The 72,089-nt window shown below is 45.9% G+C and overlaps 1 protein-coding gene across 1 annotated transcript; it reads left to right on the top strand.

Moving 5' to 3' along the window:
• The first annotated feature begins 11,989 nt into the window (after positions 1-11,989).
• On the top strand, positions 11,990-49,944 carry LOC137525518 (uncharacterized). Its single transcript, XM_068246641.1, has 4 exons — positions 11,990-12,351; positions 24,047-24,173; positions 24,994-25,067; positions 48,886-49,944. Exons 1-4 carry the CDS (start codon positions 12,033-12,035, stop codon positions 49,272-49,274), a joined length of 909 nt encoding a protein of 302 aa, XP_068102742.1. The 5' UTR covers positions 11,990-12,032; the 3' UTR covers positions 49,275-49,944.
• Positions 49,945-72,089: the final 22,145 nt, after the last annotated feature.

The following is a 72,089-nucleotide window of genomic DNA, read 5'->3' as shown; positions in this document are numbered from 1 at the left end:
GTTGCTGTGATAATTTATGGCTGGAGTGGACATATTAATAAATTAGATGATATTTAAGAATATCAAGCTGTACAGGAGAAAATTACAATACAATCGCAGGATCTTATCTTTAAAAAACGGTAATCAACATTTTGAAGTATGTCCACAATTCAATATATACACGCAAACTGAGTTGTTTTCATGAACCAAAGTTCTCTTTTATTCTTCAATTGTTTCTTCAGAAAGCAGGTGATAAGTGTAGATACAACAGCAGACCTTCGCTTCACATAAAAATGCCTAAAGAACAAATTGTATTAAGTCCTATGGTGGCTCCCAATTTGTACACTTGGCGGATGCACACTTTTTCCCTGCTCCGCTCCCTAAGTGTGATGCAACATTCATAGACAGTGTTGCTCGGATACCTCATTATCCTATTCGAGTTTGGTCGAATTCAGATAGTAAACTATCCGAATTCACTCGAAGTTCAATATTCGAGTTAATCGAATATCCGATTCGACCTCAGATATCCGACGTCACTATCCGAGTCTGTATTCGAGTAAAATATTCGAGCTGGCCTTAAATAGCTTTTAAAACTTGTATTGGAGGTCAATGATGCATGAAACCACCTTTTTTATGAAGAAAAACATCAAGTGCTTATGCGGTGATGTAGTAGTTATAAAAAAGGTATCAAAAATAGTAAATTAACTTCATGAAAAGTGTTTGCATGAGAAGGTGTGTCCAAAATGGTTGTAAGTTGGAAGTCTTAATTTACGTCGTCTTCATCTTCTATCTTCTTCTTCTTCTTCTTCTAAATCTTCTTCTTTTTCTTCTTCTTCTATATCTTCTTCTACTCGAATCTTCTTCATCTTCTACTTCTTGTATCTTCTTCAATTATCTTTTTCTTCTTCTATATCTTCTTCTTCTTCCTCTTATTCTTCTTCGATATCTTCTTCTTCCTCTATATCTTCTTCTTCTTCTATACCTTCTTCTTCTTCTATATCTTCTTCTTCTATACCTTCTTCTTCTTCTATATCTTCTTCATCTTCTTCTTCTTCTATATCTTCTTCTTCTTCTTCTTCTTCTATATCTTCTTCTATATCTTCTTCTTCTTCTTCTTCTTCTTCTTCTCCTTCTCCTTCTCCTTCTCCTTCTTCTTATATATCTTCTTCTTCGTCTCCTATATCTTCTTTTTCTTCGTCTTCTTCTTCTATATCTTCTTCATCTTCTTCTTCTATATCTTCTTCTTCCATATCATCTTCTTCTTCTTCCTCTTCTTCTCTATCATTATATTATGTGTCTTGGTTTTCCTTTCTTTTGTAATATTTTTTTTTACTTCATTTGTGGAAATATTTTATTTTAATTACACCATAGTTATATTTGTGTTTATGGCATAATAGGTAGGTGGTGGCACATTGCAAGCCACAGCGCCTTTTTCTATGTACCCTGACGGTGGTAAAACACAGACATCAGCAGGAGGAGGAAGTAGTTGCAGGCTTGTTGCAGCTATTGTAGTGTGGTAATAGCTGTCAGTAGGAGAGTGGGTGGGCAGGTGGCAGCAGAAAATAGTTCTTCTTCTGTTCTCCCTGGCAGTGGTAGCAGCACACAGACAGCACCAGCTCAATGCAGCTACAGGAGGAGGAGTAGTGTGTGTCAGGCAGTGTGATGTGACTGACATAATAGGCCCTGGTTCCTAGCGGTGGTACCAGGGCTGTAAATAAACAGCATGAGGTTCCAGACAGCGGCCGTGAAGCCCACATTGTGTCCAATACACAATTGGGACAGCACAGTTTTCAACCCGGACACCTCTAAAATAATTTTATTTTATTTTTTTTTCAAAATAAGTAATGCAGGGCAGGCAGCTATTTTTGAGCATAATAGCTGTTGGCGCATGGGCAGCAGCACCTTGTAATGTGTTACCTGGCAGTGGAGACACAGACAGCAGGAGGAAATATAACAGCAGGCAGTGTGAGGAGGATGAGTGTGTGTGGCAGACTGGCATTTGGCAGCAGGCAGCAGGAGGGCAGGCAGCGAGACATAATAGGCCCTGGTTCCTAGCGGTGGTTCCAGGGCCGTAAATACACAGCATGAGGTTCCAGACAGCGGTCGTGAAGCCCACATTGTGTCCAATACACAATTGGGACAGCACAGTTTTCAACCTGGACACCTCTAAAATAATTACAATTTTTTTTTTAAATTAATGCAGGCAGCTATTTTTGAGCGTAATAGCTGTTGGCACATGGGCAGCAGCACCTTGTAATGTGTTCCCTGGCAGTGGAGACACAGACAGCAGGAGGAAATATAACAGCAGGCAGTGTGAGGAGGATGAGTGTGTGTGGCAGACTGGCATTTGGCAGCAGGCAGCAGGAGGGCAGGCAGCGAGACATAATAGGCCCTGGTTCCTAGCGGTGGTTCCAGGGCCGTAAATACACAGCATGAGGTTCCAGACAGCGGTCGTGAAGCCCACATTGGGCTCGATTCACAAAGCGGTGCTAACCCAGTTAGAGACTTTAGGCATGATAACCATTGCACCACGCTGGTGAAAAGCCAGTTTAGGTGTGATAAGTTTAGGTGTGATAAGTTTAGGTGTGATAAGTTTAGGCATGCTAAGTTTAGATAAGTGTAGATAGCGTGCAAAGTCCCGCACGCAAAGCAGCGTCATTAAACTCTATGCGAAGTGCACCAAACTTTGCTAACGCAAAACTTTTGATCAGCTGTGCACTGCGGTGCTAACGCAGTTGGTGCTTAAACTTATCATGCCTAAACTTATCACACCTAAACTTATCATGCCTAAACTTATCACACCTAAACCTATCACACCTAAACTTATCATGCCTAAACTGAGTTTAGGCGTGATAAAGGGCTTTTCACCAGCGTGCTAACTGTTAGCACCGCTTTGTGAATCAGGCCCATTGTGTCCAATACACAATTGGGACAGCACAGTTTTCAACCCGGACACCTCTAAAATAATTTAATTTTTTTCAAAATAAATAATGCAGGGCAGGCAGCTATTTTTTAGCGTAATAGCTGGTGGCGCATGGGCAGCAGCACCTTGCATTGTGTTCCCTGGCAGTGGAGACACAGACAGCAGGAAGAAATACAGCAGCAGCAGCAGCAGGTGTAATGTGTGTGCGCCACTTCATGTCCCCCTCTCGCTGACAACAGGGGCCAGGAATTCGCCTTCCACCCAAGCCTGGTTGATTTCGAGAAACGTCAGTCTGTCCACAGACTTGTGAGACAGACGAGATCGCTTCTCAGTGATGACTCCACCGGCTGCACTGAAGCAACGCTCTGACAGTACGCTGGAAGGGGGGCAGGAGATCACTTCCACGGCGTACTGCACAAGCTCGCTCCAGATCGGCAGGTGCTTGACCCAATACTCCATGGGATCAACAGGGGCCACGCTGTCAAGCCCGCTGAAGAACCCCATGTAGTCAGCCACCATGCGGGTCAAGCGCTGCCTGTGACTGGAGAAGGATGCTGCTGCAGGCACCTCCTCTCTAGTCCTTGGCAGCTCTACACTCATGTAGAGCTCTTGGGTCAGAGACAGCAGGTCTGTGGTGCGCGTGCGCTTGCTGCTGGTGGATGCAGGCACCTGCTGCTGCCTCTGTGCTGGCTGGACAGTGGAGGTGGATGTCTGAGGGAAGGCTTCCTCCAAGCGCTCAACAAGGGACAGCTGCAAATCCCTCATTTTTTGCTCACGGTCTCCTCCTGCAGGCAGGAACTGGCTGAGCTTCCCCTTCAGACGTGGGTCCAGCATCATGCAGATCCAGATGTCCTCCCTCTGCTTCATCTGGATCACTCTTGGGTCCTTGCGCAGGCACCTCAGCATGTGCGCTGCCATTGGGAAGAGTCTGGCCACGTCTGTTGGCACATCATCGGCAGCCCCAGAGCCGACAGTGCTGTCCTCTTCCTCTGCCTCCTCCACCTCATCCTCTCTCCACCCCCGCACCAGTCCAGCTGCGCTCTGCTGCTCCCCCTCATCAGCAGCAAGGTCAGGGACCTCCACCAACTCCAAGCCCTCCTCCTCAGAGGTGGCCTGTGAAGCTGCCTGCAGCTCCTGCTGCTCCAAGGCTGCCACTCCCTCTTCCAGCAGTGCATACAGGGCCCTGTCCAGCACACACACCAAGGGTACCCACTCGCACACCATTGCATGGTCCCTGCTTACCATGTTGGTGGCCTGCAGGAAGGGTGCCAGGACTGAGCACACCTGCTGCATGTGCCCCCAGTCCTCCGTGGAGATGATGGACGGGAGGTTGGTGGCGGCACGCCCAGTTGCAGTGATGGAGGCAACTGTTGCTTGTGCAAGGTACTGGCTGACAGCCTGCCTCTGTTCAACCAGATGCTCCAACATCGCCAGGGTGGAGTTCCAGCGAGTTGGAACATCGATCATGAGCCGGTGCTGTGGCAGGTGCAGCTCCTTCTGCGCCTCTTCCAGGCTCGCTATGGCTTCAGGCGAGAGCCGGAAATGACGCACAACCTTCCTTGCCGCCTCAAGGAGTCGGTCCATTCCCTGGTAGGTCCGCAGGAACTTTTGGACTACCAGGTTCAGGACGTGCACCAGGCAGGGGATGTGGGTCAGGTCTCCCCTGCTGATTGCAGCAACCAGGTTTGCCCCATTGTCGGACACCACCTCTCCAACTCTGAGGCCTCTGGGGGTCAGCCAATTCCTCTCCTGCTCTCGGAGTTTGGCCAGGACATGGTTCGCCGTCGGTTTGGTCTTCCCCAGGCTGACCAATTCCAGCAGCGCTTGGCAGTGGCGGGGCTTCACGCTGCTGCTGAGGCAGGGGGTTTGGGCTGGTGTGCCGGAGGATGGAAGCGGATCAGAGGAACCTGCTGCAATTCTGCTGACCCTGCATGGTGGCACCACCCACTGCGTTCTTGGTGCTGCTGCTGCTCTGACAGTTCCCGATGCTGCTCCCCATCTACATCCCCTTCCACCAAGCTGACCCAATGCGCGGTGAAGGACAGATAGCGGCCTGTCCCAAACCGGCTGCTCCACGAGTCCATGGTGACGTGGACCTGTTGACCCACCGCGTGCTCCAGCCCTCTCCCGACATTGGCCATCACAGAATGGTGAAGTGCAGGGATGGCCGTGCGTGCGAAAAAATGTCGGCTGGGGATTGGCCAATCGGGGGCTGCACACATCAGGAGCGCACGCATGTCGCTCCCCTCCTGCACAAGGGAATAAGGCAGGAGTTGGGAGCACATGGCCCGTGCCAGCAAGCCGTTCAGCTGACACATGCGACGGCTGCTGGGAGGCAGAACCCTGACCACCCCCTGGAAGGTATCGCTGAGCAGGGTCTGGCGACGCCTTTTGCTGGCACGGGAATCAGTGGAGGAAGCAGAGGAGGCCACTGAGGACTGGCTGCCAGAACAGGCCTCAGTGTCGGCGGCAGGAGTTTCAGAGGGAGGAGGAGCAGTGCGTTGCTGACGCACTCCTGCTGGTGCTGCTGGAGGAGTTGGAGGAGGGTGGGTGGCTGCTGCCGACGGCTTCGCAGTGTTGGCTGGTCTGCCACTGCCACTTCCAGCTTCCTTCAACTTCACGAACTCCTCATGCTCATGAAAATGTTTCCCTGCAAGATGGTTGACCAGAGAGGTGGTGCCAAACGCAGAGGGCTCCTTCCCTCTGCTGAGCTGCTTGCGGCACTGGTTGCAGGTGGCATACTTGCACTCCACATATGGCAGGGTGAAAAAATTCCATATTGGGGAGGTGAAGTTGCCCCTTCGGCTGGAAGGTGCTGCTGCCGCTGGTCTCCCTGTGGTGGTTGGGGGGGGGGTTCTTGGTGCGGCTGGTGGCGGCACTGGCAGAACTCGTCTCTGGATCAGCACGCTGTGTGGCCTGCATACCACGCCCACTTGTGATCCTGCCCATGCCTGAGATGCTGATCCTTCTAGCAAGGCCCACAGATGCATCCTCCTCCTCCTCCTCCTCAGAGCTGATGACATCCCCACTCCCAGGACCTGGCACCCAGTCTCTGTCCTTCACCCTGTCATCATCATCCTCCCCCTCCGCAAACATGTCCTGCTGGGATCCCACAAACTCCCCTTCTGCATGCATGGGCGGATGGACAGTCACCACTGTCTGACTGTCCAAAGCATCATCCCCCAAAGTGCCCATGAGCATTCCTTCCTCCTCCAATTCTGCCGCAACAGCACTCCATAACCCTACTGCGCTTGGGGATAAGAAGGTGCTGAGTGACAGGGTGCTGGTGTCACCCGCTGGGGCTGGAGAACTGCAGTCCTCCTCCTCCTCCCTAGGCAGTGCTGGTCGGCTGTTGCTGCTCTTGCGAACAGGAGTGGTGGCGGGGGTGGAGGACTCAGTTCCAGAGCTAATGGTGGCCTGCTCATCCACCATCAGTTTCACCACAGAGTCTGCGTCCTTCTCCTCAATAGGACGGCTACGACCTGGCAGTGGGAGGAACATCTGCGCCACACGCTGCTGCTGCTGTGTCTCTGCAGCATGACTCCCAGCTGTTGGGCGGCCAAGGCGTCCACGCCACGGCCAGTGGCTAATGGCGGAATAGCCACTGGTGCAGACGCAGACCTGCGCATGGTGGTGGTGGCGTGGCTGCCACACCCACAACCTCCTCTCTTGGCGATGCCCTTGCTGCCCTTGCTGCCCCTGCCCAAACCGCGGCTGCCAGTGCCAGACATCGTATATTTTTAATATTATACAAATGGAAAAAAAAAACTTATATATGTAAAGGCGGGTGGGACAAGTGGAGTACTTTAATGGGGTGGGACTGGTGGTGGTGGGTGTGTGAGGTGACGGACAGGTGTACTCTAGTCTACAGCAGAGATCGGTGTAGCGCTAACGAGAGAGTGTGCAGTGCGCACACAAAGACCCTAGCTGACGCTGATACACAGACTACAGTACAAGTCAGCAAATACACAATAGAAGTAATAGAAAAAAATAGGACGGGTGTAGCACTAACGAGAGGGTGCGGACAGCGCAGACATGCACTGCGCACACAAAGACCCTAGCTGACGCTGACTGACGGTGTCCCTATACACAGACTACAGTACAAGTCAGCAAATACACAATAGAAGTAATAGAAACAATAGGACGGGTGTAGCACTAACGAGAGGGTGCGGACAGCGCAGACGTGCACTGCGCACACAAAGACCCTAGCTGACGCTGACTGACGGTGTCCCTATACACAGACTACAGTACAGTATAGTCAGCGAATACACAATACAAGTAATATAAACAATAGGACGGGTGTAGCACTAACGAGAGGGTGCGGACAGCGCAAACGTGCACTGCGCACACAAAGACCCTAGCTGACGCTGACTGACGGTGTCCCTATACACAGACTACAGTACAATTCAGCAAATACACAATAGAAGTAATATAAACAATAGGACAGGTGTAGCACTAATGAGAGGGTGCGGACAGCGCAGACGTGCCCTGCGCACACAAAGACCCTAGGTAACACAGTGACAGATGGTCCCTATACACAGACTAGAGTACACTACAGTACTACTAACTAAACAATAGAAGAATCTAGCTAAATAATAGAACATGTGTGACTAGATTACAGAGAGTAGATACAGCAGGACAGGTATAGCAGTAAAGCTGGGCCTTGCTAACTACAAAATATTACAAATCTATCTAACACAGAAGTAGTAGTAGAGTAGGACAGGTGAGAGCACAGGTAACTAGAGACTAGAGCACAGAGCAGGACAGGCTGCCTTGCCTAGGCACAGGGCCTAGCTGCTGGCTGCAGCTGCAGCAGGCAGCTGCACCAGTGACAGTCTCCCTCCCTAGTCCCTAATCACACAAACTAAACTGCCTAAAATACAATCTATCTACAATACAAAGCAATACTTTTGAATATCAAGTGTTGGAGTGTAAAAACTCTTGGTTTAGAACAATATAAATGCACTTGCACACAGACAAAAAGCACTGGAGCAATCTCTCAGTACAATCAGTCAGTAAGTCGCAAGCAGGACGAGTGAGGCAAGATGGCGTCCGCTATTTATAGAGGGGGGCTTGGCCAGGCTCCCAGTCTGTGACTGGCTGCAGTCAGAGGGCTGGGAGCCCTCTGAATCGCTTGTGAGGACTCGAGGTGACGTCAGACGTGACGCTATCCGAGCTCGGATAGCTAGTATATCTCCGGATATCTGCTTGCTATCCGAGTGCGCTCGGATAGCACAGCCCGGATAGCTAATACTATTCGAGCTCGGTATTTGAGCTCGAATAGTGAAAAAAGAGCTAGGATTTCCGAGATCCTCGGATATCCTAGCTCAGATGAGCACCACTACCACTGTTCATAGAGCAATTCCCAGCCACACTGCAAGCTTTCACGCAGGCTTATATGAAGGACTTACTCCTCTCTCTGAAATCCTCTCTCACTATGTAGTTCACCAATTTAACAAATCATCTAACAGTCCCTCTTCTCCCTAGGAGATAGAATCTCTGTCACAGAAGAAAGTATTACAGCACTTCAGAACAAAGCAGTAGATTGCTTAAAAGCAGCTCAAAATGAGACAGCTAAAAATAAAAAGCAGCAAACCTAGAAGATTGCAATCATTGTTGCAATATAAAATTTAGAGAGGCAGAGGAAACCATCACTCCACCACAGCTCCATGAGTATGTCACACATCTCACGAAAGGAACCTTCCCCCATATTGCTTAAATAGAATGGACAACTGAACAGGTCCACTGACTCCCGAGACCAACTAACATCTCTGTAGGGACGTTGCTAGGATCCTAAGAGGGCACTTTTGGGCACTCCAGTCGGAAAATGAGTGTGGCCATGCAACATAATGTGGGTGTGGTCATGGTGGCGCCAAATTTACATGACCTTAACAGTGGTCTAAGTAGGCCTGCCCAGCAAAATGTTGGATGAAGCCCCCCTCACCATTAATGCATTTAAAAAAAATGCAGCATATCTCATAAATTGGCAGTGGCACTTAACCATAACTAGGCAGAGTTACCTGGCGTCTGTGCTGGCTGGTCTGGCTTTCTGTTTGGCGGGCTGTCTTGCCACCAGGTTATCTGGCAGTTCCCCTATAGCAGGCACCACAACTCCCAGCATGCCCCCATAGAAGAACCACAGCTCCCTGCATGCCCCCATAAAGGCATTACAGCACCCAGTATGCCCACATAGAGGCACCACAGCACTCAGCATACCCCCGACTGATAAACCACAGCTCCCTGCATGCCCACCATTGAGACACCATAGCTGCCTGGGGGACATCCGGGGCACCCCAGAATAGATCCGGGGCATGTGCCACTGATCTTAGCAGCTAACAACGCCCCTGCCTCCCTGTATCAACTGCACAAGATGTGAAAGTCTTCTCCAAGTCATTAGAGTCAAAGGCTGAGAGGTCCAGGGCTTGCCAACACTTCCCTCTAGGTGTCGCATGGTGGTTTGGGGGCCCCAGCGAGTAAGAGAGACCTGGGGCCCCTGGGCTGTCCTGTGGACCAGTGTTTGTGATTTCAAAGGCTTTCTCACCAGACCCGTATACAAATATTGGCCTATACTCTGACCTTTCCAAAGCCAAGTTGTTGAAGTGTAGAGAATTGCATCCCCATACGGAAATACTAAGAGAGATCAACATTTAGTACTGATGCAGCTTTCCCACCAAAATCCTGATCCCCAGAGCAGTAAAGATAATGTCATTTCTACAACTGCCAAAGGCTATCACCTACTCACATTTTAGATATGTGTCACGCTCGGTGGTATATTCTCCACGGTCAGCACATAATGCATATCCTGACGTGAAGGAGACACACACGCAAGCACAAGGAATCAGGATATCCCCAGTTATAGTGCGAACGCACTAGTGGAGGAGAGGACTTACTCCAGTAGGAGACGTGGCGCACAGAGCAGGCGTAGATCTGAGCAACCACAAAAAATACTAAACAATAGTGGCTCAGCGCAAGGTAGCGTTGAGCGTATTAACCAGAACTCAGAAAGATAAGAACAGGTAGACAGAATGAACGCTTGCTAACTAGTCACTGCCTCAGTGACAGCAAGCGCTCATAAACAGGGCAGACTGAAACGAGGTAGCCAATCGCGGACGCAGCGATGGCCTACTTCGCAATAACAGGACTGAGCTAACTAAGCACGGGTGATCACGATAAGCGCAACCTACCGAAACGTGCAAAAACTGACTGACTGAACACAGGATACAAACAGTTCGAGTACGTATATATCTGCAGCACTGATATATTAACGGAACAAGAATACAAGGAAAATAACAAACGCGCTAGTATGCGTATATATCGGCAATGAACCAATATATGATGCAAGACTAGCAAAGTAACAAATACTGATAAACAGGAACAGGACTAGAAGGTCTCACTGACTCCTACGCAGGAGATCAGTGCAGTCCACATGAATTAACACTAGAACTAGGAACACAATCTGGGGCCCAGAGTAACAGCGAGACAGGCTGATGCTGAAACTATGATAGCCCGTGGAGCACTGCAGGAAGCAGCACTTTATACTGAGGTCATCCAATGGGAGCAGACACGCAGATTTCCACACAGGTGAATGATAATCAATCACAAGCTGACAGCAGGAAAAGGCAGACAAAACTATGCAACCTGGATGAAAGGAATTGCAGCTCCACTGCAACAGACATTGTTTGCTTTCACAAGAGCATCCTAAACTGCCATGAACTGCAGAGCGACTGTAGGTGAAATCAACACTTAAAGCGGAATATAACCCTGCATTTCAACTTTGCTCTAAAACATTATTTACAGCATATTATATGCAACCAGCATTTTTTTTTTTACTAGACCAGCATTGGAAGGGTTACACACAGAGCTTTAAAGAGGAACTCCAGTGAAAATAATGTAATAAAAAAAGTGCTTCATTTTTACAATAATTATGTATAAATGATTTAGTCAGTGTTTGCTCATTGTAAAATCTTTCCTCTCCCAGATTCACATTCTGACATTTATTACTTGGTGACATTGTTACTGTGGGCAGGTTATTTAGCTGTTTCTAGCTGTTAGACAGCTGTAAACAGCCATTTCCTGTCTGTGAGCCTTGTTACATTGTGGCAGTTTGCCAGGAGTACCGCGGTATTCAGAGCCTCTTGTAGGAGGGGTTTCAGCACAAAATTAGTCACACAGCGCCCCCTGATGGTCTGTTTGTGAAAATCATTCTATTTCTCATGTAAAAGGGGGTATCAGCTACTGATTGGGATAAAGTTCAATTCTTGGTTGGAGTTTCTCTTTAAAGTTCCATGGATAGAAATGCAGATGCATCCGAAGTTAGATAGACAAATTTAAGTAAACACAATGTAACAAGTGAGGAATGTGACACACACACTCTCTGACTGTACAGGAGCTGGAGGACAGCCAGAGAGTGTGTAACATTCCACACGTTACATTGTGTTTACTTAAATGTATCTATCTAAACTTCGGATGCGTCTGTGTGTAACCCTTCCAATGCTAGTCTAGTTAAAAAAAAATGCTGGTTGCATATAATATGCTGTAAATAATGTTTTAGAGCAAAGTTGAAATGCAGGGTTATATTCCGCTTCAATGTGATCGCAAACAAAACTATGCCAGCCAATGCATGCAAAGCAATCAAAAACTGCTTGGCTGCAGTAAAATTGCAGCCAGCAGTACATGCTGCAGAAGTGATCATGACAAATTGCTAAAGTTTTTGTTTTGTTTTTCTCTGGGTTTTAAACATCCATCTTTACTTGACAACAAAAGCATCAGATGAGTATAAGCTCTCATTAACTCAAGATTCAAGTGTACAATTTTGTGCGGTAGCATTGTATACTCTTGATTACATAATTTTAAATTAGAATGATTTGTATGGCATTATTGCTTCTTCTTCTTCTTTGACTTCTTTCGTTTTCCCCGAAATCAGTAAACGTGCAGTGCTGTTGATGGGAACTGAACCAGTACATTTCCTCCAGCCAAGTTTAGGTTAGAGATGAGTCATTCTGAGAAACTCTTTGATAAGAAGTAAGCAGAAGTTTTGCTTTTATTTTATACTTTCATACACCCTGTTTTCATCAGAGTGGTGGTAAAAGCAGAGAGAGACAAGACAGTGAAGTTCTTTGCAGCCTCAGCTATGGATAGTGATACAATGAGAGATTATATCTTGAATTTCAGCCTAGATAAATGTAAGTTAGGTAGCCAGGGCTATAATCGCGTCCTCCTGCAGTTGTTCGGTTTCACAGGTCACGGCAAATCTTCTCTGATAAATTCCTGTAAGTATGTCGTAGAAAATGGACCTTACAGGGAATATGCAACAGTTGCTGGGTCAGATGAGAGGCCAGAGACGATGACCAGGAGCTCCTATCCATTGACCAGCACCATTACATTGGTGGATAATCGAGGATGTGTGAGGATGAATAAGGATGAGACCGGAGAGATATACGCTCAGCTTGGTAAGTACAGGAAATGTTCTTCTCTTTCCTTTCAATCTATGTACAAAGTACAGCTATGTAATGGGAATGGCTTCCAATGCTACCCTTAGTTGGATATCTAAAGTCTTTTGTTATGACTTCAACCATTAAAATGTATGTAGCTTTTTTTGAGTAAATTATAAATCAACCAGTCATGCTTTTGTCACCATATTTGTGATGGAGGTCACATGCATACTGTGGCCCATATGCAATTAACTTTTTCTCCTGAGTTAACTACTATGAGATCATTTTCAACTTTTAAGCATTTTACAATTTAAAAAAAAGGTCCTAAAAGTTGGTGAAAAAAATACTATCAAAATTATTTTGAGTATTTTCTTGCTTGCTGGTGGTTAAAATTAGGGATGGCACGAATCCACAATTTCTTCGAATCCGAATCCGGATCCGAATCTAAAAAGGTTCTCGAATATCTCGAACCTTTCGAATCTCGAATCTAACGAATCCTGCACATAAGAATTGTGCGATCCATGGTATAGTTGCCCGCAGTATAGGTACCCAGGCATAGATGCCCGCACTATAGGTAGCTAAGTAAAGTGGCTTCAGTATAGCTAGCAAGGTATAGGGGCCTTCAGTATAGGTTGCAGGGTATAGTGTCCTTCATTATAGGCAGCAGGGTATAGGGTCCTTCAGTATAGGTAGCAGAGTATAGGGGCCTTCATTATAGGTAGGAGGGTATAGAGGCCTTCAGTATAGGCAGCAGGGTATAGGGACCTTCAGTATAGGTAGCAGGGTATAGGGGGCCTTCATTATAGGTAGCACGGTATAGTGGCCTTCAGTATAGGCAGCAGGATATAGGGGCCTTCAGTATAGGCAGCAGGGGGCCTTCAGTATAGGTAGCAGGCTATGAGGGGCTTCAGTATAGGTAGCAGGGTATAGGGGCCTTTAGTATAGGTAGCAGGGTATAGGGGCCTTCAGTATAGGTTGCAGGGTATAGTGGCCTTCATTATAGGCAGCAGGGTATAGGGGCCTTCAGTATAGGCAGCAGGGTATAGGGGCCTTCAGTATAGGCAGCAGAGTATAGGGGGCCTTCAGTATAGGTAGCAGGCTATGAGGGGCTTCAGTATAGGTTGCAGGGTATAGGGGCCTTTAGTATAGGTTGCAGGGTATAGTGGCCTTCATTATAGGCAGCAGGGTATAGGGGCCTTCAGTATGGGGGGCTTCAGTATAGGTAGCAGGCTATGAGGGGCTTCAGTATAGGTTGCAGGGTATAGGGGCCTTTAGTATAGGTAGCAGGGTATAGGGGCCTTCAGTATAGGTTGCAGGGTATAGTGGCCTTCATTATAGGCAGCAGGGTATAGGGGCCTTCAGTATGGGGGGCTTCAGTATAGGTAGCAGGCTATGGGGGCGTCAGTATAGGTAGCAGGCTATGGGGGGGCTTCAGTATAGTTAGCAGGCTATGGGGGTGCTTCAGTATAGGTAGCAGGCTATGGGGGGCTTCAATATAGGTAGCAGGCTATGGGGGGATTTGGTATAGGTAGCAGGCTATGGGGGGGATTTGGTATAGGTAGCAGGCTATGGGGGGCTTCTGTATAAGTAGCAGGCTATGGGGGGCTTCGGTATAAGTAGCAGGCTATGGGGGGCTTCGGTATAAGTAGCAGGCTATGGGGGCTTCTGTATAAGTAGCAGGCTATGGGGGGCTTATGTATAAGTAGCAGGCTATGGGGGGCTTCTGTATAAGTAGCAGGCTATGGGGGGCTTCTGTATAAGTAGCAGGCTATGGGGGGCTTCTGTATAAGTAGCAGGCTAGGGGGGGATTTGGTATAGGTAGCTGGCTATGGGGGGATTTGGTATAAGTAGCAGGCTATGGGGGGCTTCGGTATAAGTAGCAGGCTATGAGGGGCTGCAATGTAGGTAGCATATCCTCCTCCCTCCCCCCGCAGCCTCCTCCGCTCGCCCCCCTGCATAAATAAGGAGAAGCAGCCTCTCACCTCCAGCATCAGCGTGGAGCCCGGAGCGGCAGACTTCTCCCTTTACTTCCTGGTTCCCCCTAGTGGCCACCTGACCGGCTCTTACTGATGACGTGTAGTAAGAGCCGGTCACTAGGGGGAATAAGGAAGCCTGGAGGAGGTCTGCCGCTCCGGGCTCCACACTGGAGGTGAGAGGCTGCTGCTTCTTATTTATGTGGCGGGCGAGTGGAGGAGGCTGTGGGGAGCGGGAGGAGGACACTTGCGAGCGGGTTAAGCGGCGGATGCGCGGCAAAGCAGCGTCGGGATTCGGCGGATTCGGCGAGCGGAAAATGGCGTCGGGATTCGAGTCCACGAATCTCGAATATTACCTAATATTCGAGGGATTCGTGGATTCGCCGGATTCGTCGTCCCATCCCTAGTTAAAATGCATTCTATGACAAGGTATGAAAATATCACCTAGGAGAAACTCAGGTGAAAAAGTTAATTGCATATAGACCTGTGTGTGGAAACACACTAAATGAAATCCCTAAAGTTTTAAAAATGTGCAGCTTTGGCATGGAGTTTTATACAATATAAGGTATTGGGGGGGGGGGGGGGGGTGCTGTTCATGATGTTTTCTAGCTTGCTAGTCTCCTTGCGCTTTAATCTACAATGGTTATTTTCACAAGTCACTTGTCACTTAAAGTGGCAGTGCACAATTAAAAACAAACAAAAAAACGTTGCCTAGTCATCCATCCAGCACGTTGAACTCCTTGCCCCCTGAACCCCGAACCCCACCTGCCTACACACACACACACACACACACACACCACACACACACCACACACACCACACACACACACACACACACACACCACACACCACACACACACACACACACACACACACACACCACACACCACACACCACACACACACACACACACACACACACACACACACACACACACACCCCACACACACACCACACACACCACACACACCACACACACACACACACACACACACCACACACACACCACACACACACACACACACACACACACACACACACACACACACACACACACACACCACACACACACACACACACACACACCACACACACACACACACACACACACACACCACACACACACCACACACTACACACACACACACACACACACACACGCACACACACACACACACACACACACAGTGTTTCTCAACATTTTATAGTATAGCAAGTAAAGTTAGCCCAGTATAGCAAGTACAGTTAGCCCAGTATAGCAAGTACAGTTACCACAGTATAGCAAGTACAGTTAGCCCAGTATAGCAAGTAAAGTTAGCCCAGTAAAGCTAGTACAGTTAGCCCAGTGTAGCCAGTAGTTACCCCAGTATTGCTAGTACAGTTAGCCCAGTATAGCAAGTACAGTTACCACAGTATAGCAAGTACAGTTAGCCCAGTATAGCAAGTACAGTTACCCCAGTATAGCTAGTACAGTTAGCCCAGTATAGCAAATACAGTTAGCCCAGTATAGCAAGTACAGTTAGCCCAGTGTAGCTAGTACAGTTAGCCCAGTACAGCTAGTACAGTTAGCCCAGTATAGCAAGTACAGTTAGCCCAGCATAACAAGTACAGTTACCACAGTATAGCAAGTACAGTTAGCCCAGTACAGCAAGTACAGTTAGCCCAGTACAGCAAGTACAGTTAGCCCAGTATAGCAAGTACAGTTATCCCAGTATAGCAAGTACAGTTACCACAGTATAGCAAGTACAGTTACCACAGTATAGCAAGTACAGTTAGCCCAGTATAGCAAGTACAGTTAGCCCAGTACAGCTAGTACAGTTAGCCCAGTATAGCAAGTACAGTTAGCCCAGCATAACAAGTACAGTTACCACAGTATAGCAAGTACAGTTAGCCCAGTACAGCAAGTACAGTTAGCCCAGTACAGCAAGTACAGTTAGCCCAGTATAGCAAGTACAGTTATCCCAGTATAGCAAGTACAGTTACCACAGTATAGCAAGTATAGTTACCACAGTATAGCAAGTACAGTTATCCCAGTATAGCAAGTACAGTTACCACAGTATAGCAAGTACAGTTACCACAGTATAGCAAGTACAGTTAGCCCAGTATAGCAAGTACAGTTAGCCCAGTGTAGCAAGTACAGTTAGCCCAGTGTAGCTAGTACAGTTAGACCAGTACAGCTAGTATAGTTAGCCCAGTATAGCAAGCACAGTTAGCCCAGTGTAGCCTGCCCCAGTGTAGGTAGGAGAGGTGCCCTCTCCAGGACCCCCCCCCCCCCCCGCTCCTGTTACCTTAGGAGCGGGCGGTCGCTTCCTTCCTTATATTCCCTCAGGCGCTCCTGTCCTCGGTAGCAGCATCTCGTAATACAGCAGCGCTTCCCGCGCGGCTTCTGTAAGGAAGAGGAGAAGGAAGCAGGGTAGCGGCTTCCTGTAGCGGCGATCGCCGTTACCATGGGAACTGCTGCCCCGCCTCCTTCTCTCCTTACAGCAGCCGCACAGAGAGCGCTGCTGTAATAAATGCTGCAAAGAGGAGAGGGGCTAGCCGCTATGGGATTGGGGAATATAAGGGAGGAAGCGACCGCCCGCTCATAAGCTAACAGGAGCGGCGGCCGCGGGGGGGGGGGGGGGGGGAGAGGGAGAAAGGCCAGATCCGCCGCGGCCCCCCAGAAATTTGCCCACGGACCACCAGGGGGCCGCGGCCCCCAGGTTGGGGACCTCTGGTTTAAATGACATTTATCATTTTCTAAAACTCTAAATGTGTTATTCTTGGTTAAGTATATCAAGCCCGAGTATCCCCTGGAACCATCAGAAGTACAGGAGAGTGTAGAGGCTCATATATAAGCATGGCCGGCCTTTGACCTGAACGACCAGAGCGTGTGGTGCTGCTGCCAGTGGTAGCTCCGCCCCTGGTGCTGCTGGGGGTGATGGAAGCGAAGACTCCAGGAATCTGCTGCTGCCTCTTGCTGAGTCTGTGTGAGCCGTGCGTGCCAGTAGCGCCACCCCTCGCCCATAGGCGATGTCTGCGCTGTGCTGCGCACTAATCAGAGCGAGACCTGCTTGTTACTCCTTACCCCTGGCCATCTTCTCTCCCCAGCTACAAGCAGAAAAGTTAGATTCCCCAACTGCCTCTTGGTTGGGGAAGTGTGTGTGTGTCTGTGGAGGGGGAGGGGTACCTATATACGCCAAAGGGGGGGATCTGCTTGTATACTATACAGGGGGGGGGGGGGACCAAAATCTGGTTACACTCAGGGCGCTGTCAGACCTAAGGCCGGCCCTGTATATAAGCACCTCATGAAAAACAACAGAATTTGGCTTGCCACCTTCTTTCCTAAAGCCCCCTTTCCCAAGAAATGTGCACCCCTTCCCACTAGGAAAAAGTAATAGGGGGTGCATAAGTACCACTAATTCATTCCTATGAAAAAGCAAACCCACATTGACACCATGAAAAACAAAAGAACTTTTTTTTTAAACGGTTAGTGAATTAGTACATTTTACTGAGCTACCGGCTGCAACATTCCTACTCTTCTTTTCTGATAATTAATGACTACAAGCAGTAATCCTTTATGTCTTTATTCTTGAGAGAACTCTTCATTCATGATAAGAAATGTAATGTAGTAGGTAAGGGTAAGATAATGTATTCTGGATATATTTATGGCATAGAACCATGTTAGCTAAATAGGTTGCAGCCAGGGGCATAACAATAGACCCTGTAAGGGATGCAGCCACAGGGGGGCCCAGAAGCCACAGGGGGCCCCATCCTGAGAGACTGACAACTAAGGGCAAGGAGGAAAAAGAAACTTTCTGCTCTCTGCACAATTGTTCTAATGACTGCATCTGCTCAGCCACTGATAAGGAATCATACAAAGTTTTGCAGACACAGATTTGTAGACAGTCCCTATTCAGTGTACAGCAGGGTCTTGTGTACAGCGCTGTTCTACCCCCATCCTTTCTACTCCTCCCCAAGTGCTGCGTCCTGTAGTGAAGCTTGAGGAGTCTAAGCACAGAGAGAAAAAGCTTTCTATTCTCTGCACAATTGTTCTAATGATTATATCTGCTCATCCACTGATAACAAATCAAACAAAATTTTGTAAACAACGATTTGTAGACAGTCCCTATTCAGTGTGCAGCAGGTTCTTCTGTGCAGCACTCGGCCCCTAACCAAGTGCTCTGTACTGTAGTGATGCTGGAGAAGTCTGCAGAGTCAGTTCTGCTCCACCAGAGATGGACAGAGTGAGTGTAATAAGCTGAGGCTGGGAGCACACTCGTCTGCTGGTTTTCTATATGCATTTTCTGCACACCATGGGCTTGATTCACTAAAGTGTGATAACTGCTATCACAGCAGTTATCACACTAGCTACCGCACACAAAGGTTTGCGCACAAACAGCGTTACTTTGCATGATAAGTGAAGGTTTGCGCACGAGCACATGCTAGTTTCACGTGAAAAGCGCACGTGATCACACACAAACCTTTTGCTTGTTACGTGAAGTAACGCTGTTCGCCCGCAAAGCTTTGCGTACGGCAGCTCGTGTGATAACTGCTGTAATAGCAGTTATTACACTTTAGCGAATCGAGCCCCATGTCTGTCTGTATGTGTGATAACAGGCACGTCTTATCACAGAAGCTAATGTAATTGATACAGAGAATGCCTGAAGTGCTTCACTGCTGTCTGTTTTTATCTGCATGGGGACACATTCAAGTGTTCACAAACCAATTGAATAACATTGGTTCTCAGTTTACCTGCGGCGGGACGGGGTCCCATCCAGAGTTTCGCAGGGGGGCCTAGCGATTTCTAGTTACGGCCTGGTTACAATTGGAGACATACATCAAGCCTTATAGCAAACCTGAGATGAACTGGAGAAAAGTTCCCTTTTAGTAAATGTCAGCTCCCTCAAAGTTCTCCCGGTCCGCTCCGCTGTGGTGCTGTGAAGTCCGCGATACAGCTGATTTGCAGGTTTCTGCGCATGCACTGTTCTGGGCTGGGTGCCTCCTCCATTGCGCTCCCATGGCCAGGAGAGTTCTGCACAAGCACAGTAATCGGTCCGATGAACTGCACATGTACAGAACGCACCTGACCTCAGGAGCACAATCAAGGGGTGCATGTGGCCAGCACTGGGACTAGGAGAACATCGAGGGAATGGGCGGACTACGGCGTCTGGAAGAAGCACCAGGTAGGAAGAAATCCTTTTATCCAATTTATCTCAGGTACACTTTAAAAAAATGATTCAAGATGATTGGTTAATAATAAGTTAAAGTGGACCTGAACTCAGAATGTCCTCTCTGCTCTAAAAGATTTGCAACAGCAACATAAACTTTACAGAAAAAAATTTAATTGTTACAGCTGATACAAATCCTAAAATAAATCTGCACAGTTTCTACTTTCTGATTCATGGAAGCAGACATATTGTTAACATCTTGTGCTTTTAAATGAGCTTATCTGCCATCTCTGCCATGGCAGTGAGGTGACACAGGGAGAGATCAGATTACAAACTGTTCATGCACTATTCCCGATGAACTCCCACCGCTGAATGGCCATAGGCAGCCTCTGCATCTGTATTGCATTTTTAGCTGACAATGTGAAAATTGGCTTCTGAAACAAGAATTTTTGGCAAACAGTGACACCAACAACATGGCCTCCGGGTGATCCCCGGTCCCCGCAGGCCACGTTAGAGTGGCAGAACAAGTAGTTATCCACATGGATTGGAGGTCCGGGGAACCAGAGCAGGGGAGTTTCTGGTCCAGTGGACCTCCCAATTATGTGAAAAACCACTCGTTATGCCTCTTTAGTGTGGCCTCCGGGGACCAGGGAAACCTCGGTAGCCATTTTGTCGACATCACTATGGACCAAAAAGATACGCAACAGCATAATAACCTTTAGGGTGCATTTCCACTAACGCGAATTCGCATGCGTTCCCCGCATGCAAATTCGCATAACCAATAGAAGTTAATGAGCCTGTGTCCACTTGTCAGGAAAACGGAGCGTTTTCTTGTGCAGGAAAAATCTGCACAGCAGAGCCATCTGAATTCGGACACCGCACACACCGCATGCGATTCGCATACAATGTATTTAATAGGGAATTTGCATGGCTTTTTGTATGCGAATTTTCATGCGAATTCGCATTCGATTTCGCATGAAATCAATGAAAAAGCACACAGGCACTGACATGGTTAAATTCGCACACAGTGTCATCCATGCGAAATCGTATGCGAATTCGCGGTAAAATTCGCATACAACCGCGAGACAAATGAGGGGGAATTAAACAGGCTAAACTCTCTACATACATAAAGGGTGCTTTTCACTATGTTTTCCTTCTGTGTGTGCAAGAGATCAGGTCCACTTTAAAGGGCTACTGTAGGGGGGTCGGGGGAAAATGAGTTGAACTTACCCAGGGCTTCTAATGGCCCCCCGCAGACATCCTGTGCCCACGCAGCCAGCAGGCATGGTCGGAAGAGCCAATTTCCGATTCCGCGGTAATTCCGCATACCGCCACTACCGAAATTCCGCTTCCGCTACATTCCGGTGGAATTCCGCTACATTCCGCGGAATTCCGCGGTATTCCGCCACGTGCACTTTCCGTATTTTTAAACGGATTTCCGTAATTTTTAAACGGATTTCCGTAAATTTAGGAGGAAACACTCAATCGCTCATTTGAAATATCTATTGTTAATAAAGTTGATTTGTATTTTGTAAATTTGGATAAAAAAAATGTTGAAACCGTTATTTTAGCGCAGTAACTCTCCGCTGATTATGATTGGTCAACTCATTCCGCATCTCCTGATTGGTCAATTCATTCCGATTCCGATTTTGCCGGAATTCCGAATTCCGGATTGCAAATTCCGAATTCCGGATTGCAAATTCCGAATTCCGCGGAACCATGCGGAAACCCCAATTCCGGCGGAATTTCGGAATTTTAGCTTCCGCGGAATTCTGAAGCCCATGCCTGGCAGCCAGTCACCGATGTTCCGGCCCCGCCTCCGGTTCACTTCTGGAATTTCAGACTTTAAAGTCTGAAAACCACTGCGCCTGTGCAGCTGCATCCTCGCTACTGCTGATGTCACCAGGATTGTATTGCACAAGTCCAGTATGGTCTTTGGTCTGCGCAGTACGCTCCTGGTGCCATCAGCGGGAGCGAGGACACGGCAATGCAGGCGCAGTGGTTTTCTGACTTTAAAGTCAGAAATTCCAGAACTGAACTGGAGGCGGGGCCGGAGCATCGGTGAGTGGCTGTGCGGGCACAGGATGTCTGTGGGGGGCCATTAGAATCCCCGGGTAACTTCAACTCATTTTCCCCCGACCCCCCTACAGTATCCCTTTAACCTCCTTGCCGTTATAAAAAATCCGGCAAGGAGGCAGCGCCGCACTTTTTAAAAAATTTTTTTTTTTTTAAATCATGTAGCGAGCCCAGGGCTCGCTACATGATAGCCGCTAAGCGGCGGCATCCCCCCACCCACTCCGATCGCCTTCGGCGATCAGAGTATGCAGGGAATCCCGTTGAGAACGGGATTTCCTGCAGGGCTTCCCCGGTCGCCATGGCGACCGGGCGGGATGACGTCACCGACGTCATAGACGTCGTGACGTCAGAGGGAACTCCGATCCGCCCCTTAGCGCTGCCTGGCACTGATTGGCCAGGCTGCGCAGGGGTCTGGGGCGGGGGGGGGCGACTCGGCGCGGCGGGTAGCGGCGAATCGGCGGCGAGCAGCAGCGATCGCGTACTACACGCAGCTAGCAAAGTGCTAGCTGCGTGTAGGAAAAAAAAATTATGCAAATCGGCCCAGCGGGGCCGGAGAAATCCTCCTGCGCAGGTTACCCCGAACTGTGTTCGGGATAACCGGCAAGGGGGTTAAGCTATTGCAGTATATTCCATGGCAAGCATGAACAGCTTAAAGGGAAACTTCAGCCTAAACAAACATACTGTCATTAATTTACATTAGTTGTGTTAATCAAAATAAATAGGTAATATAATCTCTTACCCACCCTGTTTTAAAAGAACAGGCAAATGTTTGTGATTTCATGGGGGCAGCCATCTTTTTTGGTTGAAAGGAGGTGACAGTGAGCATGAGGCACAGTTCCAACTGTCCTGTGTCTGATCACCCCTCCCACCTGCGCGTGCTAGGCTTCAAATCTCAAATTCAATATTTTTTTTTAAAAATGTGGCAAAAAATTTGCGCCATCATGCTTTGCACAGCATCAGGGGAAAAATGCCCGGGCAGATTTCTTTGATGGGGCAGAGCTTAGCTTCTGTGCAGCTAAAAATGAGGCTTGGGTAAGAAAAAGTTCTCATGCTGTGAAACTGTTAAAGAAACACTAATGGTACGTACATACTTGCGACTATGGTCGTTTGAAACAGCAGTCTGCCGACAATCGGGTAAAGAACTTTACCACACGATCATTAAGTACGACGAACGAATGATATCGTCACGATGAGAAAATCCAACAGGGCAGATCGTATCGAGAGACAATCATTACAGAACTATAGTGTGTACAGTTATCTGCCGAGCACGATCGTTACAAGGGCCAATGCGCCTGCGTTGGATTCTGCCCAGCTTTCATACTTCCTGTGCAGCGCAACCCGTAAAGATAAAGATTGTTACATTAAAATTTCAAATAAATTTTGTTTTCAAGTTAACAATCATATATTTGTATCTATTGTAACTCCATTTTAGTGGAGGTTTTTTTTAATATTATATAAATATGTACGCAACATTTCCCTCTGATCGTTGTTTTCTGCGAGAACGATCATTAAAATGTGTATGATGATCGCTGCATCCCATCGTTGCATTCCAATCGTTCCAATATTGTTCGTCGGGTAACTATCGTTCCTTGCAAACGATCGTAATCGAAAGTGTGTACGTAGCATCAGCCTTTTCAGTGCTGCTGAGTAGATTTTTAGTCTGGAGGTTCACTTTAAAGAGACAGTGAAGCGAAAACAAAAACAAATAATGATATAATGAATTGGTTGCGTAGTACAGATAATTGCTAGAACATTAGTAGCAAATAAAATATTCTCATTTTTATTTTCAGTTATAGTGTTTTTTATAACATTGCATCATCTCTAATATTTGCAGTTTACACACTACTCAGCACTCTAAATGATTTTACAGAGCAATTTAGTGAACTATTGAACCCTTCTCTGCTGAGAAAAAAATAGTGACTGACAGTTGAGATAACAAGCTTCAGAAGACAGAGCTCTCTGCGACTTTGAAAGTCGTGGAGCTCAATGGCTCCTTTGCATAGATAACTGGAATAGCTGGAAGCCAAATTACAATATCCACGTGGACCTGGAGGGGGAATAGTATTTAACGTTGGTGGGACTTGTGCAGCAGCAGGATAAGCCATATATCGGCTGTATCCTGCGCCCAAGTCTCCCGGCGGACAGTTCATATGTATGCGTCCACTCGATCTGATGTCGGTATGACAGCAGAGCTCCATGAGCTGGTCAGGAGCCGATTTCATTGGCTCTTGACCCTGTGATCACTGTGAGCCAATCACAGTGATCACAGGGTCAGGAGCCAATTAAATTCTCTCCTGACCAGCTCACGGAGCTCTGCTGTCATACCGACAGCAGAGAGCGTGGGCTGCAGTTGCAGGACATCGGTGACATTGGTGGTAGCAGTGGGAGCATGTGGCACTGTAATTGAAATCTACACCCTGGCAGAGATAACAGGTCCCAAACAGGGCATAGATTTCAGTTACCGAGGTCCGGAAGTGGTTAATTGGGCTGTTTGTTATTCTGTCTTCCCTCCAGGAAACTTTCTACCACTGGACAAAGACGTTACCTGGCAGTCTGGGTTTGAGGGCACACTGAGGAGACTTCTGCTTTCAGAGTTGGAGGATCGCTCTGCTGATTTACTTGTCCCCATCTTTGTTTACAGGTACATTTTCCATTGAATATAATAAACTATTTAGGTAACACTGCCTATTTATGTGATATGCTGCGATATGCTGCATTTTATTTTTGTCTGGGCAGGCCTACTTAGACCGCTGTTAAATTCATGTAAATTTGGCCCCACCCATAATCCCACCCACATTCTGGTGCATGACAACACCCATTTTTCATCTGGGTTGCCCAAAAGTGCCCCGGATCTCTTAGGATCCTAGCAACGCCCCTGCTGAACAGTTATTATTAGTGCAGCATCCAGAGCGAGAACGTATTTCTGCTAAGCTGAAGCTTCAGATGAGGCTTGTAAACTTTTGAGCCCTAGTAGCATAGCTCCCAACTGTCCCTCTTTTGGAGGGACAGTCCCTCTATGGGAGCCCTGTCCCTCTTCCCTCTTTCCTCCTCATTTGTCCCTCTTTCAGGACTTTGTCCCTCTTTCTATGTAAATATTTCTATTTCTATACTAGAAATGTGTTTGATTGACTCTAAACTTTATTCCCATCCTTTAAATTGATATATTCCTAATTTCAAAATGTTAAAATTAAGGAAACTGAACCAGGATAGAAAGGACCAGTGTGGTTTGAATTATAAAACAACATATTTTTCTTATGAAATCTTTATGGTATGGGTGACTAGGGTTGTGACAGGGCGTGGTCAGGGGTGTGGCAGGGGCGTGGCTTAAGTGTCCCTCTTATTCATCTCAAAAAGTTGGGAGGTAGTAACAGATTTTCGCATCTCAGGTTGATGCTGATGATTTATGTTGTTTAATTCTCCCCAGCATTAATATTTCATATAATGTATGTATTATTCTGCAGCGCCCAGACAAGGATTTCATCTACTCAATTCTATGAACTGAAAGAATTTCTTGACAAGGCTAGAAAAATAACAGGTATGGTGTGGCCCTAATGTATTTGTTTCTGAAATAATCTCTGGTGCAGCAGTTAGAGGCAGAACTTGCTTAATCTGTGCAGAAGGTCTGTACTGCCTGACATCCCCTGTTCGTTTCCTGATTAGTAGCTTTGTACCAGTCACTTCCTGCAGCACAGACTTCACAAGATGTACTCTGCAGTCCTCCAAAAGAGTTCAATCTGTGCCACACCCCCCTCCAGGACAAAGAGCAGGATGATGTAAGCCAAGCAGCAGCCCCTCCCATGAAGTCTAATGTGAGGCAGAGATTATTCTTTCAGTTGATATCACATGCTTCCATTCATCATATTGATTCCTGTACTTTTTTCTTGGATTTAGGATTGCTGACACTCTTAGCAGCACAGTACAACACAGTGGCATAGCACTCTCACCTTCCAATGGTGGGTCCTCAGTTCAAATCCCAGCCAGGGCAAAATCTGCATGGAGTTTGTATGTTCTCCCCATGGGTTTCCTCCGGGCACTCCGAGTTTATTCCACATCCTAAAAACATGCACTTCCCACTGAAACTGGCCCTAGACTATGATAGACATAAGACTGCAGTAGTGATTAGATTGTGAGCTCCTCTGAGGGACAGTTAGTGACGAGACTATACATAATCTGTAAAGCACTGCAGAAGAGGTCAATGCTATCCTGTAGTCTTCTAAGACTGGGAGTTTGCAGTGGAGAGGTATGTAGGGCAAAGGAAGATGATGTCAGAGGGAGTTGCTTATAATAAGGGATTGACATCCTCTCCCCGTTAGCAGCAACCTCTGGGTGTATTCTCAATGGACTGCACAGCCCAGAGGTGTGTGCAAGATGGGAGGTGACATCAGCTCCTCCGACATACCCTACTCCAAACAGTACAAAGTGAGGCGTGCAATATCACACAGACACATACTACACATTACAATATCACTAAGAATAATCTATCACTGACTCCGTGCAGCTAATGTCACCATCTACCATGCCACAACATCACTATCAGCTATGACTCCATGCAGCTAAGGTCACCCTCTATCACCAACTCCATGCAGCAAGAATCACCCTCTATCACTGACTCCATGCAGCTAAAGTCACCCTCTATCACTGACTCCATGCAGCTAAAGTCACCCTCTATCACTGACTCCATGCAGCTAGAGTCACCCTCTATCACTGACTCCATGCAGCTAAAGTCACCCTCTATCACTGACTCCATGCAGCTAGAGTCACCCTCTATCACTGACTCCATGCAGCTAGAGTAACCCTCTATCACTGACTCCATGCATGGAAAGTCACCCTCTATCACTGACTGCATGCATGGAAAGTCACCCTCTATCACTGACTCCATGCAGCTAGTGTCACCCTCTATCACTGACTCCATGCAGCTAGTGTCACCCGCTATCACTGACTCCATGCAGCTAAAGTCACCCTCTATCACTGAATCCATGCAGCTAGAGTCACCCTCTATCACTGACTCCATGCAGCTAGAGTCACCCTCTATCACTGACTCCATGCAGCTAGAGTCACCCTCTATCACTGACTCCATGCAGCTAGAGTCACCCTCTATCACTGACTCCATGCAGCTAGAGTCACCCTCTATCACTAGAGTTGAGCCGAAATTTTCGTAATTTCGCATTACTATAATTACGCATGCGAAATTTGCGATTACGATGCGAAATTATGGTAGCGTAATTGCCATTAAAATCGTAATTGAAAATACCGTAAGCGTAATTTTCAACGCGAAATTTCGCGTTTCATTCATGCCGTAATTTCGCATTAAACGCTACCGTAATTTCGCGTTAAACCGTAACGCTCCCGTATAATATAAAAAAGCCGCCGACTTTAAGGGTTAATAGAAAAGCCCCCTTAAATGCTAAGAGCCTCAAATTTGGAGCATATATTAAGGAGATCAGAAGGAATAAGAGACAAATTTTTTTTTTCAAAAAGACCTTATAGTTTTTGAGAAAATCGATGTTAAAGTTTCAAAGGAAAAATGTAAACATTTAAAAACCCGCCGACTTTAACGGTTAATAGCAAAGCCTGCTTAAAGTTTAGGAACACCAAATTCCCAGGGTATATTAAGGGGATCAGTGGGAATAAGAGGAAATTTTTTTTTTTTCAAAAAGACCTTATCGTTTTTGAGAAAATCGATTTTTAAGTTTCAAGGGCGAAAATGTCTTTTAAATGCGGAAAATGTCAGTTTTTTTTGCACAGGTAACAATAGTGTATTATTTTCATAGATTCCCCCAAGTGGGAAGAGTTTTACTTACTTCGTTCTGAGTGTGGGAAATATAAAAAAAAACGACGTGGGGTCCCCCCTCCCAGACCTCTTTAACCCCTTGTCCCCCATGCAGGCTGGGATAGCCAGAATGCGGAGCACCGGCCGCGTGGGGCTCCGCACCCTGACTATACCAGCCCGCATGGTCCATGGATTGGGGGGTCTCGGAAGGGGAGGGGCAGCCAAGCTTTCCCCTCCCCCTCCGAGCCCTTGTCCAATCCAAGGACAAGGGGCTCTTCTCCACCTCCGATGGGCGGTGGAGGTGGAGGCCGTGATTTCCTGGGGGGGGGGGGGTTCATGGTGGAATCTGGGAGTCCCCTTTAAAAAGGGGTCCCCCAGATGCCCACCCCCCCTGCCAGGAGAAATGAGTATAGAGGTACTTGAGCTCTGAGCTATATAGCTCAGAGCTCTCTAAGCATCTTTGAATTTGGGCTCCAAGGAGCCCCATTGATCCTTAGTAGACCAATGGGGTTCCTTCTGATTTGAAGGAACCCCATTGGTCTGCTAAGGACCAATGGGGCTCCTTGGAGCCCAAATTCAAAGATGCTATATAGCTCAGAGCTCTGTCGGGTCCGTGCAGCACAGACGCGTATGCGGCGGCTGAGCGGCGAGTGACGTCGGGTGCGGCGTAGTTACAATGTAACAAAGTTGTTACATTGTAATAACTTTGTTACATTGTAACTGATAGAACATTTCCGAGGCTATTGCGAGGGATCATTTATTTAAAGGGACAGGTAAGTATTAATGGTTAATTAAGAATATTAAAGGACTTTTTTCGTGGTTATGTTTTTTGTTCAATTAAAATACTTTTTCTAAGTGTTTGTGTGTTTATTTACTTTTGACTCTTAAAGGAAATGGGTAAGGGGTACAAGTACCTCTATACTCATTTCTCCTGGGAGGGGGGGTGGGCATCTGGGGGACTCCCAGATTCCACCATGAACCACCCCCCCCCCCCAGGAAATCACGGCCTCCACCTTCACCGCCCATCGGAGGTGGAGAAGAGCCCCTTGTCCTTGGATTGGACAAGGGCTCGGAGGGGGAGGGGAAAGCTTGGCTGCCCCTCCCCTTTCGAGACCCCCCAATCCATGGACCATGCGGGCTGGTATAGTCAGGGTGCGGAGCCCCACGCGGCCGGTGCTCCGCATTCTGGCTATCCCAGCCTGCATGGGGGACAAGGGGTTAAAGAGGTCTGGGAGGGGGGACCCCACGTCGTTTTTTTTATATTTCCCACACTCAGAACGAAGTAAGTAAAACTCTTCCCACTTGGGGGAATCTATGAAAATAATACACTATTGTTACCTGTGCAAAAAAACTGACATTTTCCGCATTTAAAAGACATTTTCGCCCTTGAAACTTAAAAATCGATTTTCTCAAAAACTATAAGGTCTTTTTGAAAAAAACATTTTTTTCCTCTTATTCCCACTGATCCCCTTAATATACCCTGGGAATTTGGTGTTCCTAAACTTTAAGCAGGCTTTGCTATTAACCGTTAAAGTCGGCGGGTTTTTAAATGTTTACATTTTTCCTTTGAAACTTTAACATCGATTTTCTCAAAAACTATAAGGTCTTTTTGAAAAAAAAATTTTTCCTCTTATTCCTTCTGATCTCCTTAATATACTCTCCAAATTTGAGGTTCTTAGCATTTAAGGGGGCTTTGCTATTAACCCTTAAAGTCGGCGGCTACCTAACATTGATCCATGCGTCAACTTTTCCGCTTCGGGAGCATGGCCATACGCATTAATTTTGTAATACCGATTGGAATGCGAAAATTACGGTTACGCGAAATTTCGCAAAATCCTTCTTCATTACGATTATGTATTTACGGCCATAATCTTAATTACACTAATTACGCGACATTTCGCGAAATCGTAATTACGTCATTACGCTCATCTCTATCTATCACTGACTCCATGCAGCTAGAGTCACCCTCTATCACTGACTCCATACAGCTACAGTTACCCTCTATCACTGACTCCATGCAGCTAAAGCAAAACTCAACAGATCCTCTAACTATGTACAAACACCCCTCACCTGCCCTCCTCATCAAGCGATCACATCACAGTGCACTTACAAACCCAAACATGAAAGTAAAAAGCTTCACTCATTCACTCCACTCGCAGATTGAGGGCTGGTGTACACCAGAGCGGTTCTGAAGCGTTTTTAAAATGCTTGCAGGGGGAAAACCGCTTGGCTAATGAAAGTGAATGGGATGGTGCACACCAGAGCGGCTTGTTTTTTCCACAAACGCAAACTCGGGGGCTGCAGCATTTTTCAGATTTCTGAGGTGTTTCCGCCTCAATGTAAAGTATAGGAAAGTGGAAAACAGCTCTGAAAAGCGCTAGATCAGAGCGGTTTCCAGGCGTTTTTGTTACAGAAGCTGTTCAGTAACAGCTTTACTGTAACAATATATGAAATCTGCTACACAAAAACGCTCCAAAAAACGCTAGGCATGTTTAGAAAACGTCTCTAAACATGCCTAGAATCGCTCTGAAATCTGCTTCAAAAAGCTCTAGCATTTTGCAAATCTGCTAGCAGTTTTTGGTGTGCACTGGGCCTTACAGAGAACAGCTTTATCCTTCTCAAAACACAAATAGTCAAACAGAACTATCTATATATATAATAGAGTAAGTGCCTCAACCTTCAAGCAAGAAGAAGAAGTAGTGCCCTGCCCCCAGGGCCGGTCCAAGCAAGAAGAAGGGGCTGGTCCAAGCAAGAAGAAGAAGTAGTGTCATATCAAACCAAGGGCAAAGAGGGATAATTTGCATATTCAGTAGCAGTGCATTGTGGGTAACCACACATGTTCACTTATAGCTGAATTATTGCAGATTTGCTTCGGTTTTAAGAAGGAAAATTACACCAAGCTTTGCTTTTTTTTAGTAGGAGGGCTTTTTGGTCTCTTTTATCCTCCTATGCATTCTTAGTAGTTTGGGTTACCCTGAGCTGCTTGGTTACTCTGTTGTACTGGTCCAAGCCCTATCTCATACAGCCATATCAATCCTTGCTGTGTACTGATGAGGACCAAAAGTCTGAAATAGGCTGTCACATGTAGGTTTGATATGATTGTGTAAAATTTAAAGCTATAGGGCCTGATTCACAAAGTCGGTGTGCTAAACAGTTAGCATGTGAAGTGCCGTGATTTGCGTGATCGCTGTCTTTTGCATGTGCAAAGTGCCGCGATTTGTGGCAAATTGTGCGTGCAAAAGACCGCGATCGCGCAAATCGCGGCACTTTGCGTGCGCAAAAGTCTGCGAATGGTACTTCACGTACTAAACAGTTTGCACCGCTTTGTGAATCAGGCCCATAGGCTTGCTTGACTTACCAAGGGTGAAAAGGAATAATTTGCATATTTAGTAGCGGTGCATTGTTGTGGGTAACCACAAATGTTCACTTATAGCTGAATTATTACAGATTTTCTTCTGTTTTAAGAAGGCAAATTACACCAAGCTTTGATTTTTTTTTAGTAGAAGGTCTTTTTGGTCCCTTTTATCCCCCTATACATTTCGAGTGGTTTGGGTCGCCCTGAGCTGCTTGGTCACTCTGTTGTACTGGTCCAAGCCCTATCTCATACAGCCATATCAATCCTTGCCATGTACAGATGAGGACCAAAAGTCTGAAACAGTCTGTCTACATGTGGGTTTGATATGGTTGTGTAAAATTTATTTGCTATACACCAGTGGTTCTGGATGCTTGCTTGGGTTACTGAGGGTGAAAAGAAATAATTGGCATATTTGGTAGCAGTGCATTGTGGGTAACCACAAATGTTCACTTATAACTGAATGATTGCAGATTTCCTTCTGTTTTAAAAAGGCAAATTACTCCAATACAGTGTGCGGCATTGCAGGAAGTGACGACAGTGGAACGCACGCTGGAACACGGAAGAGGTGAGGCATCCCTTCCCGCTGCTTCTTACTAATAGTGGAGGCTGCTACTGTGCTTAACCCCCCTGGCGGTTTGCAAAAAATCCGCCAGGGGGCAGCAAATCTTTTTTTTAAATTTTTTTTTTTTTTTTTCATGTAGCGAGACAAAGTCTCGCTACATGATAGCCGCTGCTCAGCGGCATCCCCCCAGCCCCTCCGATCGCCTCCGGCGATCGGAGATCAGGAGATCCCGTTCAAAGAACGGGATCTCCTGGAGGGCTTCCCCCGTCGCCATGGCGACGGGCAGGATGACGTTACCGACGTCATCGACGTCGTGACGTCAGAGGGGACTCCGATCTGCCCCATAGCGCTGCCTGGCACTGATTGGCCAGGCAGCGCACGGGGTCTGGGGGGGGGGGCGGCCGCGGCGAGAGGAATTGCGGCGGATCGGCGGGTAGCGGCGGCGATCAGATGCTACACGCAGCTAGCAAAGTGCTAGCTGCGTGTAGCAAAAAAAAAATTATGCAAATCGGCCCAGCGGGGCCTGAGCGGTGCCTCCCGGCGGCATAGCCCGTGCTCAGCACGGGCTTACCGCCAGGGAGGTTAAAGAGACTCCGTAACAAAAATTGCATCCTGTTTTTTATCATCCTACAAGTTCAAAAAGCTATTCTAATGTGTTCTGGCTTACTGCAGCACTTTAAACTATCACTGTCTCTGTAATAAATCAATGTATCTTTCCCCTGTCAGACTTGTCGGCCTGTGTCTGGAAGGCTGCCAAGTTCTTCAGTGTTGTGGTTCTGCTATGAACTCCCCCTTCCAGGCCCCTCTATGCACACTGCCTGTGTGTTATTTAGATTAGAGCAGCTTCTCTCTTATCTTTTACAAGCTGGATAAATCGTCCTCTGAGCTGGCTGGGCTTTCACATACTGAAGAATTACAGACAAGGGCAAAGCTGTTTGCAGGAAGAAACGAGCAGCCTGAAACTTCAGTGCATGAGAACAGGGGGACAGGGGGAAAGAAACACACAAATGATCTCTTGAGATTCAAAAGGAAGGCTGTATGCAGCCTGCTTGTGTATGGATATATTTTTTATGTGTGGACATACTGTACATCAACCTACTTCCTGTTTTGGTGGCCATTTTGTTTGTTTATAAACAAACTTTTTAAAACTGTTTTTAACCACTTTTAATGCGGTGAGGAGCGGCGAAATTGTGTCAGAGGGTAATAGGAGATGTCCCCTAACGCACTGGTATGTTTACTTTTGTTCGATTTTAACAATACAGATTCTCTTTAAGCAGGAGGGGGAGTGCACATGGGGACCCAGGTGAGGGAGGGGGAGTGCACATGGGGGACCCAGTTGAGGGGGGTCTGATCCCCCTCCCCGCCGCTGTGCCCAATACCCCCTTCCTGCCCTCTACCCCCTTATGCGGTGTATGCTACGCCGCGGGTTGGCTAGTAATGCACTAAAACTTCACCTTCCATATTTATGCTGCAGGTGTGGAAGCAATTGTGATAGTAGCCATGTCCTCCTTTCTTCCATCTTCGTACATTAACATATTTACACCAACTTGATAAACCAACTCCAATTCTGCTACAAGCAGTGACTCCCACTTTCCAAAATATTAATGCCTCCTATATATGACTCAAACATCCAATCAAAATCAACCTGGTGGCCATTTTTAATTTACACTAGCTGATGATCCGGCATTGCCCAGGTATGTATTTGGCTGGTACTGGCTCTGCCCACTTTTTCTAACCCTAACACACAAACACTCAATGACCAAGTTTGTGAGCTTTAGCATCAATAATGTGTATATTCCCATAGAAATTAAACAAATCAGATAGGCTGTTTTTGACTCCGCCCCTCTCCAGCATTTGAACGCCAGGCACCCAATGACTGTAGCAGGTTTAAGGCATCTTTTATTAACAGTGTAAAAATGGCTGAAATTTAAATATTCCCCTTGAAAATCAACAGGTGAATTTTGATTGGCCATTATAGGCTCCACCCACTTTCCTGAATACTAATCCCAGTCACCTAATGACCATCTCTGCAAAGTTTAAGAACCCTGCCATTAACAACGTAAGAAGGCTTGCAGTTTATATTTTCCCAGTGAAATTTGTATTTGGCTCTGCCCACTTTTTGTAACCTGGACAATGACCAAGTTTGTGAGCTTTCTGGTCCTTGGCATCAATAAAAACAAATCTGATTGGCTGTTTGTGGCTTCACCCCTTTTATAAATTTGAACCCCAGTGACCCAATGACCAACTGTGCCAGGTTTGAGGCTTGTGCCATTAACAGTGCAAGAATGGCAGCAATTTTAATATTACCTTTGAAAATCAACAGGTGAATATTGATTGGCTTTTCTAGGCTCTACCCACTTTTCTGAATATTAATCCCAGTCACCCAGTAACCATGTGTGCAAAGTTTGGGAACCCTGCCATTAACAGTAAAGAAGGGAAATCTGTTTTTAACTCCACCCAGTGTTTGTAACCTTGACACATAGTCACTCATTGGCAAGTTAGTAAGCTTTCGGGTTCCTGGCATAAAACTGTGTGAATGGAAGCAGTTTATCCAGCAAAGAAATCTGATTGGCTATTTGTGGCTCCACCCCTTTAGTGAATTTGAACCCCATTCACTTAATGACTGACTGTAGCAGGTTTGAGGCCTCTGCTATTAACAGTGTAAGAATGGCAGCAGTTTCAATATTCCCCTTGAAAATCAATAGGTGCATTTTGATTGGTTGTTGTAGGCTCCACCTTCTTTTCTGAATATTAATCCCATTCACTCAGTGACCAACTGTGTCAAGTTTGAGAACCCTGCCATTAACAGTGTTAGAATGACTGCAGTTTATATTTTACCATGTAAAAAGTTAGTTGTTTTTGGCTCCACCAACTGTTTCTAACCTTGACATACAGTCATTCAATTACCAAGTTTATGAGCTTTGGAGTCTTTGGCACTAAAACGCTGCATTTTTCCATTGCAATTAAACAAATCTGAATGGCTGTTTCTAGCCCGCTCCCTTTTCAGAATTTAAACCCCAGTCTCCCATTGACTGACTGTACCAGATTTGAGGCATTTGCCATTAAGGGTGTAAGAATGGTAGCAATGCAAATATTCCCCTTGAAAATTAATAGGTGAATTTTGATTGGCTGTTGTAGACTCCACCCACTTTCCTGAATATTAATCCCAGTCATCCAGTGACCAACTGTGTCAAGTTTGAGAACTCTGCCAAAAACAGAATGGCTGAAATCAATCTAACAAATCTCATTGGCTGTTTGTAGCTCCACCCCTTTAGTGAATTTAGACCCCCAGTCACTCAATGATTGACTGTATCAGGTTTGAGGCCTCTGCCATTAACATTGTAAGAATGGTAGAAATGTAAATATTCCCCTTGAAAAAATCAATAGGTGAATTTTGATTGGCTGTTTGTAGGCTCCACCCATTTTCCTGAATATTAATTCCAGTCACCCAGTGACAAACTGTGAAAAGTTTGAGAACCCTGCCATTAACAGTGTAAGAATGGCTGCAGTTTATATTTTCCCAGTGAAATTTGTGTTTGGCTCCGACCACTTTTTGTAACCTGGACACACAGTTTCAGGTTCCTGGTATAAAAAATGTTTGAATGGAAGTAGTTTATCCAGCAAGGAAATCTGATTGGCTGTTTTTGGCCCCACTCGTTTAGTGAATTTGGGCCCCAGTCACCCAATGACCAACTGTAGCATGTCTGAAACCTCTGCCATAAACAGTGTAAGAATGGCAGCAGTTTTAATATTCCCCTTGAAAATCAATAGGTGAATTTTGATTGGCTGTTGTAGGCTCCACCCACTTTCCTGAATATTAATCTCATTCACCCAGTGGCCAAGTGTGCCAAGTTTGAGAACCCTGCGATTAACAGTCTAAGAATGGCTGCAGTTTACATTTTCCCATTTAAAATGAATGGCTGAAATTTGATTGGCTGTTTTATGCTCCACCCACTTTTCCTGGATTTGTAACCTCGGTCCTCAAGTGACCAACTGTGCCAAGTGTGGGGACTCTGGCTTGATTACTGTGAGAATGGCAGCCTTTAACATTTTTTCCATTGACATGAATGGGTGAAATCTGATTTACTGTTCGTAGCTCCGCCCAGATGTGCAGGGGGGACACGAGACCCCCAGAACATATCATCCCAGGTAGTAAGGGATCTGTATACCAAGTTTCGTTCAAATCAGTAAAGGCGTTTTCGCGTGATCGCGGCACATACACACATACATTCATCCGATTTTATTTTTATGTAACGATTAGGGAATTATTTCCGTGGTCAGCGTACAGGATGTGCGCTGACACTGCGGAAATCCTCCACAAGCGTTTAAAATAGCAGAACCCAGCTTTGGTGCTATGCACCTGTAGAGAGAAAGTGAGCACAGAGACAGAATGTATGTGTATCCACCAATCTAGTCGCCACCTGGCGACGGTGAACACACAACAGCGGAAACCAAGTATGAACGCAATCACAAGAATGGCGATTGCCAACAGTGACACAAGACCGAGCAAGACAGAGCACGAGTGTAGCAAGAAAGACACAGCAAATAACAATCAACAGAACATTAAGGAAAATATCAAACGCACTCGCTAAGCTCAGTCGCCGCACGAAAAGCGCAACAGCAACAAAGCACGCTAATGACACGGTCTCCGGACGAGAAGCACAACAGAGACAAAACACGCCAACCCTAACTAACCAATGAAACATGAAAATGAATAGAGAACGCGACAAGACAGACAGAAGGAGTAACCAGTAGCAACCGCAACTCTGGCCTACACTCCCAGACAGAGTACAGAAGGAAGCATCGCCGCTACCACTAGGGCGGATGCAATACAGACAGACAGACAGAAGGAGTAACCAGTAGCAACCGCAGCTCTGGCCTACACTCCCAGACAGAGTACAGAAGGAAGCATCGCCACTACCACTAGGGCGGATGCAATACAGACAGACAGACAGAAGGAGTAACCAGTAGCAACCGCAGCTCTGGCCTACACTCCCAGACAGAGTACAGAAGGAAGCACCGCCACTACCACTAGGGCGAATGCGATCCCAACAGACTGAACGATTTCCTGTCGACCGCCGCTGGCGACAAGACAATCGCAACAGAGAGACAGTACAAGGCAATACAGATAATACAACCTGACTACGCTAGAAGGAATGCCTAGTGCACTCCCAAGGAATACTCTAAGATAATCTTAGCAAATGATTAGCAAAGGCTGAGACTCCAGGTAAGTAAGCAGGAACAAACCATCATGACCAGCAGGGAATTCTGGCAGGAAATGGCATTTATACTGCAAGCCATCAAAGGAAGCAGCTAAGCAATTTGCATGCCAAGTGGATGCAAATTCCTCACCAGAGCAGCAACTCAGCAAGTTGCAGAGTGAAGACAGGTCTCCTTTCCAGAAACCTGAAGCACTCAGATTTACAAAATGGTCAAACAGCTGTCTGCCTGTGCAGACAGCAGAGCAGATCATTACAGTAACACCCCCCCCCCCTCTAGGGACGGCTTCCAGACGTCTCTCAAAACTGACATTTCCAAAAAATCTAACTGAACACTCATGAAGGCCGGGTCAGCCCGACAAGGCCCAATTCCAGAGTCAATCCTCCCGAAACCGACCTCGTCGGAAGCATAAGCCACCGAAACATGCCCATCAGTACTTCAAGTCTCAGCGTAACACCCATCAGAACTGTGAATGCCAGAGAAGAACCCATCGACACCCTCCAAGCAATACCCACCACCTTCCAGGGACCGTCCAAAAATACCAAACCTGCCACAATATCTATTCGAAGTGTCCCTTTCAACACAAAAGCCACTGTTGATCCCATCCAGGGTTCCAAGCAAGATTTCTCCCGGAATCTCCCAGAACACTTTGAAGCTCCGCAGAGATCCCAAGAGGCCAGAATGCTCACCAGGCTCACATGGAGAACTATCAAGAACACCTATGGAACCTATGACAATTCCGGATTCAGGATTACCAGGACAACCATCAAGATCAGGGCTTTCAGGGACCACTTCTGGGCATGCAGGTAGGCAGGAAAAATCAGAACATGTCTCCACCGAGGAAGCATCTGAGCATGCTGGTAACCGAGACACACTTGGGCATTCTGGCTCACAGAGCACATTGGGCTACACTAGCACAAGAGAAACCTCAGGACCAGAGCCGGCCTTTGGGAGGGGGGCAAGTGGGGCGATCGCCCCAGGCCCCGCATCTGGAGAGGCACCGCTCTGCCACATACTAGCAGTGTCTGGTCTGCCTATGAGGCAGCCTAACGCAGCTTCAGCCTCCTTAGGTAGCAAATTGCTTCAGGCGACAAACACGCAGAAAACGGAAGTAAGATAGTGAGGCTACCCGGCATGCCATCTCCCGTCTGGATGCCCTTCCTGCCGCATACTTGGACTGGCTTGTGCAGGGCTGTGACTGGCTTCTAGATGGCAAAGTTCCAGCCCCCCCTGCTTGCAGAGCCAGCCAGCCAGTAAGGAGAGAGCAGCGGCTCTTTTGAAAAGGCTGCCGAGGATTCCAGTGACAGTCCTGCCTGTTTGTGTCAGCAGCTTTCCCACCGAGTGTCACGTTTCTCCCCTAATCACTCCTAGCCTCCTCTCGAGAGCGAGGAGACAGGTACGCTGGCCATGCAGATATCACAGACCCTTGTACAGATATCAGCTACAGGCTCTCTCCCCATGGTAAGCCGACACCTCTTCTGTCTCTCCTCTGCATTTGTCTGCTGTGCTAGCCCTGTTATCACTAGCCAGCATTTCTCTTTCGTGTGTGTGTGTGTGTGTGTGTGTGTGTGTGTGTGTGTGTGTGTGTGTGTGTGTGTGTGTGTGTGTGTGTGTGTGTGTGTGTGTGTGTGTGTGTGTGTGTGTGTGTGTGTGTGTGTGTGTGTGTGTGTGTGTGTGTGTGTGTGCGTGTGTATATAGTGTGTGTGTGTGTGTGTGTTTGTGGGTGTGTGTGTGTGTGTGTGTGTGTGTGTGTGTAACCCTTTCACTGCTGGTGTTGATTTAGCTTCTTGCAGCACTTGCATATATGCATCTATTTTCTAAACAGAAATTAGCACTACTGAGCACTTTTTCCTAAAGTGTACCAGAGATGGGAGAAAGAAAAAGTTTTATACATACCTGGGGCTTCCTCCAGCCCCATGCGCACGGATCGCTCCCACGCCACCATCCTCCACTGCCTGCAGCTCCGGTACTGGTCCTGTAACTTCCTCCAGTCGCAGCCAAGTGAAGTGCGTTCGCTACGCATCTCTCCAGCAGCAGTGCAGTGGACTTGCGCAGTGGACAGTGACTTACGACTGCCAGTGACGACTGAAAGAGGGGCACTGCGGGGGACTGGAGGTTTGCTGAGCAATCATTGTTCAATGACAATGCAAGCACAGGGCAGCTGCAGGGGGCAGGTAGAAGCCCCAGGTAAGTTAAACTTGTTTTTTACTTATATTAAGGTTCCCTTTAAAAGCCGTGAGTGTGGTGGTACAGTATATGGCCTACACTTATGTCTCTAGGCCCGCATATAACATTCGCCCCAGGCCCCGTGTACTCTAAGGCCGCCTCTGCTCAGGACATGTCGAGGAACTGCCAACCTCAGAGTCCGTCACGACAAGACCAAAACCAGGACCAGAAAATCATCACGAGTAGTGGTCACAGGTACTGGTCTTTCAAAAGAAGACTTGGACTCAGACTTAGAAGTTTCTGTGACTGTAATTGTATCTAACCAAAACTCATAATTGACTACACATGACTGAAGCTCCACAAGAGCTGCAAAAGTAGTCAGCATAATAGCAATGCCTACTGAAGTGGGCAAAACCTCAAACGGCCCTGCGGGGCAGGAGGCACCTCCTAAAAGTTCTGCACGCTTTCGGAGGAACTCGGAGACCTCCAGAACATCAAACAAGACCTCAGAAGCATCATTTCCCAAGTTTTCTGACAAGGATTCTGAACTATCCATGTTACAGGGCCAAACATCAAATACCTCTTGCGGGCAAGGCAAATGTCCCAGGGATGGCTCTACCATATGCTGAGACTGAATTTCATCATCAAGAAGAGGATGCACAGGAATATCTAGTGAAACCAATACTGACTCCTTGAGTCTAGTTTCACTGCAGGCAGAATCCTTCATAGCAGTCAAACCAGACTGCAATTCTGAAATGGCAGAGCAACAGATAAAATTAGCTGCAATACCTAGAGGCGCCTCTGAGCTCCTTGCAGAAGATTTATTGCACGGTAATATTGACTCATCCAGAGTACAGGGTGGAAAGTCATTACTTTACTCAGTATCAGATTCGCAAAACCAAAGCGCTGTCTCACCCTTAGACTCGGCTAACAATGTTGAATCCGAGGAGTCAGAGCGCAAAATTTTCGAATTCAAGATCGCTTTAGGTTGTGAAACTGATGCTTCCAAAGCGCAAGCCTCCGCAATCTGTGGAGCAGACTGCAAAGTGATCAAAACAGAAACAATGGAACAACTGTCATCTGGCAATGTGCCTTTACAGGTGTGAACAGAGCGATACATAGATTTATTTGCAGAAGAGGTTGTGACAACAACATGAGAAACTTTATTAGTCATATTAACATTACGCTTGAGGCTGCATGGTTTAGGAATTTTCCCCATAGCAGGATCATAGATGGAGGATCCTAAAAAATCACTGGGAGGAAAATATCTGTTTTTAAACGACAAGGGATCCCACATATCCCTGACAAAACTGACACACTCACGCCGATCACAATCTGCAGGAACATCTGAGAAACAGGCATCAGATCACACAGACTCAAACTCCACACAAGCAGAAGAGGATCTTTCAGAATTCACACAGGTGTCAACCACAGTAGTACACTCATTCATTTCAGATCGCACAGTGTCTAAACTTACTTGCTTTACCCCAGAAAGGCAGGAACAATCATCTGATAACGGTGTCTCTTAATTGGAATCAATTGGTTGGTGTGTGTGCAATTCATCTAAAATCGTCTGCCACACACAAATCACCGGATCCACAAAACATTCGTCACACTCATCAGAGTCAATCAAGGTGTACACAGAATTAACACAAGCATTAAGAGTAATTTCGCTTTTTGCGATGTAAAAATTGCAAAACGCCTTCCAATCCATCTCAAACTCCTCAATCAAAGCCCCAATATCCCATGGAGCAAATGGAGGCTCAAACAACCCTGTATCAAGGTAATACTCATACATCAAAAGTCCCAGAAAAACATCTGAATTTGACACAAAGCAGTGTTTTAAGGTCAGAAATCTCATTGAATGTTCAATTGCAGGCCTACACTGCTTTACAACATCAGGAAGTGTAATCCTCCCCTCTTCCCTCCATTATGATATATCCAAGAGAAAAATGAGCTTGCTTAGGGATTTGTAGGATGTCAAAAGCCAACTCACATACATTAGCCAGGAATCGACCCCAGGCTTAACTGGTTAGGATAGCAGCCTACCACGCGGTAGGCCTGGATTCGATTCCTGGCCAATGTATGTGAGTTGGCTTTTGAAATCCTACAAATCCCTAAGCAAGCTCATTTTTCTCTTGGATATATCATAATGGTACATGCTAGGCTGGCTTCAGCATGTAGCATTGTAGTGTGTTGTGTTGGTGGTATAATAGTTAGGATAGCAGCCTACCATGCGGTAGGCCTGGGTTCGATTCCTGGCCAATGTATGTGAGTTGGCTTTTGACATCCTACAAATCCCTAAGCAAGCTCATTTTTCTCTTGGATATATCATAATGGTACATGCTAGGCTGGCTTCAGCATGTAGTGTTGGTGGTGGTATAGTGGTGAGGAGAGCTGCCTACCAAGCACTAGACCTGGGTTTGATTCCCGGCCAATGTATGTAAGCTGGCTTTTGAAATCCTACAATTCACTGGAAGACAAGACCCTCCTCCTCCAGAGGAGGGAGGGAGCTGTGGTGGGGTGCAATATAAGGAATAACAATCAGCCAGGAGCGAGCTAACAAGCCTACAAGAGCCTAACTAAGCTTTCCCTAGCAGAGTCTGTCAGCAGCTGTCCCTTAAAGGGATACTGTAGGGGTCGGGGGAAAATGAGTTGAACATACCCGGGGCTTCTAACGGTCCCCCGCAGACATCCTGCGCCCGCGCTCCGGCCCCGCCTCCGGTTCACTTCTGGAATTTCCGACTTTAAAGTCAGAAAACCACTGCGCCTGCGTTGCCATGTCCTCAATCCCGCTGATGTCACCAGGAGCGTACTGCGCAGACACAGACCATACTGGGATTGTGCTATACATTCCTGGTGACATCAGTGGGATCAAGGACACGGCAACGCATGCGCAGTGGTTTTCTGACTTTAAAGTTGGAAATTCCAGAAGTGAACCGGAGGCGGGGCCGGAGCATCGGTGAACGGCTGCGCGGGCACAGGATGTCTGCGGGGGACCATTAGAAGCCCCGGGTAAGTTCAACCCATTTTCCCCCGACCCCCTACAGTAGTATCCCTTTAACTAATTACTGTAGGCAGACGAGTGAGTAAAACGGCAGGAGAACCTTGCCTTTTATAAGGGGGGGTGGGGCTCCAGGAGTGAGTGTAGTCTGACTGGCGACAATGTGCCTGCTGACTGAGATGTAGAGGGTGAAAGTTGATCTTAATGGAGCATTGTGGGGGCAAATCGAACTTCCGCAAAAGTTCGCCTTCGGCGGTGAACGCGAACCACCTAAAGTTCGCCTGAAACCGTTCTCGGGCAAACTGTTCGGGCCATCTCTACTCTTGAGTGTACTTGTGGGAGGCAAGTCCACCACTACCACCCTTTTTAAATGGTTTAAAACCATTTTATTTTTACCTGGCATCTCTGTTTAACCATTTCAGCCCGCGGGGATTTTTCACCTTATGCATCAGCGCAATTTTCACCTCCCATTCATTCGCTAATAACTTTATCACTACTTATCACAATGTATTGATCTACATCTTGTTTTTTCCGCCACTAGTTAGGCTTTCTTTGGGTGGTACATTTTGCTAAGAATTATTTATTTATAAATGCATTTTAACAGGATTAATAAGAAAAAAATGGAAAAAAATCGTTATTTCTCAGTTTTCGGCCATTATAGCTTTAAAATAATCCATGCTACCATATTTAAAACCTATGCATTTTATTTGCCCGTATGTCTCGGTTATTATACCATTGAAATTTTGTCCCTATCACAATGTATGGCACCAATATTTTATTTGGAAATAAAGGTGCATTGTTTCCTTGTTGCGCCCATCACTATTTACAAGCTTATAATTTAAATAATGTTTGTAGTAAACCCCCTTAACCACTTGCCGACCGCCCACAGCCCATGGGCGGCGGCAAAGTGGACGTCTAAAGGACCGCAATACGCCTTCAGGCGGCGCGTCCTTTAGGCATGCCGGGGGAGCGATCGCGTCATTGATGACGCGCGCTTCCCCCGGCAACTGGCTCCGCCCACCCGCCGTAACATCCCGCCGGCCATACGGAAGCGCCGGCGGGATGTTAACCCCGCGATCGCCGCATACAAAGTGTATTATACACTTTGTAATGTATACAAAGTGTATTATACAGGCTGCCTCCTGCCCTGGTGGTCCCAGTGTCCGAGGGACCACCAGGGCAGGCTGCAGCCACCCTAGTCTGCACCCAAACACACTGATCTGCCCCCCCCCCGCCCACTGATCGCCCACAGCACCCCTCAGACCCCCCCCTTCCCAGACCCCTGTTTGCACCCAATCACCCCCCTAATAACCCATCAATCACTCCCTGTCACTATCTGTCAACGCTATTTTTTTTTTATCCCCCCCCCCTGCCCCCTGCCCCCTCCTGATCACCCCCCCACCCCTCAGATTCTCCCCAGACCCCCCCCCCCCCCCTGTGTACTGTATGCATCTATCTCCCCTGATAACCTGTCAATCACCCGTCAATCACCCATCAATCACCCATCAATCACCCATCAATCACCCCCTGTCACTGCCACCCAACAATCAGCCCCTAACCTGCCCCTTGCGGGCAATCTGATCACCCACCCACACCAATAGATCGCCCGCAGATCCGACATCAGATCACCTCCCAAATCCATTGTTTACATCTATTCTCTCCTCTAAACACCCACTAATTACCCATCAATCACCCATCAATCACCCCCTATCACCACCTGTCACTGTTACCTATCAGATCAGACCCTAATCTGCCCCTTGCGGGCACCCAATCACCCGCCAACACGCTCAGATTGCCCTCTGACCCCCCTTATCAATTCGCCAGTGCATTAATTACATCTGTTCTTCCCTGTAATAACCCACTGATCACCTGTCAATCACCTGCCAATCACCTATCACCCATCAATCACCCCCTGTCACCCCTGTCACTGCCACCCATCAATCAGCCCCTAACCTGCCCCTTGCGGGCAATCTGATCACCCACCCACACCATTAGATCGCCCGCAAACCCGCCGTCAGATTACCTCCCAAATGTATTGTTTACATCTGTTATCTTCTCTAAACACCCACTAATTACCCATCAATCACCCATCAATCACCCCCTATCACCACCTGTCACTGTTACCTATCAGATCAGACCCTAAGCTGCCCCTTGCGGGCACCCAATCACCCGCCCACACGCTCAGATTGCCCTCAGACCCCCCCCCCTTATCAATTCACCAGTGCATTAATTACATCTGTCCTTCCCTGTAATAACCCACTGATCACCTGTCAATCACCTGCCAATCACCTATCACCCATCAATCACCCCCTGTCACTGCCACCCAACAATGAGGCCCCTAACCTGCCCCTTGCGGGCAAACTGATCACCCACCCACACCAATAGATCGCCCGCAGATCCGACATCAGATCACCACCCAAGCGCAGTGTTTCCATCTATTCTCTCCTCTAAACACTCACTAATTACCCATGAATCACCCATCAATCACCCCCTATCACCACCTGTCACTGTTACCCATCAGATCAGACCCTAATCTGCCCCTTGCGGGCACCCAATCACCCGCCTACACGCTCAGATTGCCCTCAGACCCCCTCTTATCAATTCGCCAGTGCAATATTTACATCTGTTCTCCCCTGTAATAACCCACTGATTACCTGTCAATCACCTGTCAATCACCTATCAATCACCCATCAATCACCCCCTGTCACTGCCACCCATCAATCACCCCCTGTCACTGCCACCCATCAATCACCCGCTGTCACTGCCACCCATCAATCAGCCCCTAACCTGCCCCTTGCGGGCAATCTGATCACCCACCCACACCAATAGATCGCCCGCAGATCCGACGTCCGATCACCTCCCAAGTGCAGTGTTCACATCTGTTCTCTACCCTAAACACCCACTAATTACCCATCAATCACCCCCTGTCACTGCTACCTATCAGATTAGACCCCTATCTGCCCCTAGGGCACTCAATCACCCGCCCACACCCTCAGAATGCCCTCAGACCCCAGCCCTGATCACCTCGCCAGTGCATTGCTTGCATCTATTCCCCCCTCTAATCACACCTTGAGACACCCATCAATCACCTCCTGTCACCCCCTAGCACACCTACCCATCAGATCAGGCCCTAATTTGCCCCGTGTGGGCTCCTGATCACTCGGCCAAACCCTCAGATCCCCCTCAGACCCCCTTCCGATCACCTCCCCAGTGCATTGATTGCATCTATTTTCCCCTCTAACCACCCCCTGAGACACCCATCAATCACCTCCTGTCACCCCCCTAGCACTCCTATCCATCAGATCAGGCCCAATACAACCTGTCATCTAAAAGGCCACCCTGCTTATGACCGGTTCCACAAAATTCGCCCCCTCATAGACCACCTGTCATCAAAATTTGCAGATGCTTATACCCCTGAACAGTCATTTTGAGACATTTGGTTTCCAGACTACTCACGGTTTTGGGCCCGTAAAATGCCAGGGCGGTATAGGAACCCCACAAGTGACCCCATTTTAGAAAAAAGACACCCCAAGGTATTCTGTTAGGTGTATGACGAGTTCATAGAAGATTTTATTTTTTGTCAAAAGTTAGCGGAAATTGATTTTTATTGGTTTTTTTTCACAAAGTGTCATTTTTCACTAACTTGTGACAAAAAATAAAATCTTCTATGAACTCGCCATACACCTAATGGAATACCTTGGGGTGTCTTCTTTCTAAAATGGGGTCACTTGTGGGGTTCCTATACTGCCCTGGCATTTTAGGGGCCCTAAACCGCGAGGAGTAGTCTAGAAAACAAATGCCTCAAAATGACCCGTGAATAGGACGTTGGGCCCCTTAGCGCACCTAGGCTGCAAAAAAGTGTCACACATGTGGTACCGCCGTACTCAGGAAAAGTAGTATAATGTGTTTTGGGGTGTATTTTTCCACATACCCATGCTGGGTGGGAGAAATTTCTATGTAAATGGTCAATTGTGTGTAAAACAAATCAAACAATTGTCATTTACAGAGATATTTCTCCCACTTAGCATGGGTATGTGTAAAAATACACCCCAAAACACATTATACTACTTCTCCTGAGTACGGCGGTACCACATGTGTGGCACTTTTTTACACCCTAAGTACGCTAAGGGGCCCAAAGTCCAATGAGTACCTTTAGGATTTCACAGGTCATTTTGCGACATTTGGTTTCAAGACTACTCCTCACGGTTTAGGGCCCCTAAAATGCCAGGGCAGTATAGTAACCCCACAAATGACCCCATTCTAGAAAGAAGACACCCAAAGGTATTCCGTTAGGAGTATGGTGAGTTCATAGAAGATTTTATTTTTTGTCAAAAGTTAGCGGAAAATTGATTTTTATTGTTTTTTTCACAAAGTGTCATTTTCCACTAACTTGTGACAAAAAATAAAATCTTCTATGAACTCACCATACTCCTAACGGAATACCTTGGGGTGTCTTCTTTCTAAAATGGGGTCATTTGTGGGGTTCCTATACTGAACTGGCATTTTAGGGGCCCTAAACCGTGAGGAGTAGTCTGGAAATCAAATTTCGCAAAATGACCTGTGAAATCCTAAAGGTACTCATTGGACTTTGGGCCCTTTAGCGCAGTTAGGGTGCAAAAAAGTGCCACACATGTGGTATTGCCATACTCGGGAGAAGTAGTACAATGTGTTTTGGGGTGTATTTTTACACATACCCTTGCTGGGTGGGAGAAATACCTCTGTAAATGACAATCTTTTGATTTTTTTACACACAATTGTCCATTTACAGAGTTATTTCTCCCACCCAGCATGGGTATGTGTAAAAATACACCCCAAAACACATTGTACTACTTCTCCCGAGTACGGCGATACCACATGTGTGGCACTTTTTTGCACCCTAACTGCGCTAAAGGGCCCAAAGTCCAATGAGTATCTTTAGGATTTCACAGGTCATTTTGCGGAATTTGATTTCCAGACTACTCCTCACGGTTTAGGGCCCCTAAAATGCCAGGGCAGTATAGGAACCCCACAAATGACCCCATTTTAGAAAGAAGACACCTTAAGGTATTCCGTTAGGAGTATGGTGAGTTCATAGAAGATTTTATTTTTTGTCACAAGTTAGTGGAAAATGACACTTTGTGAAAAAAACAATAAAAATCAATTTTCCGCTAACTTTTGACAAAAAATAAAATCTTCTATGAACTCACCATACTCCTAACGGAATACCTTGGGGTGTCTTCTTTCTAAAATGGGGTCATTTGTGGGGTTCCTATACTGCCCTGGCATTTTAGGGGCCCTAAACCGTGAGGAGTAGTCTGGAAATCAAATTCCGCAAAATGACTTGTGAAATCCTAAAGGTACTCATTGGACTTTGGGCCCTTTAGCGCAGTTAGGGTGCAAAAAAGTGCCACACATGTGGTATCGCCGTACTCGGGAGAAGTAGTACAATGTGTTTTGGGGTGTATTTTTACACATACCCATGCTGGGTGGGAGAAATAACTCTGTAAATGGACAATTGTGTGTAAAAAAAATGAAAAAATTGTCATTTACAGAGATATTTCTCCCACCCAGCATGGGTAGGTGTAAAAATACACCCCAAAACACATTCTACTACTTCTCTTGAGTACGGCAATACCACATGTGTGGCACTTTTTTGCAGCCTAACTGCGCTAAGGGGCCCAAAGTCCAATGAGCACCTTTAGGCTTTACAGGGGTGCTTACAAATTAGCACCCCCCAAAATGCGAGGACAGTAAACACACCCCACAAATGACCCCATTTTGGAAAGTAGACACTTCAAGGTATTCAGAGAGGGGCATGGTGAATCCGTGGCAGATTTCATTTTTTTTTGTCGCAAGTTAGAAGAAATGGATTCTTTTTTTTTTCTTTTTTTTTGTCACAAAGTGTCATTTTCCGCTTACTTGTGACAAAAAATAATATCTTCTATGAACTCACTATGCCTCTCAGTGAATACTTTGGGATGTCTTCTTTCCAAAATGGGGTCATTTGGGGGGTATTTATACTATCCTGGAATTCTAGCCCCTCATGAAACATGACAGGGGGTCAGAAAAGTCATAGATGCTTGAAAATGGGAAAATTCACTTTTTGCACCATAGTTTGTAAACGCTATAACTTTTACCCAAACCAATAAATATACACTGAATGGTTTTTTTTTGTCAAAAACATGTTTGTCCACATTTTTCGCGCTGCATGTATACAGAAATTTTACTTTATTTGAAAATTGTCAGCACAGAAAGTTAAAAAAATCATTTTTTTGCCAAAATTCATGTCTTTTTTGATGAATATAATAAAAAGTAAAAATCGCAGGAGCAATCAAATAGCACCAAAAGAAAGCTTTATTAGTGACAAGAAAAGGAGCCAAAATTCATTTAGGTGGTAGGTTGTATGAGCGAGCAATAAACCGTGAAAGCTGCAGTGGTCTGAATGGAAAAAAAGTGGCCGGTCCTTAAGGGGTAGAAAGACTGTGGTCCTCAAGTGGTTAAAATGCATATTTAAAAAGTTCAGACCCTTAGGTAACTATTTATGTTTTTTTTTTGTTTTTTTTAATTGTATTTTTTTCTTTTTTTTCATTAAAAAATTTATTTGGGTAATATTTTGGTGTGGGACATAAACAGGGCATTTTTAATGTTGTAAAATGTTTAGAGTGTAATGTAAAAAATGTGTAGATGTAGTTTTACTGTTTGGCCACAAGATGACCACCTTCGTTTTTGTTTTCCCTCCTTGTACTTCTCGCTAAGCGGAAGTACAAGGGGGATGCGGAAATTGTTCCGGGCAGAAGAACTGAAGCCTCAAGGGTGAGCGCTTCGGTTTTTCTGCGGGGGAAAGGGATCGGTGATCGGGAACCATGTTCTCTTTCACTGATCACAGGGCTAGCGGCGGACACCACGGGGAGCAGGAGCATGCCGAACAGCGGGAGCGCAGCACAGCAGCCGCCCGGACGTGAGCTTCACGTCTTGGCGACTGAAATGGTTAAACATTCTGTATATTTTGGTGGAGGCCGGGTGTTAACCACTTTTTTCCACTTCTACGGAGAGCGACATCTTTTAACCTGAGTGGGTCAGGACTAATCTCCCCACCTGCCTACTTAGAGGGTATCGGAGATAACCCATCTTTGTGAGAATATCTGCTCATATATTATTTACTAGTCATTGAATTGACATATTGCACTATTGGGACACTCAATCCTTTTTGTTTTTCCAGGGCTCCAAGCTTGTGTATATGACTGCAGGACTCAGTAATGTGAACCTTCTTCTGCAATTTGTATCACTTTTCTTACAGGCCTAGACCCCGTTGTGGTCATCACTCATGAGCTCAGTGGAAACTTTGAAGAGGTAATGAAGAAATTCAGGGAGATGGGGGTGAAGAACAGGTTCCCACTAGAGAACTACACCAAAGAAGACCATCTGAAGACCCGGGGGAAGCACGAGTCTATACTCAAGTGTCTCTTTGAAGTGATCAAAGATGTGGAGTTCCGCATGGGTCTAAAAAGAGACCCCAATCGTGAAAAGATGGAAAGGAAAGAAATCATCATCACATTTCTGCATGAGAGAGAGAAGGAAAAAGCAGAGCAGGAAGCTCAACAAAGAGCACAAGAAAGAGAAAGGGAAGAAGCTTACCGCAGACAGCAGCAAGCCCAAAGGGATGATAGTAGCTGTGTTATACAGTAATATCTAAAAGGAAAACCCTGCTTTGAAATTATACTCAAGTGGTAAGAAGCCCCATTCAATTAAATGGAATACCTTATTCCCAATTGTAGCTGTCAACACCGGAAAGCACCTTCTATGCATACCAGTTCCTGGCAGAAAGCAGCTCCCACACAGATTTGGATAGATCGCAACAGGTTGCTCTTTTGAGTCAAAGGGTTTATAGAGGCATCCAAGATTGTTTGGCCAATGAGTGACCAATTTTACCACTTCCATATAGTATGAGAGCTTGCCTGCACAATTTGTTCATAGTATTCAAAACCTGTCGGTCCTCATGCTACATGGAAGCAGTAAAACTGAACACTGATTGGCTCAACAAAAGTGCACCCTAACTGTATCCTGTAGCAGAAAAAAATGCAGAAAGGTTCCTTGGGCACCCCTTGGCAAGTACTAGCAACCATTTCATCCTGGGGTTTGTTGGTTACCCATTCCAGAACTGCAATGTAGGAAATTTTACCTCCTAATGAGCTGTCTTTGCTGCCCAATAAAGTAATGTGTGTTTGTAACACAAATGACACATCTGCGCTTCCTATGTATAATTATAGCCTTTACAAGTTTTGTTGCATTTCCTTAATAAATAAAATCTACAGCCCAAATACAGTAGATTCATTGAATAAAATTCTACTTTGAAGAATGGAGTATCAAGGCTGTGATCATTTTAACCTGTCTCATTGATCTTTTTGCTATGTCAGTGAAATGACCCCCCCCCCCCCCACACACACACACACACACACACACTCCACCATGTTTTGTCTACAGGCTGCCTCTGCATCAAAACCCAGAATCAAAGACTTATGCACTATACCTCATGAAAAACTGATCCTGTAAAAACGAATCCATTTTCCTTAGGCCTCTTGCACACTACATGCAATTCCGATTTTTTTATACAATCGGATTTTTTATCCCGATTAAAATAGTACTACATGCTTCTACGTTTTTAATTGGGATCAAAAATCAGATCATATAAAAAAAAAATCTGAATCGCATGTAGTGTGCAGGAGGCCTCACATTTGTTCATCTGGTTCCGTCCGTTCCACTTACCATCAAAAGCAACAGGCTCCCATTGGATTTTAAAAGACCAATGGGAATCCTCTATTAACACCAGGGAGGATTTACATTTGTCCACTACTCAGTTATCCAATGTGAATCCTCCTTGGGGAGAGATAATTCCCATTGGTCTATTGCAAACCATTTGGAGCCAGATGTTTCTACTGAGGCTCTGGAAATTGGAAACCAGTGTTTCTTCCATGTAGGGACCTGAATGGATGGTGGCAGTAGCTGAGGGCCTAAATAGACAGCCACAGGTGAGTGTTTAGCGAAACATACAGTACATGTCTAGCAGCCTAGCGAGAATGAATACCATCTGTTCACATAAGGGGTAGTAATACTCTGTTAGTTTCCTTTGGGATCCACTTCATCCAGCTAATCCAACAAAATAATGCAGGACCCTGTGGAAACGCAGCTTGAATCGCCATGCCATGCAAGGCTATAGGAATTTATGTGCCTTCTGCAGAAATATGCAACATGCTGTCCAGATTTGCAATGGGATGCGTTACTTCTGGGCAGAACGTTTTTGGACACATAGGCAACATTTCCCCATGTGACTCGCCTGCAGGGAAATGCTGCAGATTTGGGCCGAATGTGTAATTTAGCTTTAGCATAATGTCATGCCGGCTTAACAGCAAAGCCCCAATACATGCTATCCTCAGTAAGAACAAGTCAAGATTGCATTTTTTTTCTTCTAGAAACACCTTGTCGTTTTTGAGAAAATTGATTTTGAAAATTCTAAGGAAAAACGTTTTTTATTCTCTGCAAAATGTAATTTTACTGAATTTAATAAACATTTTTCCTTTACATTTTTAAAAAAATTGCTTTTTTCAAAACTTTTTTAAAAATTATTTTTGTTCCCACTATACCCCTTAACCATTTCAGCCCGCGGGGATTTTTCACCTTATGCATCGGAGCAATTTTCACCTCCCATTAATTTGCTAATAACTTTATCACTACTTATCACAATTTATTGATCTATATCTTGTTTTTTCCACCACTAATTGGGCTTTCTGTGGGTGGTACATTTTGCTAAGAGCCACTTTACTGTAAATTCATTTTAACAGGATTAATAAGAAAAAAATGGAAAAAATTCATTATTTCTCAGTTTTCGGCCATTATAGCTTTAAAATAATCCATGCTACCATAATTAAAAGCTATCTATATATATAATAGAGTAAGTGCCTCAACCTTCAAGCAAGAAGAAGAAGTAGCGCCCTGCCCCCAGGGCTGGTCCAAGCATGAAGAAGAAGTAGTGTCAATATCAAACCAAGGGCAAAGAGGGATAATTTGCATATTCAGTAGCAGTGCTTTGTGGGTAACCACAAATGTTCACTTATAGCTGAATTATTGCAGATTTGCTTCTGTTTTAAGAAGGAAAATTACACCAAGCTTTGCTTTTTTTAGCAGGAGGGCTTTTTGGTCTCTTTTATCCTCCTATACATTCTTAGTAGTTTGGGTCACCCTGAGCTGCTTGGTTACTCTGTTGTACTGGTCCAAGCCCTATCTCATACAGCCATATCAATCCCTGCTATGTACTAATGAAGGCCAAAAGTCTGAAATAGGCGGTCGCATGTGGGTTTGATATGACTGTGTAAAATATAAAGCTATAGACCTGAATCACAAAGTGGTGTAAACTGAATTGCATGGGTGTGTTAAACAGGTAGCACGTGAAGTGCCGTTCACGGACTTTTCCGCGCGATTGCAGTCTATTGCGCGAGCAATTTGCAGCGATCGCGCAAATTGCGGCTCTTTGCGCGCGCAAAAGTCTGCGAACGGCACTTCACGTGCTAACTGTTTAGCACACCCATGCTAACACGGTTTGCACCACTTTGTGAATCAGGCCCATAGGCTTGCTTGACTTACCAAGGGTGAAAAGGAATCATTTGCATATTTAGTAGCGGTGCATTGTGGGTAACCACAAATGTTCACTTATAGCTGAATTATTGCAGATTTTCTTCTGTTTTAAGAAGCCAAATTACACCAAGCTTTGATTTTTTTAGTAGAAGGTCTTTTTGGCCCCTTTTATTCCCCTATACATTCCGAGTGGTTTGGGTCGCCCTGAGCTGCTTGGTTACTCTGTTGTATTGGTCCAAGCCCTATCTCATACAGCCACATCAATTCTTGCCATGTACAGATGAGGACCAAAAGCCTGAAACAGACTGTCACATGTGGGTTTGATGTGGCTGTGTAAAATTAAAAGCTATAGGCTTGCTATGTACTGGTGGTTCTGGATGCTTGCTTGGGTTACTAAGGGTGAAAAGGATTATTTGGCATATTTATTAGCAGAGCATTGTGGGTAACCACAAATGTTCACTTATAGCTGAATTATTGCAGATTTCCTTCTGTTTTAAGAAGGCAAATTACACCAATACAGTGGGCGGTATTGCAGGAAGTGACAACAGTGGAACGCACGCTGGAACACGGAAGAGGTGAGTCATCCCCGCCCGCTGCCTCTTACTAATAGTGGCAGCTGCTGCTGAGCTTAAGCAGGAGGGGGAGCGCACATGGGGGACCCAGGTGAGGGAGGGGGGGTTCCTGCTGGGCTTAGGCTGGAGGGGGAGTGCACATGGGGGACCCAGGTGAGGGAGGGGGGGTTCCTGCTGAGCTTAAGCTGGAGGGGGAGTACACATGGGGGACCCAGGTGAGGGGGGGGGTTCCTGCTGAGCTTAAGCTGGAGGGGGAGCACACATGGGGGACCCAGTTGAGGGGGGGTCCGACACCCCTCTCCGCCGCTGTGCCCAATACCCCCTTCCTGCCCTCTACCCCCTTATGCGGCGTATGCTACGCCGCGGGTTGGCTAGTGTATTTTATTTGCCCGTATGTCTCGGTTATTATACCATTTAAATTTTGTCCCTATCACAATGTATGGCACCAATATTTTATTTGGAAATAAAGGTGCATTGTTTCCATTTTGTGCCCATCACTATTTACAAGCTTATAATTTAAAACATGTTCGTAGTATACCCCCTTCAAATGCATATTTAAAAAGTTCAGACCCTTAGGTAACTATTTATATCTTTGTTTTTTTCTTTTTTAATTGTAATTTTTTTTTTTTCATTAAAAATTTTATTTGGGGAATATTTTGGTGTGGGACATAAACAGTTTTTAATGTTTCTTTATGTGTAAATTGTAATGTAAAAAATGTGTAGATGTAGATTTACTATTTGGCCACAAGATGGCCACCTTCATTTTTAATTTTCCGTCCTTGCACTTCACGCTAAGCGGAAGTACAAGGGCGATGCTGAAATTTTTCCGGGCAGAAGAGCCGAGCCTCACGGGTGAGCGCTTCGGTTTTTCTGCGGGGGACAGGGATTGGTGATCGGGAACCATGTTCCCTTTCACTGATCCCAGGACTACCGGGGGACACCACGGGGACACGGGGGCGAGCCCGTGATCGTGCGCAGGAGCGCGCTGAATTGCGCTGAATCACGGGAGCGCAGCAGAGCAGCCGCCCGGACGTGAGCTTCGCGTCTGGCCGGCTGAAACGGTTAAAGTATACCTAAACCAAATGTAAAAAAAAATAAAAATGAGTTTCACTTACCTGGGGCTTCTACCAGTCCCCTGCAACCATCCTGTGTCCACGCAGCTCCCCAACGATCCTCCATTCCAACACTGCGGCTGAGTTTCATTTTTGCTGGCGGGCCACTGTGCCTGCACAGCCCTGGCCGTATACTTGTCCACGTTGCTATCAGCAATAGCGTCCTGCACCGACGTCCCAGGTAATTATATTTATTTGGTTTATATATATATATATATATATATATATATATATATATATATATATATATATAGATAGATATATATAGATATATATATATATATATAGATATAAATAATATATATATGAGAGAGAGAGAGGGAGAGGGAGGGAGAGGGAGAGAGAGAGAGGTTGATAGAATACAGCCTGGTCATGGAGGGTGGCTAATCCTCTTAACTGAGATTTGACCAAAGGGATAAAAAGTAGGGATGCTTATTCGGTTTCTGCAGAAATGCAATTTCCGAAATTCCAATCGGAAATTGCATTTCCGCATCGGAATGTGGAAATCGGTAATACAAGTGCCGTAGGCGGATTTTCGCGGATTTCCGCCTGAAATCGTGGAAATGTTCGCCGACTTTAACATCAATTTTCTCAAAGACTATAAGGTCTTTTTGAAATCTTGTTCACAAGATTCAGTTTAATAAACTCTGAAAATGTGGTGTTTCTAGGACTTACGGGGGCTTTGCTATTAACCACTAAAGTCGGCGGATTTTTACTGTAATGTAAAATGCAGAAAATCTGCATTATCCGATATGCGGTAATTTTAAGCCAATCAGAAGACTCTGATTTCCGCATTCTCTGATTGGCTTATTCATTCTGCGTCTTCTGATTGGCTTAAAATTACCGTATATAGGATAATGCAGATTTTCTGCATTTTACATTACAGTTAAAATCCGTCGACTTTAGCGGTTAATAGCAAAGGCTCCATAAGTCCGAGAAATACCAAATTTTCAGGGTTTATTAAACTGAATCTTGTGAACAAGATGCAAAAAAAGTTTTCAAAAAGACCTTATAGTTTTTGAGCAAATCGCTGTTAAAGTCGGCGGACATTTCCGCAATTTCCGGCGGAAATCCACAACAGAATGCGGAAATTGGTAGCAGAAGCGGTAATTGGCAATGGCGGAATGCGGATTTACCGCGGAATCGGAAATTGGCATTTCCGACCAACCCTAGTAAAAAGTACAGTTCACATTAAACACAGAAGAAGAAGAAGTCAGCCAGTGATTGCCAGCCATGCCAAAGGTCAGAATTCAGAGGGTGGCTGCAAGCCATTCCAGAGGTCAGTATCCATGGGATGGTCATAATCCATGTCAGAGGTCAGAAGCTGGGTAATTGTGTAATCCATGCCGGAGGTCAAAAGCCAGGGGGTGGTAGTCATCCAAGCCAGAGGCAGAAACTAGGGGGTGGTCGTCATCTATGGCAGAGGTCAGAAGCAAAGGGGTGGTTGTCATCCATTCGGGAAACTTTCTGCATTGATATTGGAAATTCAAGACACGTAACATTTCATATCTTGCTTGTGTACAAGTCACCAAAAGCTCCAACTTTTGGTCCGGAGTCTTTGTGACTGTGCAGTGTGTCCTGTCAATCACATGCTCATGGAAGCAAATAGAAATCCCCTAATGTGATTGACATGCACAACACACCCACAGCCCTCCCACAGTGTGAAGTGACGGGGTGACCCTTGGTAAACTGAAGGTTTCTCTGAAGGTTTCTCTGTATATAAGGGAAACCCCTCATTCACTGGGTATTCTTGCTGCCTGTCCATCTTAACTTAGCTTAACTACTTTTGCTGTAGATTCTCTTTGCTTCACGTAGCCTAGATTAAGTTTCCTAAGGCTGAACCTAGGTCAGTTCATAGTGTCATGACTGCAATGTAACGCTAAAATCTGCAGTGATTTTCATATTCTTGCTTTGCTGATGTAACAAAGAATGCTGACAATATGCACCCTGTATTTCTGATTGAAGGCAATATATTTACTTCATTGCTTCAGACATCTATGGTCCACCTAAATATCTGCTACAGCTGTGAAAATGTCAAGCTGCTAAGTGCAGTCATCAGATTGCTGTTGCCGAACAGTGGTTACCAAAGGCAACCACTTAATCTCATTATTTCAATGAACAGCTCAAAAAAAAATAATGTCTCATATTTTTGTCCACTAATTTTTGCTTCTGCCTGTAAAAGCAGTCACATTCAGGGCCTCCAAGTAAGAAGATGACCACTGGGGGTTTCTCCTGTGATACCACATCTCTGTGGCACATCATGTTTGTTTGTTTTTGAAATAGTTAAAAATAGGACTAGAGGAAAATATTTATGCAAGATACAGTATAAGTAAATTGTATATATGAAAAAAAAAATTGGGATTAAAAAAAAGTTGAGGAGAGGGGTTAACTGGGTACATCAAGGGTGACAAGGGGCTAAAAACAGTTATGTACAAATATAAAGTACTACTAAAGGTGGCCAAATACAGTACAATAAAATGATCCAATCTTGCAGCAATTTGATAAAAATTATTGGTTGTTCAGAAAAATCTTTCCTATTATTTTCTACATAAGTCAATCCGGAGTGGTGGATTTTTCTTATCAATTTGTACGAAGATTGAATGGTGTAGGGTAGATTGTCAATTTCATAATGTATAGACAAAATTTTAGACGCAATTTTTTTCAAAGTTTGCAAATATATTTTTTTCATTATTGGGGAAAAATTGAACCCGTGTGGGATACACTGGAATGATTTTTTAAATGTTACAATCGAGTGGAAAAATGTATTGCAGTTCTTGTAGAATTTGTATGGTATCTTGTGATGTATGGGCTGATTTGAAAAAAAAGACAGATCTCTCTGTGATCAAATCTAAACAGAGAGAGATCTGATCACTATCCATTCACTGAAGGCCAGTTCCCGATCGATATCCACATGAAATTTCTTGGTAATCGGCCAAGTTACGCTGCACCCGCCACCTCTATCGCTGCCACCCCAATGTAAATGTGCCCACCTGCCCATGTATAGAGATGTTGCGAACATCGAATGTTTCATTACCCAATAGCGAATGCGAACTTCCGCAAATGTTGGCGAACAACCATAGACTTCAATGGGCAGGGAAATGTTAAAACCTACAAAGACTGTTTCTGGCCACAAAAGTGATAGAAAAGTTGTTTCAAGGGATCCAACACCTGAACTGTGTCACGCCAGAGAGGGATCCATGACTAAAATCCCACCAAAAATTATGGAGTTGACGCAAAGTTGGGTTTTAATCCCTAAAGGGCAGAAATCTCATAACGTTCCCACAAATAATGCACTGGAGTGGTATTGTGTTAAGCAAACCTTGTCATATATACTGTAAGTGAGCTCACACTACTGAGAGGGCCTAGTTATGTGATGAGTGTGGTCAAATGTTTTATATGTGACAAAATGTCATTTCTTTACAAGACTCCTCCCACTGAAGAGAAGCAATATGCCAACAGTGTGGGAAATGTTTCAGAGGTAAAGGGGACCTTGTCATACAAGAGTGATCTCACAGTACTGAGAGGCCCGATTTAGGTGCTGAGTATGGGAAATATTTTAGTGGCAAAGCATACCTTGTCATACTTGAGAAATCTCACATTATTGAGAAGTCCATTCAATTTACAGAATGTGGGAAATGTTTTGAAGGTAAAGCAAACCTTGTCATACATGAAAGACCACACACTATTGAAAAGTTTTATGAGGTGAGTGTGGAAAAAGTTTTTGTGGTAAAGAAAACCTTTTCATACAGTATATGACAGATTTCACAATTGGGAGGCCCTATTTATGTGCCGAGTGTGGGAAATGTTTTGGGTACAAATCTCTGCTTATCAGACATTTGCATTGAGTATGGGTAGAGTGTCATGTCTCTCATAGATCTCATACTGCATATGACAAGGTTTTCTGTACCTCCAAAACATTTCCCTAACGCATCACATAACTTTCAAAAGTTTAAGATCAGCCATACATTACAAGGTTTGCTTTACCTCCGACACATTTCCCATACTCAGTACACTTATAGGGCTTCTGAGTTGTGTGAGATCTCTCATGCATGAAAAGGTTCGCTTTAGCTCTGAAACTTTTCAAACACTCAGGACATAAGCAGGGCGACTCAGTAGTGTGAGATCACTCATGTATGGCAAGGGTTGCGTTACCTTGGAAACATTTCCCACACTCAGAGTACAGCTTCTCTTCTGTTTGAGGATGCAATTTCTGCATAAAACGTTTCCCACACTCAGCACAGGAATAAGGTTTGTCACCAGTATGAGATTTCTCATGCATAACAAATTATGCTTAGAGCTAAAGTATTTCCCGAACTCGGTAGCATCTCAGTTTTGTGAGAGGTATAAAGATGTACATATTCCTTGATTAACCAGTATGTAATCTGGAGAAATGGACAGGTGCACAAATTGTATGTAGAGCCTTGCAAGATAATATGAACCCCACTTCTGCAAGCTTCTCCCAGATAGCTGGTTCTATTTTGGCTTTGGAGCATTGTAGACCTGAGGATACAACAAAGACATTGAAATAAGCAAAGCTTACATAACAACATGAAAAATTAAAACATACGTGAAAAAATTAACAAGGTTAAACAAGTTTTCAATCAATGGTTGTACCCTCAGAGCCCATTTCCACTGTGAAACGTAATTGCGATCACAACTATGTTGCTATTCTGATCGCGATTAGCAGTGATTTCTAAGTGCGATTCTCAGTATGTTACTACGTGATTTTTCATACAATCATTATGTATAAATTCAATTTTTGGGAGACGGGGAGCAGGACTTCATGCAGCCTGAATTATGCACATGAATTTCACACAGTCCCGTGCTTTCTATGTGACTTTCCTGTACTCCCAAAACTGCAGGAAGCAATGAGATTGAGTAGGTAAAAAGAGCATTGCGCCTTATCACCACTGTGGGAAAGAGTTGCAGCGACCACAGTGATAATCACAATGCACCTGCAATTTCCTGAATGCCGAAACATAATGTCTGATCTGATTTTCAGATTGGAAGGCTGTCAGTGGAAAAAGGCTCTTACTGGTAATTTTAAGCACTTCACATTTAAAGGTCATTTTCCCCGCATGGAGTAAAGTGTATATGACTTTTCAGCCATGTTCTTAGTAGCTCAGCAATAACTATCAACCATCTTTTCCAAAGATTATTTTGTTTTTGTTTTTTCAAATTTTAAAGGACTAAGTAAAAGAAAAAAAAAATGTAACACTTATTTTCTAAGGTTTTCACAGTTCTGACTAAAGTTCAGGCTGATCTTTTGGCTTTGGTGGTTTCAGTTCACCGCCTCCCCACAAAACAGTAAATGCTGCTTGGCTATAGCTTAACACATTGGGCATGATTCCCCAAAGCGTGCTAATGCTTAGCACGACCGCGTTTTGCTTTGCACATGTTTTCCTTAGCGTAAAAGCGCACTATAACAAAGGTTTGCGCATGTTAACATCCGCATGCAATGCGTATTTTAGTGCACAAACGTTAACACGTATAAACCTTTATGTTTGGTAAAACACGCGCAAAGCATTGTGCGCCGTGCTTAGCATTAGCATGCTTTTGTGAATTAAGGCCCTTGTCTTTACAGAGCTCATTCTCAAAACTGTTGCTCTAATGAGCAATTAAAAATAATTGAAATGTACCTAAAAACATTCTAACTACAAGCATTTATAATTACATGGAGCTTCCTCCAGCCCTCTGTGGACTATAAGCTCCCTCTCTGTCCTCCCAGGCAGCATTCTTAGGGTGCGTACAGACATGCGACTATAGTCGTTTAAAACGATCGTTACCGATGGCATTGCCCGACGATCGTTCGTAAAAAGTGCACGAACGATCATTAAAACGACCGACCAATGAGATATGTCGTTGGTAAAGAACGATCCATTCTGCCAGATCTTTTCCAACGACCATCGTTCAAAAAGTAATGTCTGTAAAACGATCGGTCGTTGATCGTTCGTTCTCAAAGCTTTGCACATGCTCAAACAGTTCTTTTTGACACTTGTGTTTGAAATCAGTTTATACATCATGTTGCGCACGCAACGCTCATTCCAAGATCGTTCGTACACGAACGATGTTCAAAGTAGCCTTTCTTCAAATGATCATCGGCCGATACCTCCTTTAACATCGTTCGTCGTTCAGAACGAACGATCGTTATCGTATGTCTGTACGTACCCTAACTCCACTGTCCAGCTGATGACCAGCCACAATAAAGTCCCAACTGGGCTTAGTGGCACTCCACTGCGCATTCGTGACCACAGCCGTGTGCACCTTGGCCACATTTCATAGCCAGGAGCATTATGCGCCTGTACAGTACTAACTGTGCAGGCGCTGAACATTCCGAGCTACATGAGCATGATCAAGGATGTGCACAGCGATGGCTGCTCATGCGTAGTAGTCCCAGACTCCAAGACCAAACAGCGGAGAAACGGGCGTGAGTGAGAGGATGCTGAGAGAGTCCGCAGTCTACAGGGGCTGGTCGAAGCCCAGGTACATATTAATGCTTGTAGTTGGTCACAGAATGAGAAGAACAGATTATTTGGAGAAATCCATGATGCTTGGAAAAATGTAAACCAAAATAATAAGAAGAGGACAACAGTGGCTAAGATGGAGAGATAGCATATGTGAAGATATGAATATGCCTAGGCAACAGCTGAAACAAGTACATATAATCATGAAGAATCAGAGTCGACTGAACGAATGAGAAGGAGGGGTTAGAAAGTCTCAGGTTTCCTTTAGGGCCCATTTCACTAGTGCCGCGCGCGGCTGGGAGACGTGCAGTGGCACTTCCTCGTCTGCAGAAACACTGACGAATCCCATGAGCCGTGCCATGCATAAGGTTAGCGATTTGGCCGGCAGCGCCATTGTTTCCTATGGCAGAGTTTCCCCACGCAATTTTTTCCTGCGGGGAAACTCTGTGGATTTGGACCGGTTTCCACGCTAATAGAAACGGGCCCTTAAAGCAGTAAAAAACCCTGACAAAATATTTAATAAAAACATGTTTTCCTACTTTTTATATGCCATATGGTTATCATATTTGCTTTTGTACATAAGTATTATAATTCATTTAGAAATTATATGTTCCCAAAGTACATCTTTTTTTGCCATGAGAGCGGACTTTGCCTTTTATTTATAACTGCTTTATTCATGTTCTAACTTAAGCAGAAGTAAGCAGAAATGCTTCTGATTATCTAACTTTGTTCAGCAAAGCCTGCAGTGTCAGAGAAGTGTTTATTTACATTCCTCACTTGATACAATTAAATACAAGATAACATTATCTGAAAGTTTGGTCGCATCCAGCTTTGCTTGCAGGGAACTTTTAAGTCCTGTGTGTAACCCTTTGAATGCTGTTCTAGTAAAAAAAATGCTGGTTGTATATAATATGCTGTAAATAATCTATTAGAGCAAAAAAGAAATGCTGGGTTTCATTCCGCTTTAAGGGCAACAGTTGTAAAAGGTATAAATGAGACTTAAGGCGTCTTTCAAATGGGAGGCTGAATTGCACGCTTGTTGGGCAGTTCAGTCTCCTGGCTGCCAGCCTTGAGCGCCATTTAAGTGCAATTAAAATGTAGCCGAAAGGTAACATTTCTGCAACCAATGCCAGTGCTTGACACGCAGTAGTGTTACTTGGCGGTAGAAAACCATGACATGTTGAGTCTGAACAGCCACACTCAAATGTGACACCACGGGTGTTGGGGGTGTGGTGAGTGTCAGTATTGAGCACTATCAAGCACCCGCCTTCAGTATTCCACATGAAAGGGGCCTAAAGCCCCATACAAACATACAAGGCATGTTGCCCAACAGTAATTGGCACCAAATCCATCTGGCAAAATTGCATGGCCAAGGCTGTACAGACATGTCACTAGCCTGTAGGCTTGGGATGTGTTCTTTTCCTATGCAGGAGGTGGAGCTATGTGGAAGTGACATCACCCGGTGGGGGAGAACAATGCTCTCAATAGTTGCTTGGCCAAAGCAGTGGCAGATCACTGGATGAGAGGGGTTGGTGGGTTGCTGTACACATATGCTGGATTCTCGGCAAAGGCAGGTGTTATCAGCCAGGCTTCATCTTGCGTGTGTACAGGGCTTTACCTCAAATTTCATTTTTAAGGAGAACTGTAACCAGAGCAATATGGAGGCTACAATATTTATTACCTTTTAAACAATACCAGTTGCCTGGCAGCCCTGCTGATCTGTTTGGCTGCAGTAGTGTATGACTCACACCAGAAACAAGCATGCAGATAATCGTGCCAGAACTCAATTTCAGAAACACCTGACATGCCACATGCTTATTTAGGGTCTATGGTTAAAAGTATTAAGCCTCATCTACACAGTACAATTTTCCATCAGACCAACAGATCTATTCTAGATCTATTATATATATATATATATATATATATATATATATATATATATATATATATATATATATATATATATATATATATATATATATACAGTGGTGTGAAAAACTATTTGCCCCCTTCCTGATTTGTTATTCTTTTGCATGTTTGTCATACTTAAATGTTTCTGCTCATCAAAAACCATTAACTATTAGTCAAAGATAACATAATTGAACACAAAATGCAGTTTTAAATGATGTTTTTTTAATATTTAGTGAGGAAAAAAACTGCAAATCTACATGGCCATGTGTGAAAAAGTGATTGCCCCCTTGTTAAAAAATAACTTAACTGTGGTGTATCACACCTGAGTTCAATTTCTGTAGTCACCTACATGCCTGATTGCTGCCACACCTGTTTCAATCAAGAAATCACTTAAATAGGAGCTGACACACAGAAGTAGACCAAAAGCACCTCAAAAGCTAGACATCATGCCAAGATCCAAAGAAATTCAGGAACAAATGAGAACAAAAGTACTGTAATTGAGATCTATCAGTCTGGTAAAGGTTATAAAGCCATTTCTAAAGGGTTGGGACTCCAGCGAACCACAGTGAGAGCCATTATCCACAAATGGCAAAAACATGGAACAGTGATGAACCTTCCCAGGAGTGGCCGGCCGACCAATATTACCCCAAGAACACAGAGAAAACCCTTTCGAGAGGCCACAAAAGACCCCAGGACAACATCTAAAGAACTGCAGGCCTCACTTGTAGTGTTGGGCGAACAGTGTTCGCCACTGTTCGGGTTCTGCAGAACATCACCCTGTTCGGGTGATGTTCGAGTTCGGCCGAACACCTGGTGGTGTTCGGCCAAACTGTTCGGGTTCGCCCGAACAGCTGAATGCCCGGCCGAACAGGGCCCCTGTTCGGCCGAACAGGGCCCTGTTCGACCGAATACGGCCCCCCTATGGGGTCGCAGGCATAAGGGTGGAGCATGCCCCGATCGCGGGGGGGGGGGGTCGGAAATTCCCCCCACCCCCTCCGCTAGCGCTCCCCCCTCTGCCCGCTTCCCCATACAAAAGTTTGACGAAAGTAAAATAGTACCGGTGGTGGTGGCTGGCTGCTGCAGTGGCTGGCTGGCACTATGAAGTAACTGAGGAGGAGGAGTCGGAGTAGGACGCGTTGAGGGAGGCCGGGCAGCGGGCGGTTCAGCGGTAGTACCCTTGTGGTACTTCCGCCCTTTCTCTGACCTCACGTCCTCTGCGTGATGACGCATACGAGGGTACGCGTGACGCGTGAGGTCAGAGAAAGGGCGGAAGTACCACAAGGGTACTACCGCTTAACCGCCCGCTGCCCGGCCTCCCTCAACGCGTCCTACTCCGACTCCTCCTCCTCAGTCACTTCATAGTGCCAGCCAGCCACTGCAGCAGCCAGCCACCACCACCAGTACTATTTTACTTTCGTCAAACTTTTGTATGGGGAAGCGGGCAGAGGGGGGAGCGCTAGCGGAGGGGGTGGGGGGAATTTCCGACCCCACCCCCGCGATCGGGGCATGTTCCCCTCTTATGCCTGCGACCCCATAGGGCCCCCAAAAGCGGGATGTTCGGGGAGTTCGGGGTTCGGCCCGAACATGCCGAACATCGCGGCCATGTTCGGCGAACGTTCCTGAACCCGAACATCCAGGTGTTCGCCCAACACTACTCACTTGCCTCAATTAAGGTCAATGTTCACGACTCCACCATAAGAAAGAGACTGGGCAAAAACGGCCTGCATGGCAGATATCCAAAGCGCAAACCACTTTTAAGCAAAAAGAACATTAAGGCTCGTCTCAATTTTGCTAAAAAAAATCTCAATGATTGCCAAGACTTTTGGGAAAATACCTTGTGGACCGACGAGACAAAAGTTGAACATTTTGGAAGCTGCGTGTCCCGTTACATCTGGCATAGAAGTAACACAGCATTTCAGCAAAAGAACATCATACCAAGAGTAAAATATGGTGGTGGTGGTAGTGTGATGGTCTGGGGTTGTTTTGCTGCTTCAGGACCTGGAAGGCTTGCTGTGATAGATGGAACCATGAATTCTACTGTCTCCCAAAAAATCCTGAAGGAGAACGTCCGGCCATCTGTTCGTCAACTCAAGCTGAAGCGATCTTGGGTGCTGCAGCAGGACAATGACCCAAAACAAACCAGCAAATCCACCTCTGAATGGCTGAAGAAAAACAAAATGAAGAGTTTGGAGTGGCCTAGTCAAAGTCCTGACCTGAATCCTATTGAGATGTTGTGGCATGACCTTAAAAAGGCGGTTCATGCTAGAAAACCCTTAAATAAAGCTGAATTACAACAATTCTGCAAAGATGAGTGGGCCAAAATTCCTCCAGAGCGCTGTAAAAGACTTGTTGCAAGTTATCGCAAACGCGTGATTGCAGTTATTGCTGCTAAGGGTGGCCCAACCACTTATTAGGTTCAGGGGGTAATTTCTTTTTCACACAGCTCCATGTAGGTTTTGAGTTTTTTTTCTTGCTAAATAATAAAAACCATCATTTAAAACTGCATTTTGTGTTCAATTATGTTATCTTTGACTAATAGTTAACGGTTTTTGATGAGCAGAAACATTTAAGTGTGACAAACATGCAAAAGAATAAGAAATCAGGAAGGGGGCAAATAGTTTTTCACACCACTGTATATATATATATATATATATATATATATATATATATATATATATATATATATATATATATATATATATATATACACACATATATATATATATATATATATATATATATATATATATATATATATATATATATATTTATATATATTTATTTTTCATTGCAATAGATTTTGGGTGCTTAATGCAAAATTGGTAAGAAACAATTTGGACATCTACACACAGTGCAATTTCTTACCAAATCACTGGTCAATGTGATGGAAAATTGTACCGTGTAGAAGATGAGGCTTTAGAGGCAGAGAATCAGCATGATAGCCAGGAAACTAGTATTGCTTAGAAGGAAATAAATATGGCATCATCCATATCCCTCTCACTTCAGGTGTCCTTTAACCACTTGAGGACCACAGTGTTAAACATCCTTACCGACCAACCTCTTTTTTTGCACTGGGCTGTGCAGGCTTTTCAGCCTCCTGCACAGCCCAGCTATGGAGCCCAGCGATCGGACTCACCTCCTTTTTTTGTCCCTACGGAGACATGCCGCCGGAGGTGTCCGATCGCTGTGACAGTAAATGTTTTTTTGTTTATTTTTCTGCCTGTATACCCTCCCTGTCCCTCCCCTTCCCTCCCCTTCCCTCCTCCCCTCCATTCACTACATTGAACAGGACGGTGATCCGTCCTGTTCCGCCTCTCATAAGCATCAGCCTATGAGAGGACGGGGATCCCCGGCCAATCAGAGGGGGGAAGAGAGGGAAGGACAAGTGTGTGGAAACAAGGATTGGTATATGACTGGCTGACTGCAGGAAATCTGCTGTGTCTTGTTTTTCTTTGTGCCTCTTTGCTGCAGCTCACATTTCACTGGCAGCCCTGACACTGCAGCTGGGAGATCACACACACAGTGTATACTTAAAGAGACACTGAAGTCTCTTACAAATCCCTTTTTTATGACCAAATCCTGATTAACATATTTGCCCCACCTAAACCGCCGCATCCCCGCCGCTGTAATCTATCTAAATCCTCCCTAACTCCCCCCTCCCTCTCCCCGCCAAATCCACAACTTTCTTGGTCGTGGATTTTGCTGCTCTTGGAGGCAGAGCTATGAGCCGCAGCTCTGCCTCCATGCCCGTCTATCAGTGGCGGATCTCCGCCTCTCCCCTGCCCCTCTCTGTGAAGCAAGACTGAGAACGGCGGGGGAGAGGTGGCAATCTAGGCTGACAGATGCGCTGAGAGGCAGAGCTGAGGCTCATAGCCCACTTGCTACAGTTGTCCTTTAAAGAGAACCTGTAACTTCAAAAATGTCCCCGGGGGTACTTACTTTGGGAGGGGGAAGCCTTTGGATAGTATCAAGGCTTCCTCTATCCTCCGTCCTACGGTGGCAGCACTGGGCCACCGAAACCACAGTCGACATGGAAAGTCGGTTGTGGCACAGGCACAGTTTACCTTTCCCGGCTCCAGCACCGATGCAGTAGCCCCTCTTTGCTCAGGATCAGGCAGAAATAGACGATCCCTATCGGGTCAGCTCTACTGCGCAGGTGAATTGCACTTGCGGAGTAAAGCGGATACGATCGGGATTGGCTATTTCCTCCTGACCCCAAGAGGAGAGCCACTACTGCGCTGGAGCCGGGGTGGTAAATATTTACATGGCCGTTGTTAGGGAATTGCTTGCGTTGAAACCGTGGGAAGGAGGAGGACGGGGGAAGCCTCGATAGGATCCAGAGGCTTCTCCGTCTCAAGATAGGTAGAGTTCCTCTTTAAGGTGCCCATACTTCAAACGATGATGGACAGATTTGACCAAGGGAAAGATTGCTCTCTGATCTAATCTGATCAGAGAGAGATATGTCAGCTGCCCATACACCACAGCCAATTCCCGATCAATTTCATACTGAAATCTTTCAGGAATCAACCACGTGCACTGTCTCGCCGCTCTTCCCTAGTGTGCATTTATATATTACCTGTACTGTGTCCCGGTTCCCATCCGGCGTCCCAATCCGCCACACATGCGCCGACGGCATATATGGGGCTGATGGAAAAGGGAGAGATGTGCACCGTGACACAGGACAGATAATGTATAAATGCACACATACATGGACATTTATACAGTGGCGAAACAGGGCTGTGTTTTCATCATATTTGTTGCTTGTAATAATATCGCACGCTGTTCCTGCCGCGCACCTGATCGAGCAAGTTGGCCCGACATTGTGTATGGGGCTAATGGAAAAGCAGCAGACAATAGATGGGCACAGAGACCCCGGACAGGTAATGTATAAATACACACATGTACATTTATACACTGGGGAAACAGCTCTCGCTCTTTGTTACCACCGCGCACCCGATCGAGGAAGTCGGCCCTACACCTTGCAGCATATCCCACCAATTTATGCACCAATTTCGGCACAAAATTGATCACATCGTCAATTGGCATGCACTTGGCACCAGGGTAGCTATGCAGATTTCATCCGGGTAAACTCAAATCACCTGTGCGGGCTGGGCGGGGGGTTTAATCTTACCTATCATGACGTCTTCTTCGTCTGTTCCTCGGTGCCTCCCACGATGCGGTCCAATCCGGCGTCACGTGACTATACACTTCCTCCTTCAACCTGGAAGGAGGAAGTGTTTTTAGTCACGTGACACCGGATTGGAGCGCATCGTGGGAGGCACCGAGGGACAGACGAAGAAGACGTCATGATAGGTAAGATTAAACCCCCCATCCAGCCCTCACAGGTGATTTGAGTTTATCCGGATGAAATCAAAATAGCTACTATCCGGATTTCATCCGGATCGGATTTGAGCATCCCTGCTTGGCACCACCGATTGATTATAATAAACAAATTGGATGGTCACCAAGTCGCCTGATATATGGCCACCTTTATGGTTTATCCGTAAATATATGGTTGCATTTGTGCAGTAGTGACTGCCGTAACAGTCACGCATTATCAAAACTGTTGTGGTCACTGGTTTATTTTGGAGGGAAACCGCTGCCAGGCTATGTGTATGATGGAGGGAAACTGCCACATTACGTGTATTTTGGGTGAAATGCTCTCAGATCATGTGTATTTTGGGGGAGAAAACTATGGCAGCACTCAAACCTCCTCGGTAGGACCACTCACATGGCTGCTAAGGTCATATATGTTTGGCACCCCCCTTGACCATGCCCGTGTTCTGCTGCATTGCCATACCCATCTTGTGGCCGCATGGGGTGTGTGTCAGTAAAAATATTCTTTGTCAGTATGATTTGCTCGTTGTGAGTAGCGTAAATTTTTGATCAATTTTTTTGCAAAATTGTATTGTGTGTGGTATATCGACAAGAGTTTTCAATCAGAGCTTTCAACCATTTTTTTCATAATTGGGGAAAAATGTAACACACGTGGTACAGTGATCAGATTTTTCAACTCTTACAATCAATCAGAAATATTCATTGTAAATCTTGAACTAAAAATGAATATATATATAAAAAAAATTGTATGGTGAGTGGCCACCTTAAAGGGATACTTAAGTGAAAAATAAAAAATGATTTGTACTCACCTGGGGCATCCCTCAGCCCCCTAAAGCTGTATGGTGCCCTCGCAGCCTCGCTCCGATCCTCCTGTCCCCGCCGGCGGCTACTTCCCGGTTCGGCGACAGCCGCCGACAGGCTGGGAACACGAGTGATTCTCCGCATTCCCAGCCACTAGATCACCCTCTGTGCTGCTATAGCGTATATGTTATACGCTATAGCAGCATAGAGGGTGATATAGCGGCTGGGAACACGGAGAATCACTCGCGTTCCCAGCCTGTCGGCGACTGTTGCCGAACCCGTAAGTAGCCGCCGGCGGGGACAGGAGGATCGAAGCGAGGCTGCGAGGGCACCATACAGCTTCAGGGGGCTGAGGGATGCCCGAGGTGAGTAAAAATCATTTTTTATTTTTCACTTAAGTATCCCTTTAAGTGTGAACTAGTCCATTGATTAACATTGGTTCTCAGTTTAAAATGTGCATGACAACAGACAAGTGTGATCCCAGCCTCACGCAGAGCTAGTGTCAATGGAGGGTCCACACTTGTGTCATCAGGAAATGCAAACATTTCTCACATGCGATTTTTCAAACAATAATCATGTTTACATTATAAATGCAGCATTTCTTTTCATGGTAGCAATCATTGTTAATGAAAAATTGCATGCAGCATGTGACAGGGGCGTTTCTAGGTTCCTGGGAGATCCAGGGCACAAAGAGGGAATAATTGTGCATATGTGCCGTGGCAAGAAATGGGCATGGTCATGTCGCAGGAATGTGGGCATGGTCATAGGGGGGGGGGGGGTCAATGGTACTTGAATATAGCAGTAGTATAACAAATATATAAAATAGGTAGTATTTCAAATAAATAAGCCCCTCACCTGGCTTCTGTCTTGTCTTCGGGCAGGCTGGCCTGTTTGCTATACTCAGCTTGTGGTTATTCTGGGCTTGCTGGTGATGCTGGGCTGCCTGGCTGGTGGTAACGCTATGCCATGCTGGCCTGGCTGGTGGTGATGCTATGCTGGCATAGCTGTCATTGATGCTGTGGCCTGGCTGGCAGTGATTCTGTGCCGGCCTGCCTTCGCTGGGCCTGGGGCTTTGCTGGATGATTTATTGGAGGCTTTGCTGGACAGGGAAATTTGCTGGGGGCTTTGCTGGGGTGAGGACTTTTCTGGGCTGGGGGCATTTTTGGGCGCTTTGCTGGGCTGGGGGCTTTGCTCGGCTGTATGCTTTGCTGGGCTGGAGCCCAGGAGATTTTCTTTGCTGGGGCCCAGGGGTTTTGCTAGGGCACTGGGGGCTTTGTTATGCTGGGCTGGAGGTTTTGTTATGCTGGGCTGGGGGCTTTGTTATGCTGGGCTGGAGGTTTTGTTATGCTGGGCTGGGGGCTTTGTTATGCTGGGCTGCGGGCTTTGTTATGCTGGGCTGGAGGCTTTGCTGTGCTGGGCTGGGGGCTTTGTTATGCTGGGCTGGAGGCTTTGCTATGCTGGGCTGGGGGCTTTATTATGCTGGGATGGGGGCTTTGTTATGCTGGGCTGGGGGCTTTGTTATGCTGGGCTGGAGGCTTTGCTATGCTGGGCTGGGGGCTTTGTTATGCTGGGCTGGGGGCTTTGTTATGCTGGGCCGGGGGGCTTTGCTATGCTAAGTGCTTTGTTATGCTGGTGTGATAAAATGCGGGAAAGCCTTCGCTGGGTCTGGGACTTTGCTGGATGATTTATTGGAGGCTTTTCTGGACTGGGAAATTTGCTGGGGGCTTTGCTGGGGTGAGGACTTTTCTGGGCTGGGGGCATTCTTGGGCGCTTTGCTGGGCTGGGGGCTTTGCTCGGCTGTATGCTTTGCTGGGCTGGAGCCCAGAAGCTTTTCTTTGCTGGGGCCCAGGGGCTTTGCTAGGGCACTGGGGGCTTTGTTATGCTGGGCTGGAGGTTTTGTTATGCTGGGCTGGGGGCTTTGTTATGCTGGGCTGCGGGCTTTCTTATGCTGGGCTGGAGGCTTTGCTATGCTGGGCTGGGGGCTTTGTTATGCTGGGCTGGAGGCTTTGCTATGCTGGGCTGGGGGCTTTGTTATGCTGGGCTGGGGGCTTTGTTATGCTGGGCTGGGGGCTTTGTTATGCTGGGCTGGAGGCTTTGCTATGCTGGGCTGGAGGCTTTGCTATGCTGGGCTGGGGGCTTTGTTATGCTGGGCTGGGGGCTTTACTATGCTGGGCTGGGTGCTTTGCTATGCTAGGTGCTTTGTTATGCTGGTGTGATAAAATGCGGGAAAGCCGCCGCATGTACTGGCGGCAAGGCGGCTGATTCCGCATCCAGCGCAGCGGTTTACACGCAGCAGCGTGCGCCTGGTGTGGCTGGGCCTGTTAGTTCACACAGGCTGAGGAATATGCGCGTGCGCGCTGAGAGGCAGTACCTTTATGACAAACAAGGAGGGATCAGCTGGCCAGGTTGGTCAGCTGACCTCAAAGCAAGTGGCTATTGGTTGATCGCTGATGGGTGGCGCCGGAGAGCGCCGCGCTATATATAGTCACTGCTGGTCAGTCTCAAGTTGTCTGCCGTTGCAAACACTTACGTGGAAGCACTTAGACCTTAGTCAGATCCTACAGTGTGTTAGAACCAGGAGGACCTGGGAATTCACACTGAGCCAGATTACTTCTGTTATCATTGTGTTATACTTCAGACTAGTTCCAGGATGTCGAGACCACGGACCTCACACCCAAGATTAGGGACTTTGTGTTATCATTCTGTTATACTTCAGACTAGTTCCAGGGTGTCGAGACCACGGACCTCACACCCAAGACTAGGGATACTGTGTACCATCATATTCTACTCTAGACTAGTTCCAGGGTGTAGAGACCACGGACCTCACACCCAAGTCTAGGCATTGTTGATATTTGTTATGACCTATTGCATTCCTGACTATCCCTCTGCTTTCTGATTCGGTACCTACGCATATCTGATTATCTGTTACCAAACCCTGACTGCCTTTGGATGCCGAATCAGCCTTCTGTCTATGTACCTTGTCTGTCTGTGTGTTGCCGACCTGGCTTGCCCGACCTTGAGAGCTATCGCTCTCCTTAAAGCGGAATATAACCCTGCATTTCAACTTTGCTCTAAAACATTATTTACAGTATATTATATGCAACCAGTATTTTTTTTTTACTAGACCAGCATTGGAAGGGTTACACAGTGCTTTAAAGTTCCTGGAGATTTCTGCAGACGCATCCGAAGCTGACATAGATACATTTTGTTTACATAAATGTATCTAAGTGTTGAATGTGACTCATCTCTCTGACTGAGAAGGAGTTGGAGGATAGAGATAGGCTGAACGGTTCGCTGGCGAACGGTTCCAGGCGAACTTTGGTGGTTCGCGTTCGCAGAGAACCGGGAACTTTTTTTCAAAGTTCGGTTCGCCCATAGACTTTAATGGCTGACGACTTTAACGGTTAATAGGAAAGTCCCCTTACATGGTAGAAGCACTAAAATTGTTGGGAATGTTAAGTGAAATAGTGGGAACAAGAGGGAAAAATTTTTTTTCAAAAAGACCTTATACTTTTTGAGAAAATCAATTTTAAAGTTTCAAAGTAAAATGAGCCGATTTATAAAATAAAAGAACCGATTCATTAAAAAGAACCGGATGATTCAAGAACCGTTAGTATAGCAGAGAATGCGTTCTGAGCAGGACGTGAAGCTGCCGGCTCACTGCTGTCTCTCCCCACC

This window comes from Hyperolius riggenbachi, chromosome 7 (assembly GCF_040937935.1).
Source record: "Hyperolius riggenbachi isolate aHypRig1 chromosome 7, aHypRig1.pri, whole genome shotgun sequence".
Lineage (NCBI taxonomy): Eukaryota > Metazoa > Chordata > Amphibia > Anura > Hyperoliidae > Hyperolius > Hyperolius riggenbachi.
Note: the sequence above shows the minus strand (reverse complement) of the source record. Positions and strands in the feature narration are given on the sequence as shown.

Coding starts and splice junctions, on each gene's coding strand:
- LOC137525518 (XM_068246641.1), top strand. CDS start 12,033: ATGGATAGTGATACAATGAGAGATTATATCTTGAATTTCAGCCTAGAT. Junction 12,352..24,046: donor AGAGATATACGCTCAGCTTG/GTAAGTACAGGA, acceptor TCTTCCCTCCAG/GAAACTTTCTACCACTGGAC. Junction 24,174..24,993: donor GTCCCCATCTTTGTTTACAG/GTACATTTTCCA, acceptor ATTATTCTGCAG/CGCCCAGACAAGGATTTCAT.